The sequence below is a fragment of the Dermochelys coriacea genome, chromosome 9 (assembly GCF_009764565.3).
Source record: "Dermochelys coriacea isolate rDerCor1 chromosome 9, rDerCor1.pri.v4, whole genome shotgun sequence".
NCBI classification, from domain to species: Eukaryota; Metazoa; Chordata; order Testudines; family Dermochelyidae; genus Dermochelys; species Dermochelys coriacea.
In genome coordinates, this window is record NC_050076.1 from 95677637 (window position 1) to 95749725 (window position 72089).

General features: G+C 41.6%; 1 protein-coding gene and 1 long non-coding RNA gene across 7 annotated transcripts; one reads left to right on the top strand and one right to left on the bottom strand.

Moving 5' to 3' along the window:
• Positions 1 to 7897: 7897 nt before the first annotated feature.
• Positions 7898 to 14819, bottom strand: SLITRK2 (SLIT and NTRK like family member 2). Its single transcript, XM_038417738.2, has 2 exons — positions 14556 to 14819; positions 7898 to 14211 (listed from the first exon to the last, which is right to left on the bottom strand). The coding sequence occupies exon 2, from the start codon at positions 14164 to 14166 to the stop codon at positions 11593 to 11595; it is 2574 nt and encodes an 857-aa protein (XP_038273666.1). The 5' UTR covers positions 14167 to 14211; positions 14556 to 14819; the 3' UTR covers positions 7898 to 11592.
• A 263-nt stretch (positions 14820 to 15082) lies between these two features.
• LOC119861787 lies at positions 15083 to 40939 on the top strand. 6 transcript variants are annotated; one of them, XR_006274291.1, is made up of 6 exons: positions 15085 to 15282; positions 16392 to 16413; positions 22875 to 23313; positions 23574 to 24032; positions 29074 to 29354; positions 34794 to 36084. It is a non-coding gene; the product is annotated as an uncharacterized LOC119861787 (long non-coding RNA). The 6 variants fall into 6 exon arrangements; XR_006274290.1 differs by lacking the exons at positions 16392 to 16413; positions 34794 to 36084 and adding an exon at positions 38614 to 40939 and having other exon boundaries at positions 15087 to 15282; XR_006274287.1 differs by lacking the exon at positions 16392 to 16413 and having other exon boundaries at positions 15088 to 15282.
• The last annotated feature ends 31150 nt before the right edge of the window (positions 40940 to 72089 follow it).

Here is a 72089-nt window from a genome sequence, read left to right on the forward strand (position 1 = left end):
ACTGAATAGGGCCAAAAAAAGTCAGCCAGTTCTTCACTAAAAAAAAGGGGAGAAAAACAATATAGAACGTTTGCTGAAATTGGACTTTTTTGTTATCTGTAGTGATATAGGAACATTATTTACTGTGAACAGAGCAAGCGTGATTCTATAACATGACACAACTAGCTGCACGATAACAAGGTAATATGTTAGGTGCTAAAGACAACCCTATCTTTGATCACAAAACAATAAGACAGTTGTAACTAAGCTTGGAAAAACATGACACACTGAACATGACTTCACCCATGCCGCAAGCTGCGCTTGCATTCAAAGCAAACACTGTGGAATCTATCTTTAAATGTTACAGGTGGTGCTGACATTTGACTAAAGAATCAGACCCAAAAGTAGAGGGTGTGTGTTAAATACCTCAAATCTCTAAATGCGAATTACAAGCCCCAAATATACAACAAAAAGATATACCCTGCTATCTCAGTAATTCATATTAATGAGTGCAAGGCCCTTTGAGAATTGACTTTTGTAAATAACTGCATGACAAAATGTATTGACAAGAGGCAATTTTACTGCTATAAACTACTCATTTGCATCTTAAAGAGGACTAGCTGCTGAGGATCCCAGGATTTATATAGCAGATTTCAGAGGCTCAAAGATCCAAAAGCCGTTGTAAACTTTCAGGTGTACAAATGACCAAAGTACAAATGAATGATATTTTACTGCATTGATAAGAACGTTGATAAGTCATTTAAATAAATGTTTATTTACTTAGAAGTAAGAGACTGGAAGTCAAAGTATAAGCCGCATGTAGAAAGTAAGCCAGATCTTGAGATGTTGTAAACTGGCAGGGGGGCAAATGAAGTCAACCCAACTGAAGACAGACTGAGCTACACCATTTTACACGATGTGAGGATCTATTTATTTCACACACGTTTCCTTCTTGTAAAGGGGGTGGAGGGGGGAGGGACAGAGAGAGAAATTGGAATCCCTTCATTGAAATAATTTTTTACTAGCACTGCAAATACAGAGTTGTCATTCTCAAACAAGTCATACATGCTTGTCACTTTACGGGCTCAATCCTGTTCACATTAAAGTCAAGGGGTCTTTTACCCTTAACTCCCATGACAGCAGGATTAGACACATATGTCAAACACCCATGTAATGCACACTACAAAAATATTATACAAACACAGAACAACAACTTCATCACAAATAGTGGTTTACTTCATAAGTTCAAATTCCCTATTTATTTTATCACCGCCCTAGAAATTAGGTGAACATGGGTTGGGGAGGAAGCAAACAAACCCATAGATAACAATAATATTTCACATTAACTCTTTATGGTAAAATGTAAAATAGACATCAAAACAATCCCTAATTATTTTTAATACTTGATCAAGTGTTTTCTAAGAGCTTAGACAGAGTGAGTATTTGAATAAACAATTTGAGCATTTATATGAGCCTTTGTATTCTATACATTTCTGCCAGTACAGAAGAGCTACTTACCAGGACACCTTGCAGTGTTAGAAATATCTTGTGGTGCAAAATGTATCATATGTATTTTATACAAACTGTGTCTAAATAGCTTCATCTTAGCTGGAAAGAAACGCGAATATAATAGCATATAGCTCGTTGCGATGAGCAGAAAAATCACGTCATTTACACTACCTAACAATCTCACACACACACACACACCTAAAATCTCCTATTTCAGCTAGAAAAGGGCCCAAACCAAAACCATGTACCAAGCACCCCGAAACTTTGGAGGGGCTTGGAATTGAACCTGGATCAGAATTGCATGGCCGGCCAATAACTTCATGGGCTTGATCCAAAGTCCACTGACATTACCGTGGATGAAATCCTGGCCCCACTGAGCTGAATAGAAAGACTCCCATTGAATTCAGTGGATCCCTGAATCAGACTTTACATAAAGAGACCACCCCAAAACTCTAGATCCACTTAGCCTTGCTCTTTTTTGAAAAATCAAAATCTGGATCTGAATTTTGTGGCTTGGGATCGTCTCTCACCCAAACACTACCTTAACTTTGCTATTAACATATAATTTGCACCACTGCGTCTATTCATGCATGTATACATGGAAACTATTGTTAGTGCAGAACTGCTGATCAATCAAGAGGTATTTCACAATTTGTGTGTCTTCTTCAAATATGATTGAAGTCTGGCTGGGGATACTGATTGTCCAAAGATGGATTTTGGTTGGGTCTTTTTGATTACTCGACAGCAATGTACAAATCTCCAACAGCGTGCAGCTGGGACCTCATCACTAAAATACTCACAGCCCTCTCTGTATTCCTTGTATTCGGGGATGAGACAAAATGGATAAGGGAGTTGGGATACAAAAATAAAGCACTCTTTGGGGCCAGGAAGAGAGGAGAGGTTATTGTGGATGGTGATGAGGAGGAAGTAAGGGGCCAAACTCTGTCCTCAAAGAGTCAAGGTACCACTTCAGCAACAGTCTCTCTCATGCTGAGCTACTTTTAACTCACTTTCCAGCGTGAAAGTTGTGTTCGGCAGGTGACGTTACTTTATACAGAAGAAAATTAGTTGAGAACAACAGTTAGGCTATTTGCTGCTGAAAGGACTCCATAGGGCAGGGGTTCCCAAGCTTTTTACTCAGGTGACCCACCTACAGCATTTTGTCCTTTTTCTTGCAACCCACCCAAGGTCAAAATTAATGGGGGTGGGGCGTGCACCTAAAATCATAGGCCAGCACCCTTCTCCTCCTCCTCGCCCCAGCAACCCACAACAGCGTCCTCCAGCCCAACGACCCTAGTCCGGGCCGGTGTGTAGGAAAAGCCCCGGGGGATGGGCGGGAAGAATGGGACAGCAAGCCCACCCCAGACTCACCCAACAGTGACAGCTCCTCTCCCTGTCATGATGGAGGGGTGCTCGGTCCAAACCTGAGGGGCACTTGATCCCCTGCATCAAGTGGCAACACCTGGAATGGAAAGCTGGGCCCAGCCCCAAAGGACAGAAGCCACCACTGTGGGGTCGGTAGGTCAGGCTCACTCTCCAACTCTCCCCCGAGGTCTTTCTTCCACACCGGGCCTGCAACCAATCTAGTACTTTCTTGTGACATGCTGCTGGTCTAGGAATACATAAACAAGAAAAACTACAACATTAATTAAAGTGTAAACTGTAGCATTAGGCATTTCCCCCCGTTAGTGTCCATTCACATGTGCTGTGGTTCCATGGTGTAAATCGAGTATCATAACTTTAAGGCTTAGATTTCTAAGCCACTTAAGAGAATTGAGTGTCCAAAGCCCTTCCAAAATACCAGCCTAAATTTTTCTTTGCTTTTAAAAAAATGTTCTCAAACAAACAGACATTGAAGCTGGCTGTTTTAGCATTCAATGCTAAAGTGCTTAGCTTCCTGCTAACCTCATTTTCTAGCACCTTGGTAGTTCAGGGAAACAGAGTCTATTTACAGACTTTCTTAAAAGCCTCTGAAAAAGAGTTGCTGGGTTTTCTTTTGATTCACTAATGCTCTTAATCAGCCCCTATAAAACCTTTGGAAAAGCAGAGAAAATTTGAAATACTTCAACCCCCCTTCCCCAACTACATTCCCCTCCGCCCCCTGCTATTGTAAAGAGGCACATCAACTGAATATTACAAGATTCTTCTAGGCATTTATCAGTGTGTTTATGCTTCAAGTCAAAACACGTTTGAGTGGATGCAAAAGCTCAGCAGAACACAACAGTTAGATCTGATGAGAATGGCAAAGCTTAGCAGAACTTGTCAGTTGAGAGCTTTGCTCACTGGAGTGGATCAATGAGTTTCTGAAACTCATCTGAGTTGGCCAAGGGTCAGTTTCCCTGGTGATGAGGAACTTGGCCACTTGTGAGGGAGAAAAAAGACAAGAGAGAGGATAGATTCCACTTGTCCTGAATTGCAAGAATGCAACCTTATCGGTCAGGTTTGTTTAACTTTTACTGAAAGAGATAATGTTCTTGAGCTCACATGCAAAATCTGCCCCTTACAGAACGGTTCTGGGAGCGTTAAGGATCAGAGAAACGGATAGAAATAAATAGGCAAGTAAACAGGCTACAACATCTGGTAACAAAAACGCAATGAGAATCTGGTCTCAGTGACTCCTGTCTAAATCTGGAGTAACTGTATTGAGTCTAAATTTACATAAATTGAAGCTGAGTTCAGTTGTTTGTTAGCTTGAAACATGCATGTAGGTTTAAAGCGATGCATTTTAGAGCAGTAATATAAATATATTTCAGTTTGGAACCCAATTGAGCTTCCCTTGAAGTCAATTTGAGTTTTAACATCAATTTCAACTGGAGCAGGAGCAGACACAGTCCAGATTTACTTTTATTTTTATTTGCATGAGTTTGAGCCATTGCAGTCAATGCACTCTGACAAGGAGAAATAGAAAGCTGGCTTAATGCACGACCCAAATATCTTCATCAAACCTAAGAATTTCAGCTGATAAGTATTAATTCAACAAACTGAAGGACCCACAAAGCAGCGTATGATGGGGTGAAATTAAAGGAAAAAGCTAACAAAGGTAGTCAAAAGTTTCTCTCTACATTGAGGGGAGATGGCTGAGGTCAAACAGTAAGCAAATTCTTCATCCCTCCCACACAGAACCCAGCAATTCAAAGGAAAAAAAAAAGGAATGGATCAAATGGTAGGAGACCAATGCTTAACCATAAATGCCATTTTAAGATGCCTTCTCCGTGGCATAATAATGAGGTTTTCAGCACTTCTGGATGAACATTCTCTCCTGAAAAAGGGAGGGTAGGAGCCTGCTGTCCTTCGCAAGTGCTTACTTGAAGTACTCTGCATACTGATGGGATTCACCCTCTACAGAAGGCCAAATTACACTACAGTATAGTCTATGGTGCTAGCTGTTTACACAAGGGTGAATTTCAGCCACAGAGCATTGTTTTAAGTCACATGAGTCAAACTGACATGGGCAGTCTTCAGAGCCTTTCAAGTTTAAAATATTTGGGACAAAACCCATTAACATTGTTTTTCCCTCCTCCCTCCCCCTACGAGGTTCTGATATGGTTTCATGACTGCCTGTTATTGGCCAGATTCTGATCATATTTCCACCAGGAATGAATTAAAGGTAACTCCACTGACATCATTCAGACTCAAAGCTAACGGACTTACTCTGGATTTACACCTATATAACTGAGGTCAGAACAGGGCCCAATACCCAAAAATGCTATAATCTTGTCTCTAAATAACATTGGTGGGTTTTTTTCCATTTGTGGGTAGTGGAGAATTTACATATTCATCATTAATCTTCACAGTTCTCACAGACTCTTTTCTATTAACTTAAGATGCCCAACTAATGAACTGACATAAGACTGATTATTGAAATGGAGGAAGCAAGAGAAACAAACAATCTAGTTCATGCAAGCCACCTCAGTGGAGTGACACTCAAAATGGAAATCAAGACAATTAAAAAAAAAAGTGTCTGACATAATATCAGTGGTTTCGAGAGAAAATATTTTACAATCTCAAAAGGAGATAGCTACACCAGGTCCATATTCAATCACTGTACCAGCTCGAACAAAACCAGCATTCCTCAAATGGTCCCACTGCCTGCTACTTAGAGGCTAATTAGCACCCGGCACTTCTGCACTCAAGAGCAAGGGGCATGCTGAATGGAGAAGTCACAGGGAATCAATGCTGCTGAAACACAAGTCATAGCCAGAGAGAAACCTGCATTTGGCATTGCAGACATTTCAGAATAATTTTTGTAGAATAATTATTGCTACTGCTTGCGAAGACACAAGTTAATTACCTCCATTTCAAAATGGTAACACCATCTTATACTCATGATCTTTACTTTCAAGGTCAGCAAGTACATTACGGATTGGTCTTGTTTCCTAATGAGTAACACATATTAATTTGATCACAGCAGGGGAGAAACATGTACTTCCTATGCCCTTATGAAAAGCTGGTTTCAACTAAGATCCTTAGAAGTGAATGGACTACAAGATCTATTACATAGTAAGTCCATGGCATTTTAAAAAAAGGTATATTAATGAGTGACAAGGAAATATTCTAACTGTTTATTCTTGGTAATTGTATTATGGTTATTAGACATCTACAGCCAAGCTGTAACAACAGTGCTATATTTGTAGATACGTACAGACATAGGGTAATAAACAAGAAAGTGATAAAAACCTAGCCAGTCCCAAACACTTCAATTACGTGAATGTACTTTAGGATAAATGAAGTCTATCTGACCTCTAATTTCATCTATCCAGATACCAAACACTTTGTAATGAAAGCCGTTACTGTAGTCAAATGGGTGACTTTGTTCATAATCTCAACAACAAAATTAGACTTCATGATTTCTCACATTTCAAACATTACTAATATTCTTGAACATCTTTGGTCTGTAATATGACTAAAAGCCAACCGCTCCTCTACAATTTCTTCCATTCAAAATGATCGACTCAGTATATTCACAAACATGTCAATTGTCCACTTCCAAAAAGGAAAAAAAAAAACCCCTCTCATTAATCCACCTCTCATTATCCAGAATTAAAAACAAAAACTTAGTCAAAATGATTGGCAACATGCCCAGAAAAAACGATGAGATCAATAATACAAACAGACTTAATGATCCTCTTCCTAAAGAATCATTTTTCTACTTCTTCTACAGAATGCTTTGAAAAAAGAATTGAAAACAGAAAAACCTGGGAAATGTCACATCTCCCAGAAAAGTTTATTTCTCTGTATTTTTTGGTAAATAGGAATGTTTCCACTATGTTAATTGACATTTGCCATCTGCTATAGTGGTAATATGCGAAATCACAAACTGTATCAGTGATTAGCCTGGAAGAGCCTAAAAAATTTCATTAACGTTTCCAGTATCTCATTTCACTCATGAGCAGTTTAAAATTATGGCATTTGTATTCTGATGCAAGGTCAATATTATTTTTGAAAGTGTTTTATTTTTGCAATTCAAGTTGTTTACACTATTATCTTGACACAAATGGTTACAACTTAAAACTAAGAAAAAATGGGTTTCTTTTTTTTTTATAAACTAAAAACAAAGAAAAAAAGATTGATGTGCAATTCTCTGTAGATACAAAAAGAATTTATACGCGCTTTTCATCCCAAAGCACCCACATTCTACAAGGATCACTTCAGCCACCAACAACATGCATCCACCTCAGGGATGGAATAAGGCAGATGTTTAACAGGGCACAGCAACTAAAGGCAACAGTTTAGGGACAGAAACGAAGAAGTCAACATCCAGAGGATATTAGGGAGGCAGAATGTAAATACTATGGTTTAAGATTATTAATCTGCCAATCCTCATGCAGAACGTCCCTCAGCAAAGGCAGATTGGGTAGCACATGTTAAATCCACCGTGGATGCAAGAGCACTGCTCTGTTTTAGAAGCCGGCCAGCTAGCCTCTTCTTCCAGCTGAAGAGGATCACACAGCGGCAGGGGAAGGGAACTGCTACATGCAGCTCCCTCTAGTGCTAAGGCCCATGTTTACCATGCAGCATCCAAGAAAGACACACACTGCTGCTGTCAAAGGAGGCAGAAAGAAGGGGAACTTGACTGTCCAGGCTGAATCACTTCCTTCGGTGCTGAAATTCAGCAACAGGGAAATAGGGCACAGGAAGAGCTTGTCTGTGAGGAAAGGGGGACAGCAGAGAAGGATACATCTGAGGGGAGCGCTTGAATCAGTGCAGGGAAAGAACTTGCAGAAGGTGTTTAGGCAGCTTGGAAGGCAAAGAGAGTTGAGGCGGTGAAGAAAATTGGGAGGAGAATAGAATCTTCGGGGGGGGGGGGGAAGAAAGACAACGTGGAGGCTTCAGAAAGTCACAAGCAGCAGAGGGTGGCACATTGAGACATAGCAAACCGTGGCCCTTCTACAAATCTTTGCTTTTTGATGGGGAGAGGGGGGTTTACAATGTCAACCTCTAGCAATTACCCAAACTAGAAGCTGGCCAGAATAGGGGCACTAGCAGCTCTGCTCTAGGGAAAAGGGCCATGGACACCACTGACTGCAGTTCTCTCTCTCAATCTCCCTATCAAAAAAAAAATGAGCATTTACAAATAAGCAAACAGGAAAGACAGGTGTGTCACACATGCAATAGAATTTCTCCTAGGAGATGCCCGCCTAGGAACCATAGACCAAATTCTATCCTCAGTTACACCTTTCCTTATACCCATCCCCCCATGCACAGGGGTGTAAATCAGGGTAGCGTTCGGCCTCATCTCATCAGGTGTTCATGGTGGGTCAACTTCTGATAACCTTATTTAGATCTTACTTTACCAGTAGCCCTATTAATTTAATGCTCTATATCCAGAGAGACAAATGTGCAGCCATGAATTCTGAAAATAGGCTGTCTTTTTATTTGCTCTGCAAATAGCTACATAGTTTTAGTACTGTGCCACCCTATCTCACCCATCATCTTTAATCTGGGGGCCATTCTGTCATGCTTCATAAATGCATCAATTTACCAGGAAAGAAACTCTTTTCATCTTATTTTATACAGAGACAGTCTTCCACTGATTTGGTCACTCTTTTTTTCCCATCACAGGTGAGCTCTGGAAAGGAGCCATCAACCAGGGAGATCTTTTCAGATTGCTGCTAACTATGAGGCTGCTACCAAGGCAGGCATCATCTCCTAGGAGCAAGAAGCAGTCGCCACTGCTGCCTAGCAGAATTCCACAGGACAGCGGCTGAGAGGCACAACTTGCTCTATTAGAAGCAGCATTTTAATTGTTAAAGAAAAAAATCTCTCAAACCTATGCAAGCAGCGAATAAAATTAAAGTTTAATAATGTATAACAAGATCCTAGAATAAAAATTGTTTTGAAAAGTTTGCACTGATAAGGCAAATCAAAACGCATTTACTAAATAAAATACATTAATAGATCTAAAAAAAAATGTAAAGGAAAATATCTGAAAAAAATCTCTCTTTGCCATCAAGGCGAACCACATGCAAAACTCAGGGAAGCAAAACAAACATAAAAATTGAACCATAAATAGCTACTAAATGAATTCATAATCTGTGTGCTACCATGTTATTCTTAAACATTATAGAATTGAAAACCCAAATTTGCAGAAGACAAGGAAATTTAGCATTGGTTCTGCTCTGTTTGGAGAGGGGAGGAAGATGATTTACTAAAGTACTACAGATACAGAACAGTGCCAGTCTTTGCAAACGGTACTAAAAGGGAATTTAGAAAGAGTTAATGCAGCAAATCCCATCACAAAACGGTCACTTTAAGTAATCCCTACACCAGATTTTTCTAGTTTTCTCAGCAATAAATACATTTAGTTGTTTGCCGTGTCACAGACATAAGACAATAGTAACGGAAGCTCTCAAATAAGTACCTCACCCAAAGATGGATGCTATTCCAGGCAAATATTCCAACTTCAACTAATATGAAAATACTTCTCCTCCTTCTTGAAATGAGACCATTTTGAAGACTGATTCTTCAGTGGTTCATTGCAGCACTTCCGTTTTAAACCTGATCTAATGAGCAGCAATAGAAGTTACGGCCTCTAAAGATAAGCAATTGACATGTTAGCATATTAATGTACACATATGTCACATAACTCACTAGAAAACAATTTGCAGAATGACCCATATATTTGACCCTATACATGCAAACTTTGTTTACTTCTTAAATATAAAGCTACTTCCTGCTGGCAAAAGTCCTGATTAAAATAACACAGATTGTAGTAATTTATAACAAAAATCTATTGCTTAAAATTCCTCAAAGTTGCAGATAATATATCGTTAGTTATAGTAAAGCTTTAAAAATCAGTCAGCAGAGTCCACTTCAATCTCTGCATGATAATAAAGGATTATTATGTGGGGTAACCTATTTATGAAAAGGAAACAGTGTGCTTCTTTCAGACTCCATCAATTGCTTTAATAAGGAATTGAAAAGCCTGGCCTACTTTATATGCAGATCACCATCCCAGTTGCATAAGGATTTACAATAGACAAAACAAAACTTTTTGTTGTAAATAAGAGCTGTTTGTTGAAATCACACAATGTTTGAATCTAAAAATTATTTACAGGCTACTAAGGCTCTATAAAGTTTGTGTATCTCACTTGTTAATTAAAATGTTGTCAATATTCTCCAGGAAGGAAAGAAATGTACATTTTAGATGTGAAGGTAAAGATTCAAGTAACACAAGCCCAAGTCAAAGGCAGAACAGAAAATATATTGACTGTGTTTACTGATGTTCTTATTAAAACCCATATTGAGATTGAAAGGTAATCGATTAATAAACCCCTCTAAAAATTTAAACTACTGTATTTAGTAGGAGTTGTTTATCAACTAGGTTAGGATTGTTGCACGGTTACTTTCTATTTAGATAGGGAAAACATGAAATTGTTCACGTTGCTGAAAGTTAGTATGATGTATCTATCAATCTCTAGCAGACTGAGGGGACCCAGGTTCTAATCTCATTTCTGAAGTTTCTCTGCAAGTTTGTTTATTCATTTACATGTATGGCTGTATGTTTAATGAGGTTGTGTGGCGGCCCCTGCTGGTGTGCATGCTTATTTTAAAAGTACTACACCTGGCAAGAAAGCAAAGTGGTAATTCCAATTAAGTTAGAAAAATAAACTCTGTTGTTAAATGTATAAAAATATCTAATTTAATGCAGAAAATATATATTACAAGTAGAGTAATGTTTTATTTAGTATGAAAATAATCTTAAACCACTGAACATTATTGGCCATGTTAGAGCTGCAGTGTAATGAATTGAGAAGGGACATTAATTGTTCAGTTCACTATGATGTCATGTTAAATGTCTTTTATTAAGGAACTGTTACTCCCATCTGAGGCAGCTGATTACCTCTAGTCCATTGCTAAGTCCTCTTAGTTGATATCAATGAATCACTTAAACCAAACCCAAAGGGGAAAAAAAATCCAAATAATTTACAGTTCAATCTATAAAGTCCTAGAACTACATTCCCTTAAAGAAGGTCTGGTTTCCTATAACTCAAGCAAGATCGTTTGATTTAATGCAGCTGACATATAGATCTATTTTACATTTTTTTAATTTCAAAAATACAACACATTAAAATAGGTTCAATTTATCAAAGCTAAGAGCAACAATTAAGTAATAATGTACTTAAAGTGCAAAGGCACTTTAACACAAGAAAGTGATGCCCAGTGGCTATACTTGTAATTGAAACAGCAGTATTGTATATTATTATTTACAAAAAAAGTTATAGTCCAGGAAAAAGATCTTTGGAGATCTTCTACATAATACATTACCTTTCCACTTTAAATTGAAGAAAAAAAAAGTCTCCCTTCCTCCCAACTCAAAAAAAAAAAGAATTATGCAAAAATCTATTGTCAAAACATTCATTTGCAGAGACAGTTCCTAAGGGGAGGGGAAAAAGAAGAAAAATGTAGAAATAACTTAAAGGGACCTTTGCAAAAACAACACTACACCCACAGTATAAGAGGGTTATGTTTGCTTGTTTTCAGAATTTAAAAAGTGGAAATATTGAGAATGTGACAAATCACACTGATTCAGAACTCAATACTAATCAAGTTTGACTTTAAGACCCTTTTAAAATGCCTCCTTCCCCCCCCCCCCATCCACCCTCACAGCTGACTAATTGCAGTTTGTTTTTCCAGAACTTCGAGGTAGTCTGGTTCCGTTTGTAGCTTTCCTTGCAGCAAAGGATGCTCGGGTTTAGACTGTTCTGCAAAATATTTCCTGGGTGTTCCATACAAAACAGTCTTATTTATCCTGTCCTGGTTTTGGCGTCTGGATTCATAGGAAGGAGCAAACTGCCTTTTGGGTAAGGTGCAAAAGTTATAATGAACAACCCCTCCACTGGGGAGTTCCTTGACCCTCTCTGCAACGTTTTGATACAGTAGCTCTGGCTCCCTTGGCGAGGAATGCTTTTCCAGCAATTCAGCGGCACTGATTGTAAATGCAAGGCTGGCGGAGTCTTCCTTTTTGTGGTCAAGATTGCTATAGCTAAACTCATGGAGATTCCTGTAGTATGCAACTGGATCCCCTTCCTTTTGCATGTAGATTGGGTTTTGGCACATCTGCCCGACAGGAGGGGGGATGTAGTTATAAACATGCCCTTCGGTTTTATCATGGTTCTCCATGTTGTAAGACCCATACTGCAGCTGAAATGAACTTATATCTAAGTTGTTTGCGCTGTTGGGCACACTTGGCACTCCCTTTCGGCGTTTCAGAACAAAGACAAACAAGCCTGCCCCAAAACAGACAGACAAGATAAACACAACCAGCAAGCCTAAAATTAAGACAGAGAGTGGAACTTCTGTGTGTATTTCTGGATAGGAGCTGGGCGAGATGCTAAGGGATTGTGGTGTATCTGTGTTATGAGTCATAAAGAGAGTAGAATCTGACAAGTTAGGGTTCTCTGGACAGATGGCCTCTTTGCTCAGGAATTTCAGATGTTCTCCTGAGTGCTTAGCTGGAGACTCGCATATGACCTCATTGATAACTACAGGGGGACTTGCCTGCTGATTGTTCTGCTCAGTGACATGCTCTATCCAGTCCCTGAGCCCAATTATGTCACACGTGCAATCCCAAGGATTTTCTTGGAGGTCTATCTGAATTAAAGCCGAGAGCTGGTCGAGGATGCCTCTCACAGGCAAGTGTGAGAAGTGGTTGTTCCTCAGATTGAGCCTCGTGAGGGAAGTACCACCAAACACATGATCAGGCAAAGACCTCAGCAAGTTGTTGTTCAGAAATAATAGATGAAGGTTGCTCAGAGCATCAAAAGTGCGTGGCAGGATTTCCTTAATGACATTATACTCTAAGTAGAGATACTGCAAGCTCTGCAGTCCACTGAACATAGAAGGGTACAGGATTTCAAGGTAATTGCCATTGAGATAAAGTCTGCGTAAACTGATGAGGTTTGTAAAGGCACCTTCCTGTATCACTGCGATCCTGTTGTTTCCTAAATGTAACAAATCCAGAGAGGTGTATTCAAGGAGATCAGTTTTATAAACAACCTGTAGATAGTTACTTGTAAGGTAAAGTTTCTTTGGACTGGTGGGTTTGGGTTGGAGATCTGAGATGTTACTGATCTTTTTCTCTTGGCAGTTCACATTTAGACCATTGTCAGAGCTTTGCGAAGTGCAGACACAGCCACTTGGGCAGGTGATGGGCACAGGGGACTTGGTCTGGTAAACCATGATAGGTCCGAAAATTTGCCTGTCTTTTGACACCGTGACCCGAGGCGTTGGACGGTTCCTCATTTTGGGTGGCCGGCTGGCTTTTGGGGCTCTGGTGGGACTGATGGCAGGGTTGGCCGTGGGTGAGAGCCTCTGGATGTGCGTGTCTGAGTGGGAAGGGTGCTTTTCCCTCTGGTGAGAGTCACTGGAACTTTTCCGAGGGCAGAGGTCTTGCCGGGTGAGCTGGGTCACGTCCTTCCCATGCAGCCGGAAGGGCGTCTCGCAGACGATCTCCCCGACAAAGACGGTGATGGTGTCCAGCCAGGCTTTGAGGGGGAGCAGGTCGCAGGTGCAATTCCAAGGGTTCTCCTCCAGCTGGATCTCCATAATCCCACCAATGTGCTCCAGGACGCCGGCGAAGGGCAACATCTTCAGCCTGTTCCCCCTCAGGTCCAGGTGGGTGAGCAGGACGAAGCGGAAGACGTTGCTGGGCAGGGACAGCAGGAGGTTGTCGTTGAGGATGAGGACTTTCAGCTTGTTGAGCTGGCTGAAGGCTCCGGCCTCGATGGCGCTGATATAGTTGTAATCGGCCTGCAGGTATTCCAGGCTCTCCAGGCCCAGGAAGGTGTCCTCCCGTAGCACCTCCAGCTTGTTGTTGTTGAGGTGCAGCCTCTTGAGGGTCCGCAGGCCACTGAAGGCCCCGGTGCGGATCTCCTGCATGTCGTTGTTGCCCAGGTGCAGGGTCACGGCGTTGGAATAGTTGACGAACTCATTGGGGTGCAGGCGGCTGAGGGCGTTGCCGCTGAGGAAGAGCTGGTAGATCTTGGAGGGGGGCGGCTGCAGCAGGCTGACGGTGGTGAAGCCTTTGTTTTCGCAGTTGATGTTCAGCACGTTCTCCTTCTCCTCGCAGGGGCAGCGGCTCCGGCTGCAAATGTCTTTGGCGGGCTTGCGGCTCTCCGTCGTGGGCGAGATCCCCGCCACTGTCAACACACTGAGCAACCAGACCCCCTTCAGCATCTTTAGACGCCGCGCGGGTCCCGGCTCCGGTACCTACAGACAAACCTGCAGGCAGGTGGGGAGGGGAAGGAGAACCCCAGTTAAGGAAGCCAGGAAAGGGGGGGGGGAGCAACAAGGCAGATCTGGGCAAAAGCCCCCCCCACACACACACACCCTCCTCCCACTGGTCCTGGGGGCAGCCCAGAGCATTCCTGCTAACCCCCTGCCCCCCGAGTTACCCCAAAACTGGCTCAGAGCCCCCCCCCGCCCCCAACCAGCTGCAAGGGACCCCCCCCCCACACACACACACCCCAGCAGAGCCGCCTGCCTCCGCTCAGCCCCGAGCTGCCCCGCTCCCAGGCGGCTCCTTGCGCCCCGACTCCGAGCGCTCCCCCGGCCGCGGGACTCACGCATCAGGACCGCACCCGGCTCCCCGCCCGCGCACCGACCCACGCGCTCCGCATCCCGCAGCAAGCGGCGGCCGCGCCGCATGGAAGTTTCGCCCCGGCGGGCTGGGCTGGGCGCGGGGGGGCGGGGAGGAGACGGAGCCGGAGCCGGAGCCGGAGCCGCCGCCGCCGCCGCTCCAGTCCCGGCTGCAGCCCGCGCCCCGCCGCTGCGCCGAGCGGTTTGAATCCCGAGGCTTTTGCAGGCTGCCCTTGGACGGGGCCGGGGCTGACGTCACGGCCGGGGATGGGGCGGCCGGGGGATGCACGCCTCCTCCCCCGCCCCGCTGCCTCCTCTGGCCGGGACCCCCCCCCCCTCCGAGCCCGCACGCCCCAGCCCCCCCCCCCCCCAGCAGCCGCGGGAGGGGAGGCCAAAGCCGGCTTCACCTGGATCCCGCCAGGGTTTGGCCCCCCGAAGCGAAGAGGCGTCCCGCTGCTTCGCCTGCCCCCCCCCCCCCCAAAAAAAAATAAAATCTGGCGGCCGGAGCAGAGGGTTCCGCACAAAACCCGGAGCCGGCCTCCGGATCCAGCCACATGTTGCCCCCCCCCCCCCCATCCAATGCCGGGAGAGTTGCAAAGCCACCTCGTGCGGCAGGAGAAGCAGCGAGATGCGGGGGCTCCCCTGAAGCACGATGCCTTGGATACAGGTGTCTCCGATGTAAACGGTGGGCTGAACTTGCTGTCTATTGAGAAGGTAAAACTTTGGGGCGGGGGGGGGGGGAAGGACAAGATCATTGAGGCGGCTGCTTTCCCAGTGCTCCTGGGCGACGGAGCAGTATTGCCAGGGGTTTATAGCGGAGGATCTCCATTTATGAAGTTAAATGTAGAGATTTTCTGGCCAAACATTTGCTGGACCTGGCGCCGGCTGTACGAGGTTGGGTTGCTGTTTAACCAGCTTGTGCGGGAGCTCGGATTTTAGGAACAGCGACATGTGTGGCCCGTTCTACTGGGGACATAGGGGGTCAAAAAAAAAAATAAAATAAAAGGTAAGATCCATCCGGCTTCCAGCACTGAGGCTGGGATGCACTGGCTTTGTTGCGATCTGAGCAGCTGCACGGATTCTCTATTTAGTTATTTTAGAAAATGGGGAGGGGGAGCCTGAAAAAAAGAATCAGGGTGTTGGAGTCACATTTTTGCAATGCCGCTGCTGCAGCCCGCAATAGGGTCTGAATTTTTGGGTGCTGTAGGAGCTGTTACGTTTCCCACACACACACGTACAGTACAGCATGGGGCCAAAATGTGCCAAGATCCATAGAGTGGATCCAGAGTTTTGCAGTGGGATGTATCAATGTCCAGAATTTTTTGCAGCCGTTTTTTGCTTGTTTTCTCATTAGACATTAGAATTTGAGGGCAAAATTTGGCTGGATTCAGAAGAATCTATATGCTGGGTCCAGGTTTTTGTAGTGCTCCTGCTCTGGATGATTATTTTTTTTTCCAGGTTTCAGAGTAGCAACCGTGTTAGTCTGTATTCGCAAAAAGAAAAGGAGTACTTGTGGCACCTTAGAGACTAACAAATTTATTAGAGCACAAGCTTTCGTGAGCTATAGCTCACTTCATCGGATGCATTTTTTTTCCAGTAAGCGTGTTTGATTGTTTTCCATTTTGATGATACAATTTGGAGACTTTGGGACTACAGATAAGCAGGACCCACTTTTTCCCTGGGGGGAATACTTTGGAGTGCCAGTGCCTGCACACACAGGCATCCACCCACCCTCTCCTGGCCTCCTTCCATGCACCATACCTATACACAACACTGTAACATCCTTAACACTCTCTTGAGAAATGCACAACTCTCTCCAACAGACTGCAAAAGCAGAAGGCAACAGTAAGTCCGCTGCATTTCTTTCTGATGGCTTGATGTATGCATGTGTGTTTTTGTGCATGAACTATTTTGACATGTAGTGTGTACTGGTGTTGAAGTGTCCTATCCTGGACTTGGTTTGTGGGACTGTATATGCTGTGCTTGCATACGTGTGCCTTAGAACCAAAGTGCATTTATGTCAGTTGCTAATGATGTCTGTGGAAAGAATATTCACACACTGCACATCTCAGCAGTAATTGCCAGCTGTATGTGGGATGGAAGGAACAGCATGTCAGGGGATGGCAGGAGTAATAAGCACAGAGAAGATGCTGATGCCATTACAATACAAGTACATATGTACAATGATCACGGTAGTAGGAGGAGTAAAGGAGATATTTAGGAGCAAAGTTATGATTTTCTCAGTACACCATAAATGTTTTATAATCCCTTTACTTAACAAGTACATGGTAAAAGCATTTGCTTTTCTGCCTGTTTTGCCCCCACATTGACTTCATTTAATTAAATCCAGATCAATTCCAGGCATTAGGATTGTGTGGGAGCCTCAATCGATGGTGGCCTTCAACAAACTTTATACTTACGTTCTTGGTTGTCAAAGGAGTCACTGGCAGAGAGGCTGTAGTGGTTTAGGGAGATGCTGGTTTCTGCCCAGAAATGCTAGCTTTCCAGACAATTATTGTTATCCCCCCGCCACACACACACACTTGGAGGAAAAGACTCATAGGTCATCTGTGATCATCTAGTCTGATCTCCTGCCTAACACAAGCAATAGGACTTCCCTGAATTAATTCCTGTTGGAAGTAGACCACATCTTTTAGAAAAAAACATTCAGTCTTGATTTAACAATTTTGTATGATGGAGAATCTACCTTGGTAAATTATTCCAATTGTTAATTACCTTCACTGTTAAAAATTTGCACCTTATTTCAAGTTTAAATTGTTCTAGCTTCATTTTCCAGCTATAGGATCTTTTTTATATCTTTGTCTGTTACATTGACGTCCCCTCTGTTATCGAATCTCTGTTCTCCGTGTAGATATTTTTCGAGTGTAGAAGGATAGGAATGAACTGAAGGACTCGCTTGATCCAAGCCTAGACAGCTTCAAATAGTGTGAGAGCACCTTATGCAGATTAAATATGCTACAGCAGATGGAGGCTCCTGCATGGTCTTAGAGCCTGCACGGTATCCCTTGGCTATTAAAAAGAATTGAATAAAACGTAGGGATACAAAGTGCTGCACAGATCAATACCCTTACAGAACTCCGCTAACCATACTATCTTCCCCTTCATATGTGTGGTTTCAGAGTAGCAGCCATGTTAGTCTGTATTCGCAAAAAGAAAAGGAGTACTTGTGGCACCTTAGAGACTAACAAATTTATTTGAGCATAAGCTTTTGTGAGCTACATAAGCTCACGAAAGCTTATGCTCAAATAAATTTGTTAGTCTCTAAGGTGCCACAAGTACTCCTTTTCTTTTTTCATGCATGTGGATATCATGGTGCAGGTTTTCTAACTCGGTAGAAACATGGACGGGGGAGACTTTCTTCAGTCATAATATCAGATTTTCTGAAGGAAGAAAAGTTGGTGAGGGTCAAACACCTTTCCATATACAGGTGGTAAAAATTTCTGGCAAAAATCTCATCATCCAGTAAAAGGGGAATGAAAAAAAGAGAGAGACCTTCTCTAAGGTCCTGTGGTGTGAGATGCAAGACGAGAATGGGAAATCTCTAGAAAGCTTATGCTCAAATAAATTTGTTAATCTCTAAGGTGCCATAAGTACTCCTTATCTTTTTTCTAGAAAGGTAGAAACTCAGCTGAATTTCTGTTAGGTGAGCAATCGCTACCTTTACTCATCAGTTGGAAATCATTGCCTCAAGGTGAATGTGTGCTGGAATGGCTAGCTGGTCTGTATGCATTTGTCAGGAATGGGTACACGAAATGCTTCACCGTCCTGTTAGTTAAACAAGGGCTTAAGACTTGAGTAGTGAAATGATGTCTGAAAAGCATTTGCATCCTTGCAGTCCCCTTGTAGCTGAAGTTTTAACATCTATTTCAGTAGCTCTTGGTATTCCAGCCCATCTCTCCTTGAGCTACATAATCTGAGGACTGTAATCATCTCACGGACACAAACCAATCCACAAAGTCTAAATGAGGGAAAGTGGCAATTTTTCACACTACTTCTGTCCCCAAATGGTGCTAGTGCTTAGGTCCTGAGATAAGCTCAAAGACTTCATTACCTCTCTGTGTGCGCTCCCAGAGTCATCTGCCTGTGTGTGTTTTCCTAGATGTGGGTGGGTGGGTGGACGGCTTGAGACATTGTCACTTTGTGAGTGTGTGTGTGTGGAGTCATTGTTATATTGTGAGATATTTTTATTCTTTACTAACAGTGATTATTAAGAAAATAAACAGTTACTGTATTTAGCAGTAAACAGGCAAAATAATTGTGACTTGTAGTATAAGGCTTTATCTCAGCCAGCAGCAATAAAAAGCATGTTGTAAAGACAAGGGAGAAAGAGGAGGATCCTGCTGCACCGGCTTCCTTTGGGGAATGGAGGAAAAGGGATGGGAATGCAACAGTCAATGTGAAGGGCACAGAGAGGAGAGAGCAGGGAGACTCTGCCCACAACCTGTGTGCCTTGATTTCTTTTCTTCCTCACAACTGATGCTCAGCAGCAAACCGGGGAGTGTGTGCACCTGAGAGAGGCAGAGATGCTGCCTCCACCAAAGAGCCACCAGACACCCCAGCTGAGGTGGTGGACAACTTACCACACAGCCCAGTAGCTACCTGCAATGTGGGCTGCTGGGTTGGAGTTTGCCCAGTAGGCTGAAGTGTTTAACTGGCAAGGCCATTGACTAGAATTTCTTAAGCCCTGTGAGTGCATTTATTTAATTCAGTTCCCCTGCCCTCCCCAACACCCTAAGATCTCTGTGCTATATTGGGATTGTATTTATTAAAATTTCATGACCATTTACTATATAAACAAAATAACTCAATGATACAACTTAAAACAAACCTGCCATCAACTCTTATTCCCAGCTCCAGACTCCTGCAGGAACTGAAATCCTAACCAGGAATTTACATTGTTTTAAGGGCCACTCTCTCCTCTCTAGACCCGAAGAGGTCACTCCCATCATCACTATTGTTTTGCATCATTTTTGTAGAATACTGATTTTTTTTTAAAATAAAAATCATATTTTTTTGAATTATAACAACAAAATCTGTTTCAGTATGAAACTGGATATACAAGCACTTGGGGGGAAAAACAACAACTCTCCAGGCTGCTAACATACTGGGTACATCGATACAGTCAGTACCATGTTATTACCAACACATATTTCCTTAGCTTGAGCCCACTCCCTTCAATCTTTACTTGAAAAAACCTCCTCTGTCCCCACCCATTGATGTAAGGCCCAATTCAGCACAACATGTGCTTAAATGTATTCAAGTTCATATGTCCATCCATATTCAGCAAAGCATTTAGGCCTGATCCAAAGACTATTGAAGTCAATGGAAAGAATCCAACAGACTTCAATGGGTCTGGGATTATTTCTTTAAACAAACTTGAAATCTCATTGAGTTAAATAGGCTAAGTATCTGCTTAGATGCTTTGCTGAATCCCTTAAATGGGAGTTTTACCCTGATAGGGACAGCAGGACTGTTTTTTCTAATGACAGATATTCCCATGATACACATCAATGGATTTATGGTTTCATTGTGAGAGGGTAACTATTAAACAGCTAATGCAACTACTTAAAATAAATTAATAATTGGGTTCCTTTTATGTGTAATCTATGCAGAATATATTTTAAACATATTTTTAAATGCGAGTGTCCAGTTCTGCAAACACTTGTGATGTGAGTATCTTTAATCATGCAAAGAGTCCCACTGAACACAATGATCTTCTTGCATGGTATGTACTTTGGTACCTCAGCACTCATATTTGCATGCTTCACCTTAACATTTAAGGTCAAATATGCAGTAGGCTATGCAGGTACTGTTAATATTCATTGGTCCAAATCTGACTGTGAGATATGTCTTGCTTTATTATACAGTAAACACCATAGCTAAATATGTTCCCTTATTATTTGTATGGCAGTAATGCTGAAACAACCACAATCAGGATTCAAATCCTAATGTCCCAATGGCATATATAGAATGGCATGTGAAATAACAAGAGCAAAGGGTGAAATTCACCCTGTACAGAGAGCCAGCCCAACAATTTTACCCCACCAAAATTCCCAATTAAGTCCTCAAAACACAGCTTAAGTGGGACTTCAGTGGACATTAGTCTTTGTTCTGGCTTTCTGCACAAAGGTGAATTTCACTTGGAGTGACTAATTCATAGTAAATAATGTATTCCGCTAAGTTATCCTCTTTGTCTTGTGTTCTTGAATTTATTTAACTGAAATTACTCACCAGATAATTTCTATGAATAATCATGGCGTGTGGATTATATTTCAGCACTTCACTGTGAGCATTTGTATTCAATATGCCAAATGTGAGCGCTGTCGTTTAGTTCTCCGTACACACGAAGGTCATGTGTTACTGCTTTTGCACCACAGTTAGTACAAAAATTACCCAGATTAAGGTTTCCAGTACTTCCAGTACTTTTCCAAGTATTTGAGTACTTGGACATGCAAATTCAGAATGTGCTTTCTGCAAATAGAAATGACTATTCATTTACAATTCAATATGTCTAGGTGTTGGTCGAGGATTACCACACACTTAGATTCATTAATTCAAACCCCTATTTGAACCAAAAATATGGTCCTGTGTTTGCAATTGCTATAAAAAGCAATGAATGACGGATGTATAGAAGAAATATTGATCTGTTGCCTTCTCTTGGGGCATAGACTGGTTATGATGGATTTCTGCTACAAGTTTCTGACTATGCCCTTCCATTCTAGCATATTTATACCTTTCAACATTATCTGATCATCATAATTTGTATAATATGCCTGGGCAGACTTCAGTTTACATACCTTTTGCTGTCCATGCTATTTTCATTTCATCATGTCACCATATGCCATATAGGGATTTTCCTGCTTTTCCTAATTAAAGGGACTTTTTAGCATTATATTTTGTGTATTAAGAGAGTATGATTAACTTCCTTATCTGTGTCCTCCAACACAGTAGAAAACACCACATTTATCCTACATAGCTAGAAGCATCATTTAAGCAAATCCACATGGAGCAACACTCATGGCAAACAAAGACTAGGCCAAAGTCAGTTAGCCTAGCATAAGTCTGACTTTGGCCTGTAGAAAAGATTCACGCTGATATTTCCAACACATGCACATTTCTTCAATTAAACTCACAACAATATTTGTAGAAAGGAAACAGGAAAAGGGGTGCAAATGGCCAAAGCAAATTCAGTATGGTTAACTTGAGCAAATATTTGCAGGGTTGGGGTTTTATTTATTTTAAAATATTTGCTCCTTTCTAAAACTACTTCTGCGTTCGCAATCCCCTGCAATATCAAGTCACAATGGGATGGGTTAAATAGGGAGCATTACATTTTAGCTCTGCAATTTGTGAATGTTGTGGTTTTAAATCAGACTCTCACCATTATTTCTAATGCTATTTCTAAGGCCCTGTTTCTTCAAACACATGCATGAAGTCAGTGGGACTACTCATCTGTGTAAAATTATTTGTGCAAGATCGAGGTCTTGGTGTTGCTGGTTTATGTGGAGCTTTTTGGTGGCAGTAACAGTAAAACACAGTGCTGATCAAGAGGACACCTAGAATCAGTAGTAATGAGGAAGCTATGCTGAAAAGGCAAGCAATATATCCCTGAAAAGGGGGCACAGTAACAACTAAAGAAGAAAAAAATCAGTGCTCATCTCTGTTTCGGTTTTCACTGGACAAAAAAGCCATATCTAAGAACACATAAGGATTTTCCCCTCTCCCCGCCGCCCCCCCACCACTGGAGACAGTTTCAGTTTAAGCTGCAGCCTCATTTAGTACAAACCCTGCTGCCTTTGAACAATATTCACCTAGCTAAAGAATACCCTACAATATTTCTCTTTGCTGCAGATACTGAGTTTGACATCTGAGGATGTATAATTCAGAGTGGCAAAAGGAAAATGGATGAGGCACTTAAAGCTTATCAGAATGGCAGTTGCATTGATAGTATGTGAAGAACTCAATGGAAAATGGTGAAAAAACCCCAAATAGACATATTTGTATGAAAGGAGCACCCAGAGGTCCCATTGTGCTAAGCACTGGACAAACACATATAAAGATAGGTGTGAAAGCCTGGCACCATTGAAGTCAATGGCTAAACTCCTATAGACTTCAGTAGGGCCAGGATTTCATCCCTGGTCTCTACCCCGATCTATAATATATATGTATCCCATGATACTCTTGGCATTTCATACCATCTATCAAGGGCATTCATGTTTAAATGACTCCCCATCTCCTCATATTTCACCTTCCCTTTCTACCTTTCAACATTTTCCTTCCTGCAGATGGATCACTGAAGGAGACTTTGATGTCATAAACCCAAGATTATGACTTCATGATGAAGCAGTGAGAAAAGCCAGGATGAGAGAAGGAAAATAGAACACATTCATCTTTGGTAACGAGCAATGTTTAAAAGGGGAGTCCGGAAAATTTGACAAAAAACGGAATGTTATAAATTTCCCCCTGAATGTCTTTGCTTCCAAGCTACTATGCTGATTGACATCTGGTCTTTCTAGCTATTCAAGTAAAAGCCAATTAGGATCAAATTTATCACTGGTGACATCAATAGAGTTTCACCAGGATGACCTGGGACCTTTATGCCTCTAGGGGGAAGATACCGAGAGATCTCAAATGCAAGAATCATAGCACTTTATATGCTTCTTCAGCCTCACCAATATTAAGAAAGCTTTCTGTGTGCTCATCTTAATTAGCTGTTTTACCAATGTAACTATCTATCTTTTAAAAATACATTTACATCATCAACATGCCATGGGGCCTAATTTTGCCACCCATACGCTAGTTGAATAATACCTTATTCTATGAATAGTTTGAATGGATACTCAACAGGAGTAGTGGTGGCAAAATTTGGCCCGAAGTTAACTCCAGGAACAATCTGATTGTAATTAACAAAATATGTTTGGTGTTAATTTTGCTCATTTTCTTGTGGATTTTTTATATTAGTGTTATTTATTCTTGTATTGCAGGAGCACCTAGGAGCTTCAGTCATGGGCCAGGCACCCATCATGCTGGGCATTATACAAACAGAACACAAAGATGGTGTCTGCCTCAAATAGTTTACAATGATATGCTGAAAATTTGACTTTTTTCCCCCTTTGGCTGGATCTTAAATGGAGAAAATGTTGGTTTGTTTTTATTTTAAACAAAAAAAGTACAACTAGATTGACAACTTGCATGCCAGGGTTTTACCTGATGCAGTTTGAGACAGCTGAGATGGTATATCAACCACCCCTCTTGCAATGAGATTTATAATGGAAATGCTGACGAGACACCTATCTTTGGAGATGGCACCATGCACTGCTTTAAAAGCTTGTTATGAATGTTAATTGGTTATCTGAAGAGTTTTCTTTTTCCACGTGTAGGCAGCCCAGAGCACAGCCTCGGTAATACCATTTAACGAATGCATGAAAACACAGGATGCTTATGTGAGTATTAGAGTGGCTGGCATTTCTGCAAACAGTGTTGCAATTTTATTTTCAAAGTTTAATCAATAATAAGCTGTTCGATATTGCTATGTACTTGGAGAAGAGCATTTCCTTAGCATGACAGCTAAACAACTTTCCCACGGTTTTATGTCTGTGTTTGGGTTTTAATGAGTCTGCTTGGGAGATTGTCATGAACGTCAGTACTACATAAAATAAATAGAAGGCAAGCCACAAAATGGTCATGCAGTTAGGGTGATAATTGTTCACCCAGCCTGCAGGTAGCCCACCATATTCTGGCTTTTGCAAATTGGAGCATTGGTGAAATTCACAGCCATGTCATTTAATTCCCACTTACCGTAAGCCCTAATAGCTCATGCCAGAGAGGGCTTTGATGGCTTAATTGGTGCATGGGCCTTATGCTGGCTTTCTGCTCAGGGGTGACTCTCACCTGAGTGACAGCAGGCAAGGACAGCAGGCAACCTATAGATAGGGCACCATACTGCAATGCAGCCCCTCAGCCTATAGGCTACCTCATAGCCTGAAAGAGTGACTGTTGCAAAGTACCTTCCACCTGGTGTGTCACAGTAGGACCACTGGATCCACCTAATCACAGATTCCTTGTCTCTGCCTTCAGATCTTCCCTATGCCCCAGCCTTTTTAGGGCCTGCCTGGATCCCCTCTCAGTGGTGCCCAGGGGGTGCAGAGAATCATCTGAGCAGCCAGCCTGTGTGGCACTCTCCCCATGTACCACATAGGCTTTGTGGGCTCTCTGTGCACTGGGTGGATGTCACTCTCTCTGGGAACACCTTTTGTTTGTTGTTGTTTGTTCAAAATTATACCAATTCAGAGAGCTTACCCTTGACAGAGTTAACCTTTAGCAGGTCACTAGCACAGAAGAACACATTTCCTGCAGTGCCAATAAGAAAGTGCTAGATAACAAAAAACAAAAATGGCTTTGTCCTCTACATTGCAAAAATCTGCACAAAAACTGGGCTGGCTCCACAAAATAGATCTCTAGGAGCCTGCTCAGTGTGGAAGACATGATGATTGATTAAATCTGGCACTGTGAGGGCACATGGTATCAGTTTGGAGATAACCTTCGGCGGGGAACTGTCTCACAGACAAAGCATAGTAAGTGTTAGGCGCTTGGAAGACAAGAAAGCAGAGGCATTTCAGGTAATTTACCCTGAATGTAATGAACTGCCATTAACATTCATGCCCTCCCACTGATGTCGATGGAAGCCCTGTGCATGGCACCATTGTGGGATATAGGCCTAAAGGCATAGGGTCTGGTTCTGCTCTCAGTTTCCAAAGCAGCTTCACTGAAGGCAAAGGAATTACATCAATATACAATCAGTGTGAAATCAGGGTCTCCCCCTGGCGTGTGCTTACCTCTCTTTAATGCTAATAAGAGTAAAGAGAAAAGTGAATGAGACTACGAAGCTTTAGTTACTGTAGTTGCTTTAACTTTCATCAAGAATATATTGTTGGAATTCCCAGTTGTTGTACTTCTAAGACATTGCGTTAGGTTTTCATACAACCGGGGCGGACAGACGTAAGATTCAAAATAATCCACTCAGGATAGCAAAGGAAAACTTCAGTTTAGTTAAAAGAAATGAGGTTCCCTTACTAAAAATGAGTAAATCAGTGATTCCTTGGGATACCTTTACTCATGTTGAATCATACCTGATGCATTGATTAGTGCCAATAGGCCCCAATAGGGCCATCTTTTAAGGTACTATTCAAATGTGAGCTGGGATATCACAGTCTGACCCCCCAGGTCTTGCTCTTTAATCAAAACTCCATTAAATGAGACCCATAGTTTGTAGCAAAAGACATTCTATGCTGCATTAAAATGCATTGGAAAGGATGGAGCCTAAGTTTTAAGGGTTAATTGGATCCCACAAAGAAGAATTAACAGCTGTTTTCTCTCTTTTTAAAAGAACCTTTATAGTTATTGTAATCTCTACTTTATTTCCACACAGGGCAACCAAAATACAGGATATTTTTCAAATTTTAATGGGTTTTTGGAACAAAATGGTTTTAACAAGTAATGTACAGATTTTGATTTATCTATAATGTACATACTGTAGTCTCATTGCATGATGATTTATACATCAGATCTTTATATGCATGCATATGAGCTTGACTGTTAATCTTTATTTATGTTTTACTATGTGCTAACGTTATTCGCTTCTCTGGTATCCATGTATGGAAAGCAGACAAGTGGCCCAACTCTCTGTCAAGAGAAAAATCACTTCCACACACCAGAGAGAGTTCTCCGAACCTATCTAACTTTGCCAGCACAGCCGGATCACTTGATGGGAACATGCAGTTTGTGATAATAGATTTAGATCACAGCTGATGACTGCTTTTTCAGGAGTCTGCCTTATGATTCCCCATTACACACCTTTCCAAATTTCTTCCATCGGCATAGGGTTGAGGATGCTGTTATCTGTTTTCGTTGCCTACCCTTGCTTATGTGCAGCACACATAGAGAAGAGAATAGCCTGCAGACTGGGAAAATCATCTTTTTCCTTCAGTTTAAAGCTGAATTGATTGTTTTTTGGAGTGGGATAGATGGGAATTAAATTCCTAGTTCTCCCCACCCCAATTGCAGCACCTCCCAATTTCTTCCCACATCCCTGTGTGTGTGTGTGTGTGCGCGCACATGAGGGAGGGGGAAAGGGACCAGGGCATATATGTACTGTTTCTATAAATCTATAGCGAAAACCCAGGCCAGAGGAAGCTGGGGAAAGCTCTAGGCAGAGGCAAAGAGAGAGTAACTTCAAGACACATACTGTTTTGCCCATTCTAATACAGTTCCTTGTTCAGTGTCAAATGAAAGCAACTTTCTGTAGATCCTTTACTATTGTCATCGGGGAATTTTAATAGGAGTTGGACACCTGTTTCCATTAGGTGCCTTGTAAATCCCAGCCTGAGTAGTTTATTTTGTATTTAGTGAGATGTGTGTTATGGTAACTCCCAAAGGTCCCAATCAAGTCAAAGAGAAAATCTGCCATGAAACGTATAATAGATTCTGATGATGTTGAAAGACAGAAGTTGTATATCAGGGATATCCTCATAAAGGAAGAGCCTTTTTAAAGAGAAAGCTACCGCACTCTATCTGGGTAACCAATACAATAGAAACGCTACACTCATAGTTCAGTGCACACTGCTAATGTAAACCCATCCTTACTTGGCATCTACGAACTCCTGAAACTAGCATATTATCTTGTGAATGGGTAGAATGCCATCCCAACAGATGAGCCCAAGTAGGCAGCCAAGATATCATGTAGGATCATCAAGTGTGTTTGTTAAGGTCAGGGCCCCTGGAAAGCCAAATTGCAAGGGGAGCCTGTCTAGGGTTCTGTGCCTCCCATATGTTTCCTGGGTTGACCATAACCACTCCAGCTCTGATCTGAATTAATGTCAAAAATAAAAAATATAGTTCATGTGGCTCTTGTGTTAATACCAGGGGATTCACTGTGTAGTTAACAGTAACTGAATAAGAGAATGACAAACGCCAAGGACTAGTACTGGTGTATGTTTGTGTGGTGGGATAGGATTGGAGAAGATGAGAAGTCTTGATGCACAGAAATTTAAAGGAAACATCATGGTAACACAAGGGAAATACGTTGTTTGAAATTAGGGATGGTAGCAAGCAGGGGGAGTAGAGGGAAAAGAGTCCCAAGACTTCTCCATATAAACTCCACTCTCTGTATTGATGCACATGCGTATTAAAATTCTTCCCTGCACACACTTTGACCTCTTCAGAAATAGACAGCCAGTGCCAAAATGCTCTTTTTTAAAGGTTGTGTGTGCTGGGTCATTTTTGAATAGCTATTTAGAAATGCTGACATCTTTACTGATGAGAGCCCTATGGAATTAACAAGTCAGCACAGAAACATACAGTTGCTTAATATTTGGAGGCAAATCATGCCCAGCTGCTACCCTGTGTTTGGAGAACTCTGCATCCAGCAGAACCAAATACATTTCTGCCATGTAGGCAGGATGGGAGGCAAATAGCCTTGTGGGAGGATCCCTCCCCAGTAAACATCAGCCCTACTCAGGTTGTTTGCAGGAATGAGAATCTGCCCTATTACAGCTAAGTGCACATATTTCCATTTTTTCAGGGATGTTAACATCAACAAAGCTGTGGAAATATATCTTGCACCCGTCAGTAAAACGCCTACACTGCAGTATTTTTCCCATTGCAATAATCAGTGATTGTATTGCAATCTCTTCTACCGTCACTCAAAAACAAATCAGGATATATTGCACTGGTGCAATCATATATGGAAGGACAGGGAATCTCATTTGGAAAAGAGGGATGCATAGCCTTCTTTTGTCCATGTGAGAGGAGGATGAAAAGCTTCATTAGAATTTGTGTGCAAGCATCACAAGAGTCTCCATTATGTTACATGTTCAGGGCTTTAACCTATGACTCCCATTACAGGGGCCAAATACAGACCTTGCTGCAGTAGGACACACTGGAGGGATTCTGGATGGCAAAGCCAGAATTCCTCGTGGAGACTGAGAGGAGACACATGCTATACAGACAGCTAATGCAACCCTTGTAAATGGAGCAGTGTGGAGGGAAGGTGTAATCTTTTAGGGAAGCTAATGCTGCCAGTGTCACGAAGCTTGAAGCAGTACTCAAGTATAGCAAGTGCTGGAACCATTCTGGACCCCTGCACAAGGAAGCAAGAGGGGTGGGGTAAATCCTTAGGGTCTCTACCTTATTAGTTATCACTTGTATTTTGGCAATGCCTTGGAACTCCCATCAAGAACCAGGGTGCCATTGTGCAAGGTGCTGTACAAAAATATCCTTGCACAATTCTGTGGCCAAAGGCACAAAAGGAGCCTTCTAAATTTGATAAACTGTGACAGAAATTGCAATCCTCAGGATGTTTTCAATCAGTAGTAAACTACATCACTTTGTATAAGTAAGCAAATAGTTCTTTAATATCTCTCTGGTTATTAGAGAACAGCTTGTTGATATTTGACTATGCACAAACATATCTATATTTTCTTACAGGTGGACTGGCTGCACAGATTTCAACTAAACCACACACTGAACTTTGCACACAGTATTCATTAGCAAAGGGATCAGCCTACATTGTTGTGTGGTGCATACTAACTAGTTGTTTCCATAGTACTAGGGCATGGGAATTGCCTCAACCTACTCCACTTACGCTGATGTTCCTCCCAGCTCAGCATTTGGAACCCAGCATTCTGCATTGAACAGTTCCGCTCTGCACAGTCTCTACTGGTGCATTTGGCTACTCAGTGGCACACACGGGATTTGCACATGTTGAGGTGGGTTACATCAAGTGCACTTATCTAAAAATGTAACTTTGGATTGAGGTGCTAGTTATGAAATTCAAGTAATTTTGTACATGGAGCAGAAGTGGCAGACACACACAAATCAGATTTTTCTTTGGGTAAAAGTACTTTTTTTCTGACTGCTGCCTTGAAGTTTGGGGTGGGGGGAGTCACTTCCCTTTCACTAACAGGATATTATAGACCTTCAGCTATACAATATCCGCTCGCTCGCTCTCTCTCTCTCACACACACACACACACGCGCGCGCGTGCAAATAACCAAGAGGAGAAAATATCCCCCCCTCAAAATAAATAGATCTCACATTACATCCCACACCCCTTCTTCCTTCCTCTGCCTGCCTTTTGCCTATAGTTCTTAGTCCTAATATAAATGCAGGTTATCTCCTATTAATTCAGTTTATCTGGTTGAGGTCAAGGGTCAATCTTGACCAGTAAATCAAAATAAAAGAAGTGAACCTGAGCCTTTACTAGGGAAAAGGTTGTAGTTAAGTCAGGATCCACTAACATGCATTAGTGAACCCTGAGCAGAGGTGAAAGTAAGCCGGTATGCCCCGGTACGGTGTACCGGTAAGAGCCGGTGTGCCGTACCAGGACTGGCTTTCCGATAGGGCAATTTAAAGCCCTGGGGTAGCGGCGGTGGGGCTGCGGTGGGGATTTAAAGGGCCCCGGAGCTCCAGCTGCTGCTACCCCTCCCCCCCCCCGGGGTCTTTTAAACCCCGGCCTGAGCCCTGCTGCCCAAGCCCTGGAGTAGTGGCGGTGGGGCTCTGGCGGGGATTTAAAGGGCCCCGGAGCTCCAACTGCCGCTACTGCCCCGGGGGTCCTTTAAATCCCCGCCTGAGCCCTGCTGCCCGAGCTCTGGGGTAGTGGCAGCAGGACTCCAGAGGGGATTTAAAGGGCCGGGGCGGTAGCGGCAGTTGGAGCCCCAAGCCCTTTAAATCCCCGCCCGAGTCCTGCTGCCCAAGCCCTGGGGTAGGGGTGGGGGGGCTCTGGCAGGGATTTAAAGAGCCCCGGAGCTCCAGCCACCGCTACTGCCCCAGCCCTTTAAATCCCTGCCAGAGCCCCGCTGCTGAAGCCCTGGGGTAGCAGCGGCCGGGCTCCGGCGGGCGTTTAAAAGGCTGGGGCGGTAGCGGCAGCTGGAGCCCTGGGACCCTTTAAGTCCCCGATGGAGCCCAGCCGCCTCTACCCCAGGGCTCGGGCAGCAGGGCGCAGGCAGGGATTTAAAGGGCTCAGGGCTCTGGCAGCTGCTACCACAGCAGAGGCCCAGGGGCTTTAAAGCTCTGCCAGAGCCCAGAGCCCCGGGGTAGCGGTGGAAGCTGGGAGCCCCCAGGGCTCCTCAGTGATTTAAAGGGCCCGGGGCTCTGCTGTGGTAGCGGCAGCTGGAGCCCTGGGCCCTTTAAATCACCCCCGAGCCCCGGGGCTCCCAGCCGCCTCTGCAGCTGGTAGCTCGGGGGTGATTTAAAGGGCCCTAGGCTCCCAGCGGCCACTACCACAGCAGGAGCCTTGGCCCGGGGATTTAAGGCCACGCCTCTTCCAGTTGAGGCCACGCCCCTGCTCAGGACTCCGGTGTACCGGTAAGTCCTCTAACTTACTTTCACCCCTGACCCTGACCCAAGCTTGTGCTCTTCTTTTAATATAGATAAACAATCTATGTTTTCTACTTCAGCCTGTACATTGTTAGGGTCAGGGACCTGCTTCTCCCTAGCACTTACTTGTAGACAAAAATAAATTATTTTATATTCTCTAGGAAGTCATAGATGAGAGACTTCTTAGGACACTTAACATGTGGTGCCAGCAATCCCGAAGATGATATACTTCCTTTTGACCCAGCGCTTAATGATATCCCAGTAGGGTGTTAGGGTGAATTGTGTTACGGCAAGTGCTGTATTTCAGATCACACATAAAAGATCCCCGGCTCCTTTTTCACAATAATGGTGGGTTAGTTCTGGTATCCTGGCAAAATCCCAATTAGGTAATTACATTCTGCCTCCTGAAAATTCCCCGTTCACCTTCTGTCCTAGAATATTTTATGATGTTGCTATGACTGCTTTAAAAAGCTTACTTCATTTTACTTCAGAAATGGCTGAGTTCCACTGGTGAGTGAAATATCTAAATGTTCAAAAGATTTTCAATCAAGTCTCTAGATCTAAAAGTTGACACCTACATTTTTGCACACTTACTTTTGAGGGCCATGGTTTTGCATAGAAATCGACTGAATTTGGCCCTCTGGATGTGAAAACTGGGCCAAATCCTGCTCGCTCCTTGAAGTCAAGGAGACTACTTGCATGAGTAAGGCTATATCTACACTAGGGAGCTCATAGCGGCATGGCTGTACCAATGCAGCTGTGCTGCTGTCAGATCTCTCGCGTAGCTGCTCTATGCGAATGGGAGAGAGCTCTCCCTTTAACATAATTAAACCACCCCCCAATGAGTGACGGTAGCTATGTCTGTGGGAGAAGCTTTCCCACTGACATAGCACTGTCCACACCAATGCATTTGTCAGTGTAATTTATGTCGCTCAGAGGAGTGTTTTTTCAAGCCCCCGAGTGACCTATTGACATAAGTGGTAGTGTAGACATAGCTTTAGGCAAGCAATATCAGAAACCGTATTTGTATGTACAAATGAGCTAGTGCATTTTGTGCACCTAGAGTGGTTTACCACGTGTTACCAAAAAAGAAACAAGCACTCTTAGGTGTGCAAATTTGGAGACTTCTTCAGAAACTATGCTGCATAGTTTACAATTGATTTGAGAGGGATTACAGAGTTTATAATCTATAGGGAGGCTAATCTAGAGGATGACGGTAGCCTACGATGTGGGAGACCTGGGTTCAAATTCTGTGTTCTACCATGCACTTCCTGTGTGATCTTGGGCAAGCCACTTGGTCCCCCCGTGCCTCAATTTTCCATCTCTAAAACTGTAAACAGGTGCTGTGGGATGTTGTACACTGACATTTTAGATTACATTAAAGATGTGATACACTACAGATTGTGAAGATCTCAGTATGGAGACCCTATAAGTACCTAAGGGATAAATTTGTTAAGAATCTTTGGATTTAGAAACAAATAAGCCTATGTAAATAAGAATTGCTGCTATTATGATATACAAGTGACATGGAGCATTCAAATTCTAGAAAAAGGCCAGAATGGGAGTTTCTTTTCCATGCATAAAATATATTGGGTAATGACTTTGTAGGATGAGCAAAAAAAAAAAAAAAATTGTGTTTGTGCGTTGTGTTGAAGAAATTCATCATGTTCATCCCTGGACAAGTGTAATGCTGCAAATGTCAATGACTGCAGGGTCTATCTGCCATATAAATGCCAATCAGATACATTTATACTTCTAAGGAGAAGATTTAGCTTATGCATTTGACTTTTCATGTTGCTTTCAACATTTGTTTGTGATTTCTCACCTAATTTCAGTTTGTGCACTAGGATCCTGATCCAAAGTCAATAGAGACCAGCGCAAAGATTTCTGTTGACTTTGGCTGCCAACTGTCAAATAATCAAATCTGTGCAAGTAACTGTTTTGTGCTCAGTGGAAAGTGGTGGTGCATCATTTTCCCATGTAATGCACAAATCAAAATGATGAGGGACCCTTGGTATAAAATTTCCTGTCCCTTTAATTAGTATTGTAGAATCCAAAAAGAACAAACTACATAAAATGCACTAGTGAAGTCAGTACAAACTAAAATTCATATTGATAATGACTTTATACTGCTCTATATAGTATCCACTGACATGCAAGTACTATATTTACATTCCAATTGATTTATTTTATAATTGTAAAAATGAGAAAGTAACTAATTTTTCAGTACTAGTGTGCTATGGCTCTTTTGTATTTTTAGGTCTGATTTTGTAAGCAAGTAGTTTTTAAATGCAGTGAAACTTGGGATATGCAACACAAATCAGCCTCCTGAAAGTCCAAACATTAGTTTGGAAAGGTTGAGAGCCACTGGTCTAGTCTGCTGAGTAGACGGCCTGCTTCATGACAAACTGTCCAAATGCAAAACAGACACACAAGACAGAACACAAGTTTTTTGTTTTCCTCTGTGAAACAAAATCAAAGCAAACAAGCCAACCGCAGGAAGCTCAAAATGTAATTTACATGAAGAAATACATGGTAGAGGGAATTTGTACAGTTCTAACTAAGACCATTTTGTCTGGTTTCATGTGGATCAGCTTGAGGTCTGAATTTCCTGTCATTTGTTTGTCAATATTTGTTATCTGAACATAACATTTATGTATTTATTTAAGGCTAAATTCCAACTTTGCCTGACAGCAGGGTGTTTTATGAGAAATAATTCTTTCTAAGATTGGGAGTAGCACTCCAATACATTTAAGCCAACTTTATTATTTTTACTCTGGGTATTCAGATATGTACTAGTTTGATGGAGCTACTATGTGGATAGCCACTCAGTCAATGCAAATAAATAAATAGGTTGAGATCCTTAGCAGGTGTACATCAGCACAGCTTTACATCAGTCCATGGAGCTACTCTTATTTAAACCCGCTGAGGATCCATCCCTAGTTTTTATGAAGCTGTAGACTAGATTCTGTGCAGGAAGATTTCATTTCTAGGGAAACATTTTTATACGTGTGTCTCTTTGCATTTAAAACATATCTATAGTGCAATAAATGGACATTAGAATGAAGCTGAGTCAGGATGTCTGTGTGCATTTATTTCACTTCCCACTAGGATGATTACTGTGTGTAAAAAGGGAAAAAGGGCCAGATGCTCAGCTGGCATGGCTCTAATGAAAGCAAATGAGCTATGTCAATTTATGCTCACTGAGGATCTGTCCAGAAAGTCTAAACTGTATAGGTTTAGCATGAAGACTGCAAAAGTGACTAATAAAATGTGCATTAAATTAGAAGCTGCGATGTAGTTTTGTGGAGCTAAGATTCTGTTATGAGCTTTGCAGTATGTGTATTAATAAAATAACGACTCACATAATGAGCACAGCCTAAACACCAGTACTTGAGTAAAATAAAGTCTTAATAAACAACACATTCCATTAGCTCTCCCTTTTACAACTAATATACTTCTAGTTCATTAAGCTATTGCATGCAACTCCTCCTCCTACAAATAGATCCCATAATTCAGTCTTTTCCAGAGTTGCACATTCTTTTAGTCTACAGGCTACATTATCAGAACACATTTTAACAAAAAGCCTTCTGTTTAGTGGGGTTTAAGAAAAGCTATAGGATATACATGTGATTTTATTTGTCAGAGGTCATTTGTTTGCTTCACTGTTGTTTTCATTCTATTTGTACAATCTCTAAATTATGGTTATTATGGAAAGTCTGTGGTTATTCATCCTAAACCACTTCAGATTAATTTCCTTATTTTATCTCAGACATTTTAGCTTGTGTGTCTTTGAAAGTATGATCTAATACTACCAACTGTCCTTTCAGAAACAACCAGAGAGACTTTTATAGGATCCAGTCATGTACTCATGGGAAGGGTAGTAACTTCCGCTGGCATGCAGTAGAAAAGCTACACAGTGAACAGAAGTGGCTGTACGCTGTATCCCTTAAGCCAAAAGATGCTCCAGGGCAGGAGGGTGTTGGAGGGTGATGATGAATCTTTTTGGATGTGACAATCACAAAAATCCATCTTGGGGCCTACATTGAATCCCCATCAACCCTTGCCATTCCTGCCTACAACATATTCAGATGGAGAACAGTTGAAAAAACACATCAAGAAAAATGAAGAGGCAGCTTGTGCTTACTCACAAAAGCAAACCTCTTCCAGGCTTTTATCAAGAAGTGACCAAGCACAGCCTACAAGTTGTTGTTATGCAAGGTCTTTCAAAGAACTCCCAATCCCTAGCCCACACACCTCCTCTGCATATACTCATGATTCATTAGGTGGATAATTCTAGCCCCAGTACAGCCCAGTGCATTACACACAGTGTGGTAGGGTGCATCACTGAGGAAGGCAGGGACGGTGCTAACAGCTTGCTGAAGAAATAAGGAGTGGGACCTGCCCTCTCTGGAGAAATTGCCTAACCTGTGAGTTAAAAAAGAAGACTCCACCATGTAGGGAATCATGAGTATGTGGAAAAAAATAGGACGGCAGGCTAGGAGTTCCTGGAGAGAGCTTGCAGAGGGAGGAACTGCAGTATGAGGTTGAGGGCACCTGGAATGCAGACCAGAGGATGAGGAAGTGACCGCCGTGCTCCAGGGAGTTGTGCTGGCTGTACAAAGCTGCAAGGCATCAACTTTTGTTTTGGGACTGGCTGAAAGAACCTGGGTCTTGATTTCTCTGCTTTAGAGATGGGCAGAGGAAAACTCTTTTGGGGCATGTATGGACCTGAAAGTCACAGGTTGCTGTATCTTTTTTCAGTATGGCAACCCCAAGCATTCATAAATTATGACTCAGGTCCCTAAAAAACATGTGATTAGTTTAAAAATCATGAGATTAAAATAATGAAACCTGAAACATTTTGGGTTCTTTTCATTTGCCTTTTAGTTTTTAAGCCTTCAGGGGTCACATGTTCAAGCTTTGCTCTGCAAACAGGAGGGCTGGAAACTTTTTTTTTTAAATGAAAACTGAGAATCTCACATAATCCCATAACTCCAGCAGTGGAGGCTTGAAGAGAAACACCAAATACAGTGAGACTTGCAGAGTTGGTGGCACTGCCTTGTTTGTCATATCTAACAAAGGTAATTGGCTCCATGTGCATGTTTTGAAGAGGTTGTGCATCTGAGAAGAAAAAAAATGCCACCCTCACAAACATACAAATTTCCAAGTGGATGGACTGAATTCATGGCCAAGTCTAACAATTGGTTATAAACCAGCCTCACCATAGCCAAGCATGCTTGCTGCAAGCCAGCTCCAATGGAGCCCAAATATATACAAATCAAGGGTCATAGGAACTCACAAGGTTCAGAGTTTCAGTGCTTAACAACCCCCACTAGGCCATGCAATCCTTTTCTACTCAGTGCTGCTTCCCTGAAGTAGAGGGCCAATGGCCTGCTGTCCAGCTGTAGCATCTTTGGTGGATGGACTATTCTGTTTTTCTGTCTTGTATCTGTCCCTCTACTGAGTCCCAACTTTCTTTTGTTCTCTGATGGAAATTAGCAAGTTAACCTTTCACAGAAGCAAAAACAGAAGATGCAAAACCTGGTGCCATTTCTCCACAGCTACTATAATCAACACCTCTCCCCCACCCCCACACCTTTCAAGATTCCTGGGTACTGCACATGCCTATCACAACATGCGGTTGCCTCATCAGTACATCAAATGCCCCAACAATAGCTATGTGGCCCAAATTAGACAATCCCTACTTTCTCACGCAGAAAGAGGATAAAACACAAAAACACCCCTGTCACCCATGGGTGAACATTTTTCACATGATCACACCCTGTTGGACACCTCAGTGCTCATATTCAAATAAAACTTGCACTATACCTTGAAAAGATGAGCTTGGGAGCTTAAATTCCTCTCTCTGCTAGACACCAAAAAATCAGAAACTCAATAGAGACTTTGGTTTTATGTTTCATTACAACAACCTGTAACCCACTAACTCGCCTTTAAGTCTCACCAAAGACTTTACTGATATCCATCTTAGAGACGAGTGCATACAATCAGATTTATCTGATATTGAGCTATTCAGTGCAATATGTTCCATTCACTTAGGTTTTTTAAACTACTGCCACTATTTAATGTGATCTGAGCCTTCGATATTTTATTATCAGTTTCAGAGTAGCAGCCGTGTTAGTCTGTATTCACAAAAAGAAAAGGAGTATTTGTGGCACCTTAGAGACTAACAAATAGTCTCTAAGGTGCCACAAGTACTCCTTTTCCTTTTTATTATCAGTGTGCAACTTTCTTACTTAACCCATGAAAAAAATATTGCTGATCTGAAATCACAAGGAGGAGAAAAATGGATCAAGAGATATACAATTAGTTGGGACTGCACCCTCCAAAAATCAGTAATTTATTAAAGAAGTGATAAAGGGCTTTGGATGTCAAAACACTCACGCAAGTGAGTAAAAGTTATTCACATGAGTAGACCTTTCCTATCAATGCCAAGGTTTGTCGTAGTGAATTAATCCAACACTGTATTTGACCCAGTGTCTCTTGACTCTCACAGTATGTTTAAAAAAATGCTATTATCTTTTAGCTCTGCTTTTTATCAGAGAAAGTTTTAATGAGAAAATTTAGCAGATGCATGTCTATTTTTCTACAAATTAGGGGAAGTGTTTTTCTTTTGCAATGGGTTTTCTTGCACTGGTCAACTACCATGTAGCATTCATGCAAGGTGTTACCTTCTTATCTGCAAAAAGAAAAGGAGTACTTGTGGCACCTTAGAGACTAACAAATTTATTAGAGCATAAGCTTTCGTGAGCTACAGCTCACTTCATCAGATGCATTTGGTGGAAAAAACTTTTGCTCTAATAGAAAGCTTATGCTCTAATAAATTTGTTAGTCTCTAAGGTGCCACAAGTACTCCTTTTCTTTTTGCAAATTTGACAATGTAAGCTTGATGGCTGTGTCACCTGCAGTAACATAAATGACGTGTTCTTCCTTATTGCTACACCTAACTGCCTTCATTTTTGTGATCAGCATTCACTCCTGAGCTGAAAGAAAAGGAGTACTTGTGGCACCTTAGAGACTAACAAATTTATTAGAGCATAAGCTTTCGTGAGCTACAGCTCACTTCATCGGATGCATTCCTGAGCTGGCTGCTTTTATACTAATAGCCCTAGCATAGTTAGATACAGTACTTACAACTGTCTTTTTTAACCAAGCGAGTAAACTGGGGAGTCAGGGCTAGTGCTTGTAAGCGATGGTGCTTTGCTATAGGGAATATGTGATCTATTTAATCGAAATGGCCCTTCACTATGGGTGGAAGGCAGCCTCCTTTCTAACTCTCTTCACAGTGCTCAGAGATGGAAATCATGGCTAGATTATGAAAAGGCAGAGCCATGGCTTCTTCTAATCGCACTGTGGTTTGAGGTTTCAGAGTAGCAGCCGTGTTAGTCTGTATTCGCAAAAAGAAAAGGAGTACTGGTGGCACCTTAGAGACTAACAAATTTATTAGAGCATAAGCTTTCGTGAGCATCCGATGAAGTGAGCTGTAGCTCACGAAAGCTTATGCTCTAATAAATTTGTTAGTCTCTAAGGTGCCACCAGTACTCCTTTTCTTACTGTGGTTTGAGATACTTTCCCCAGATCTTTTATGGGCAATGCAGTTTCTTGGATCTGCTCTTATTCTCTGCACAGCTATGGGTCCAGGACCATGGGGAGAAGATATCATGGGAAGCCTACAAATGTCCCAGCAACCAGAAGAAACTTTCACAACCAAACCAGCAGCTCCAGCAGCGGATGTGAGGGTGAGCACACCTCAGCCCTTCCCTACCTCTCCTTCACTAGAACCAGCACATCCACTCTGGGACTTAACATCCTCCACACACATGGTCAGGACCAGCCCAGAGGATGATTTAAAGTCAGCCTGTGAAAGATTCACCTTCTCAGGAGCAGCTTTCAAACCATCTGCCTCCTGACACCGCAACTGATATTTACACTTGGACATTTCAAATTTTGAAGTACAAACTTTAGTCCAGTCATATGCCTCACCCTTCCACAGCAATCCCTTCAGTCTTGCTTCAGTCATCCTTGCTTGCCTACTATCCCCCGCTCCATCCTTCTCAGTCTCTCCTAATTGACTGTCCTCATCCTGTTTTTACCCTTTTACTTATCTGCTTCCCCACAAACAAAGCACACCAAGTGCTAGCACTCGAAATACCATTGTTCTTGTTAAAAATAATACCCAAAACTGACACAATAGTTGCCAACCTTTGCCATGACCCACCTACTGTTATCTTAGAGACCCTTACCAGATACCATATCCAGTTCTGTTGTCCACTCTTCAGAAAGGATGTGAATACATTGGGAAGGCTTCAGGAAAGAGCTACAAGGTGATTCAAGGTCTATACAACATGGCTTATAGTGAGAGACTTAAGAAGCCCATTTCATTTAGTTTATTCATAAGAAGGGTAAGAGGTGACTTGGTTATGGACTATGAATATCTTCATGGAGAAGATATTTCTGATAGTAAATGGATTTTTAGTCTAGCAGAAAAAGGCATCACAAGATCCAGTGAGTTCCAGCTGGAAGATGAAGCTAGATAAACTCAGACTAGAAATAAAATGCATTTTTTTTTAACAGTGAGATAACTAACCATTGGAACAACTTCCCTGAGAGTGTGATGGATTCTCGACTACTTGAAGCCTTTCCATTAAGATTGTATTTCTTTCTCAGATATATGTAATAGCTCAGACAGAAGTTATGGGTTTGATGCAGGAATCAGTGGATGAAGTCTTCTGGCCTGCATTATGCAGGATGTCAGGCTAGATGATCAAATAGCCCTTCCTAGCCATACAGTCTATAAATCGGTATCCCTTTTCCCCCACTTTTGACATATTTTAATATCACAGGAACCAGGTCTTTCTACAGGCCTGGAAATACCTAGATATTTGAGGTACTGTTGCAATCAAATAACAGTCTCATTGATGTTATAGGAATTCTGAGCATGGGACAAGGGCAGAGTATACAAGAATTAAAGATCGTGGACAGAAAATCTGCCTTGTAAATTGCAAAGCAGAATTTTGCTTTGTTTTTCCAGATCTGTGCCTCTACGTTAAGAAAATAATGGCCAAATCCATGACTTCTTAGACCCACTGTCCTTTTAAATCTCTTTTTTTTTCATTGCAATTGAATACATTTTAGAATTATTCAATCACTCATGATGGATATTGGCACTTAACTGTAAATAAAATAAAACAAAATAAAAAAATCTGGACTGGATTTTACCAGCTCTCTACTTGTAAATAGTGTGCTTTATAGTTTTGGATGAAAAGCTATAGTTTTATGTTTTTCAAGCATATTGTCTACTAAAGTATTGTTTTTATTTTCTAGTTTAATTTGTTCTTCAGATTCTGTGGTCTTCAGTCAATTCACTGGCTGATTGAATTATTATCCCAATAATGAGATTTTACATGATTAGTGTCAGTTACCTATCTGATCTTTTAAGTAGGTTAATTGGCAGCTCTGAATAATTATCAGCAATCTCACCTTGCTGACTGAGACTCTTGGAGAATAAATGAAGCACAAAGATGCGGCGGGGGAGCATTTGAAGGGAAAGAGTTCTGGATTTAAACTTGAAAGTTATTTAGTGTGAGAAAAGCAAACTTTTTCACTAATAACTTTTACATAAAATGAAACAATTTTGGAGTATTTTAAATGTCCCATCAAAATTTTGGCCTTGTAAAATGTATATTTTTGCCCCGCAACACTGATCAAGAGTCTTTCCCAACACAACAAGGAAACCATTGAGAGGTAGATAAATAGGTCCTACTCCTATTATCAGATTTGCATCTGGGATCATTGTGCTGTCAAAGTCCCACTGAAGTCAATAGGGATCATATAGGTGTAAAAGTAAAAGTGTGCTGGAGTGATTCCTTCTGGTTTTTTGAACCTCAGAAGTTCATGTTTTCTCACTTTTCTCCACAACTATCAGGGCTAAAAACTCACCTTTTTAAACTGGAAACTGAGATTACCACATATTCATATTGCTCCAGGAACTGGGTTTAAGAAAAATAAATATCATGAGAACTGGCAACACTTAAATTACGTGTATGTTGTTCCTTTTTTACTTAGTGCAGTGTACAAAAAACTAAAGTTATGTTTCTGTTTGATTTTTACTACAAAGAGGAAGATTTGGAATGTGTGAAGAAACAGCGTAGACTTTGGAGAAGCTAAGGAGAAAAAAAATATGGTAGACTCAATCCTGCAGTCTTTTCTCTATCAAATCTCTGAGGAATGAAGCCAAACATATGATGTGCTTGTTTCCTGTTAAAAAGCACATTTTTTCTCCTACATTCAATGTTGCAGAGAGGTGGCTATTGAAGAGCAAATAGCATTAGTCACATTCTGCCTCATGGTTTATCAACAAAGTTATCAGGTCCAGAATCCTGCTTACTTCAATGACAAAAAGGGCAACATCCTGCTTTCCTCAATGGATCCAAATAACCTTAAATTCAGCAGAACCAGTGTAGACCTGTTGCATGGGTGGGTGTCAGGGCCGGGTCACGGGCAGCCAATGTATTGACTAGAACCAGAGTCAGACATCTGGAATCTGTGGCATAGGTCAATCTGGGGTCAGGAACCAGGGGTCAGAGTCAGGAGTCGAAACCAAGTCAAGAGCCACGGCTGGGAATTAACGCTGAGATCAGGAACCAGAAGTTAGAAGCTGGAGACCAGTTAGCCGAATTAGAAACTGGCTATTGGAGCCAGGAGATAAAACCAAGGTCAAAAACCAGAGATCAGAAGCAGGGTCTGTAACAGCAGCTAACTGGGGTTCCATATAGTTGCATCCGAGCAGTGCCATTGATTTCAACAGAACTACTCACATGTGTGAAAACTAAACACACACTTAAGTGCTTTGTGGGATCAAGGCCATATTGAGCAATACTGACCTCACTGGAGTTACACCTGAGATGAATCTGCCCCCTCACCTCCTATCCCCTTTTTCTCCAGGGCACATACCGACACTTCCATCCAGTAAACAGAGTCGTTTTCTGGTTCCTAAGCACTCCTTTTATTTGAAATCTTTATGACTTGATTAATATCTTATAACCATGGGTTGATTTCCTTCATCTTGGTTTTCTCTCAACAGGTCTTTCTATTCCTATCCAAAGGAATTCAGTTGTACTGTACAAAATTTAACCAAAGCTAAATTGTTGGAGCTTATTAAAGACAGCCATCTCTTCGTGCTACTTCATCTACCTTAAAAAAAGTTGCTGAAGATCTGATGCCAGGTGAAGCTGCTGTCTATAAATGTCAGAGATAAGAAGGTCTTTCAGCTCTCTGCTTGTAAAAAATTATACTAGTATGTGGTTCTGGTGACTAAAATTACAGGCATTTAGACTGTCAGGCAGGGAAAAACTAATAGTAAAATAGCAAAGCGATGCTGTCTTGGTAATAGTTAATAGGTCTTTTATTTCTTAAAATAGCATGGTTGTATAAGGTTATTTTCTAGCAGGTATGTTAATAAGGGGTCTGCAGCATTTTGCAGCTCATTAATTGTTGATTACATAAGTGGTTTTGAACGAAGCACCATTGGAAAGTCCTGCCACAGAGCCAGGCTGACAGGATTTCTCTTTTTTATTATTATAGTCAATAGCTTATTTGTGAAGAACATAATTGCTCTTTGTTCTCATGTTAGGCATTCATTTTATGGAGCAGGCTAACATTTTAGATCAACAAAAGTATTTCTAACTGAAAAAAAAAAAGAACACCAGGCAAATCATTACAAGACTGACTGATTTAGCACCCATGGTCAACCAAATATCTTTGGCTATTGACCCTGTAATTCCTGGCTGAGGTCTTTTTATTGAAATCTATATAGAAATTGATATAACATTATTATACTGTCTCTCTTTATTAGGAATTTGCCCATGAAGCATTTGTATGAGCAAATATGTTGTACAAATGCTTCCTACATCTTTTTTTCTTCAACCAAAGCACGTAGCCGTCTATCTAGAACATACAGCTTTTGTATTTGTATCTCTGTGTAAATTAACAACTGGTGGATTACACATGTTCTTTTCACAATGACCATTGCTAGTGATATGTTAATGATGGCAGTAGAATGTGTGTCCGGGACAAACTGTTCTGTACTATAAATATGCACCTACTGTATACGATCACCTGAAGAATAAGACTTACATTGTGGAAACGACACCTGAAACCACATATGCTATGTGTTAATAATCATAATACTTTGCATTTACGCAGAGTTTCCCATCCACAGAGCTCACTATTCTATTTAGAGATTTGATAATTTAAAAACACACAAACACCTCTGTGAGAGGAAAGTATTTTACACTCATTTTACAGCTGAGGAAACTGAGATGCAGAGAGGTTAAGCGAAGAAGCCTGTGACAGAACTAGGGTTAGAGTCTCCCTATTCATACAACCCATGTTTTAATCATGAGACCATCTTAATTAGACAGGGATAGCAGAACTTGGGGGTCAGGGAGGGAAAGCTACTGCACCCACAATGGCAACATTGGGAGTGATCGATGTTTCTTCCCCCCCCTCCACAATATCTCATGGATAAAAAAAGTGAAACCTGGAGGAGGGGTTGGAGTAGCCACTGTGACACATGAGATCAAGCCAGCCGCTGGGAGCAAGTAAGAACGGTTCTCCTCTTTCAGCCTTCCAGCCATCCTGGGTCCCACTGGAGACACCCAGCTCAGGGGGAAGGAACAGGAGCACATACACCAAATGCTTGGCTAGGGGACAGGGCACCAGCACCTGAGCCATAGGGGACACAGGGTGCCAGCTGCCAAGGGTGGGGGGAGAGAAGCAGAGGGTGATCGAAACCAGCTGCAGAGGAACTACCATAGAAAGGACAGAAGGGACTGCTGGGATGCCCCTTCCCATCCTGGAGCTAGGTGCCCTCCTTCTCCCCTCCCTCCATATCTGAATATCTCCCGTCACTCCCTCTCCTATTCCTCTGCCCCCATTCAAAGCAAGCTTCCTCCCCTCCAGCACCCCCCACTCCCAATATTAGATCTCATATGGGAAGATCAATACCTAAATGACTTTTGAAAATGGAACTTAAGCTTCTAAGTCACTTAGGCCAAGATTCAAAGAGACTTGGGCACCTAACTGCCACTTCAGGTGTGTAAATCCCAGAATCAGGCCCCACTGGGATTCACAAAATCTTCGCTCAGCTGCAGCTGAATGCTGTAGGTGCCTAAATTCACTCAGCATTTAAGTTTTTGCACTTCGGAGCCTATGTGTCTGCCTCTGAACAGGTGGCAGGGAGGAAGAGGCGGATAATGACTTCATGCCTGTTGAAGCTCTTGCACTTTGGATAAATAAGCAGCATCATGAGGGGGAGGGAAGGGGGAAAGAAAGAGAGGGAGCACATACATGCAAGGATGAGAATGACACAACTCCATAGCCTGGTGGTTGGAGCACTCACCTAGGATGTGGGAGACCCAGGACCCAGTCCCTATACTCCAAAGATTAAGTATTCAATCCAAAATGGAATAGCGTCAACAGGAGAGATCAAGGGATTCCATCCATGAGAATATCCCACAGGCTAGACATGGCAGATCCCTGTTCAAATCCCTTCTCCCACTTAGGCAGATGAGGGCTTGAACTGTGTGTGTGTGTGTGGGGGGGGCTGTCTCCCACTTCCCAGGCAAATATCCTAACCCCTGGGCTAAAAGTTATGAGGGAGCAGCTCATCATTCCTCAGCCTCTTGCAAAAATGGCATAGCTGCTTACCACCAAGAAGGCGTGTGTAGCTGAGAATCTCAGGCAGGAATAGGTGCTGAACTCCCTGAGTTCGGGGGAGACACCCCACTCCTTGTCATCTCCCATTGGCTAGCTTAGGCAGGGAGCCACTTAGCATGCTCGTTTTTGTGAATCCTGTTCTTAGGTGCTCCCTCCATTCATTGGATAGGTTTCAGAGTAGCAGCCGTGTTAGTCTGTATTCGCAAAAAGAAAAGGAGTACTTGTGGCACCTTAGAGACTAACAAATTTATTAGAGCATAAGCTTTCATGAGCTACAGCTCACTTCATCGGATGCATGAATGCCCTATCCATATTTCTTTTATTCATAGGATGGTGTTTTCAGGAAGATTTATTCATTGGATAGGAAGCCTGAGCACCCAACACAGGCGTCGTAAATCTCAGTGACTTTCTAGGCATGTAAGAGTTAGGTGTGGGGGTGCTCAGCATCACAACACCTACGTTCCTTTGAGAATCTAAACCCCACATGCTTTTATAAATGGTACCTTTTTGTTCATTCACCCCTATACAGGAATGACTTGATGGCAGTTTGATAATATATACTTGATTACCTCTAGCTACTTGTCTCCAGGGCATGATTGCATTTTACAGACTCCGATTTCTGGAATCTTAAAAAAGAATACCTTCAGATATAAAAGGTTTCATTTCAGATGAAAAATAGCAACAAGTAGAACCTCAGTTATAATAATCACAAAAGATGACTATGCAAGAGAAGTGCCTCTCTCTTAGCTAGCATTCCCTAATTTAAATGTCTGAGATTTCAGGAGGTGTTACAGTCCCAGCTGTCTATCTATTGCAAGCTGTGAGTGGTGAATGGTGATGTAATATCTGAGTAAGAGATAGCTATTAATGCTTAAGAGCAAGTAGGAGACAAGCAACACAATGAGTTTAATCAGTAACTCCTTTTGACTATGACTTTGGAGATCCTGTTTTCCCTCCCCCGACATGACCAAATTATTACTTTAACAAAATTGTTAGGAAGTGGGAGCAACACACAGATATACATGGTATACTTAGTTAAGGATAGCTTATTTGGCATATGTGTTACAGTTTCACAATGTTAGTGTGCAACGACATTCGTAAGAATAGGTTAGAAAATGAATCAGGCAATATTAATTTGATGAAGAGTTGTTGTTTGTTTGTTTGTTTTTACCATTAATAATATCAGTGTACTGTTTGATGCTCTATGCAGATCACATCTGCTTCTTCATGAAAGGTATGTACACAAGGCTAGATCCAGGTATCCCATTTATAATAATGATTCTGTAATAAACTTCACTAAACATTTCTTGGTAATTTTTCCAGAGCCTTTTCAGAATCACAGAGTCCTAGAGGAAAGCAGTGCCCTTTCTACAGGTACCGAAGATTACGCAAGGGAATTCACTGTGACAGGAGAAAAAATCCTCAGACGGTGTGTTAAGTTAACTATATCTTATAGTGCAATGTGATGTGATAAAACATTTAATAGATGGTCCGTAGAGTACGCAGGGACCCGATGACTATATCAAGATTAAGCGTGCTTGTAATGGTGATTCTGGAGAAGGGGTTGCAGAGGTAAAAGCAAACTAGGTGTTTTACAAAACAGATAATCAGAGAAGCATTAAGGATTAATATAGAGCATAACCAGCTTTTTTAAGCTTATAATTAGGATCCATTATGCCAATCCTGATCCCCTTGAAGACAATTGGAGTTTTAACTTGGGAACAGGATCCGGCTCAGTATTTCAGACATGTAGTTCTGGGCCAAACTCTCTAAGAAATAAATGGGTAAAATGCCAAAGTCAATGGAGCTATATCCGTTTACACTGGAGAGACTATGAATTTTAGTAAATGAAAATTCCTCAGGCTCTTGAAAGCCCTGCCAAGGTGTAACACAGTTTTGGCTGTTTAAATTAAAACAATTCAAAGTGTACTGTATCCTTTAATATTGTGGTTCCTAGACATGTTTCGCTGTGAACTATTAATTACAAAAACAACACATCAGAACTTGAATCATTGTTTTTAAAAGTAAAAAGTTTGATGAGTTCTGAGCTGAAGTCCAAGGTTAAAGGTTTGGATTTACATGACATTTAAATATTTTACTATACATAGAGGGATAAAATGAACAACCTAGCCTACCAATTGCTTGAGTACTCAAAATAAGTTTCTTTATGGTTCACTGAAGTCAATAGAAAAACCCCTAGGGTGAAATCCTAGCCACACTGAAGTCAATGGAAGATTTTACCATGGACTTTAATGGGCCCAGCATTTCACCCCTATTGAGGTCAGTGGTGCAGGATCTGGCACAATAGGGCTAATGCAAACCACACTGAAATCAATGTAAAATCTCCCATTTCATCAGTAGAGTTGGAACAAGTTAATCAATCAGTAATTCAGATAGGCAGAATATGCACATCATATGTGTGCAGAGCCCATGTGAGATGCTCCACATCACTTAAGACCTTAAGTGGTGGGGGAGCACTCCTGTATGGGTGGCTCTGCACCCCTCCCTTGAAAGCTACAGAAGGAGTCTCTGCACCAAGGCAACACAGAAGGATGCATGGGGTCCATCACCCTCAAGTGAAAATTCCTCTCTCATTGCACTTAATTTTTTCTTTGTCTTTTTTTGCCATTATATCATCATTCTCCAAGCATATTTTAAATTTTAAACTGGTACCTATTTGCTTTATTTCTGGAATAGAATGGAAGCAACAAAAGTATCAAGAGAAATAACAGCGGTTGCCAATCAGAAGTGGATCAATCCCTATTAGAGTTTGTGAAGAAAAAAACAAAAAACCTGAAAAATAATTTTGCCAAAAAAAGAGGCTTTCCATTAAAAATTAAAGATTTTGCACACACACAAAAAATCACTTTTAATTGCATTTTTCAGTTTGTTGATGAAAAACAGAAAGCAATGTTTTGTTATTTTATTTTTATACATATTTTGGTTTAAAAAACAAAACGATTTTGCTGAAATTGATTTTTGAAAACCAGAAATTTAATCAAAAACTGAACATTTTTCATTGGAAATGTTGCCAAAAATAAAATATAATAAAAAAACACATGCAAAAACAACACACACCTTTTTCTTTAATTTTCCACAAAGAATAATTGGTATTTTTCAACCAGCTCTAAGCCTCACAGGTACCAATGAACAAAGAATTCATTACCTGATTTCCTGAGGGTAGAAAAAATGTAAGGTGCCATTTTTCCATGGATTGTTTTCTAGTAAGTTAGATTTTTGTGCATCCCAGCTTCCAAGGAGATAAAATATTCTGGCACAGAATAACTTCCCAAATAGTAAAACTATGACTTTTATGAAAAAGGGTTGCAATGGTTTTTTCATATAATAGTCCAGCTGAAACAACATAGGACTGCTTAGATTGTAAGCTCTTTGGGGCAGGGATCATATTTTGCTCTGCTTTTGTACAGCACCTAGCACAATGTTGTCCTGGCCCATGAGTGGGGCTCCTACCTGTTACGGCAACACAAAAATAATATTAATAAAAAGCCATATTGTGAAGCACCATTTCAAGCAATACAATTGGGACATTTAGGCTCACAGTTTTGGTTAGTTAAAACACAGATTTTGGAATCTAATAGCAATAGCAATCATTTCATTAGATTAGAAAAAAAATCAATGCAATTGGTTTTTTGTTTGCATTCAAACATGCCCTGGGGTTCACTGAAACTACAGAGCAGTAGCAACAGTTAACAAGCCAGGAAGCTGATGGAGCATCATTTTGTTTTACATCCATGCAGGCAATTTTGGTTGAAAAGAGCCCTATCCATATTTTAAAAAGACAATGGATAACAGAAGGAAATAGCTTTAAGCCTAATTGCTATGCTTTCCCTGTTCATTCACTTCAGTCAGCTTGACAGATGCAGATCAAATTAATGGCACACATGATAACCTGAGAAGCAAATATTCTTATTAAAATATTTCCCCAGTGTTCATAAATCAATACTTCCCCAAACTCCATCTCTGCCAATTAAATAACTTTTTATGCTTCCTATTAAATACAGCAAGTGTAGGTTACTATGGTGATCAATAGGAGCACAGAAAAACCTCTGATTCATCATAATTGCCCCATGTTAGAAGGGAAAAAATACCAAATATCTGAACTGTATCTTTCAGTTTCAAAATGGCTCTTTGAAACAACAGTTGCTGTCTGGAGATATAAATCTGTTTGATGAGGCCCACGTAACAGTGGATGAAGTCATCACAAAAATGAAAACGTTACAGCAACCAGTTTCTTCAGGTGGAAAGGGACTCTGCTCGGAAGCATCCCACGGATCAGCGGTGATTTCATTTCATAATCAGAATCCTCATTATTTCATAATCCTCATCCTCATTTTATGCTACATATTAAACACAAGACACTACGTGAAAAGAATGATAAGGGTTACAGATAGACCAACCAAAACATGACGGGCCAAATTGTCACACGTGCACACCCTGTTTATGTACAGCCCACCCCTTACTGACGTACAGAGAGGATCAAAGTGCCCACTGTGATGTGCCTTTATTTTTATAAAAGAGCAGTTTATACTGCACTACAAGTTACATTAGTGACTTTCACTAACATCACCTGCTTTAAAATAGCTCTTATTTCCTAGCCTTTAAATAAGCAATGTTGCTCTGAATCTGACTTTTAGTCTGTCATCTTTTACTAACATGGTTTGCCTTTTGTCTTCAAATTTCTAGACAGAGCGTTCAAAATCAAAAAGATGTGGGAAATTTACATAGACACTAAAATGGAACCTACTTAATGGAAATCCATATGGATGAACAAGTAACGTAACTACAGTTCCTCATCTCTGGCCCAGGTGTTATTCTTTATTATGTTCCAAGTGACATGAACTCAAACACGATTGAGCAATCCATCTACCACATAATAGTCACCTTAAAAACAGACAGACATTTTAGGAGCCAGGTAATGATGGATTTTATGTATGGTCTTTTTGATCTACATGTCTGTCTAATACCTGCTGTGGCAACAATATAATCAAACTTTTATCCACAGAGACATCCCTGTTCAGTGAAGGACGTTGTTGACATCTTGATAACTGTTGCTCAAAGGAATACTGCACCTGAGTCTCCTCTAACTCACACAGCATTACTCCACCAACTCCCTTATTACACAAGCATACTAGAGTACACAGCACAGATGCTTGTACATATGACTGTACATTTCAATTTCTACACGTAGTCACCCAAGCAACTTGGAACACAAAGGCAAACCAAGCCCCATGGAGTTCGTGGAAGCAGCCATGCTCCAACCCCCCACCTGGCAGCCTGCTAACCATAGCTTCCTGGGACGCTCAAAGCCCAGCCCTAGTGTGAGGCTCCGCTCCTGCGGTCTGTTTGGCAGAGTCTCAGAGTGGCTGATTGGCTCGTTGTCCCTACTTAAGCCTGGCTCAGGAACAGAAAGCTGTCTGAACAGCTAGGCTCCACCCTGTTTTAGACTGTGTGCCTGTGATTCCTGCTCCTCTGGCTAGATTTCCTGGCATCCAGACCTGGCTTGACTCCAGTATTTGACTTGTGGTTCCTGATCTCCAGTTAGCCTCCAGCCTCTGATCCCCATGATGTGCTGACCTGGCCTGTCTTTGGCTCCCAACTAGTGGTTTTGATCTCCTGTTTGTCTCCTGCTTCTGACCTCCCGGTATTCTGACCCAATTGATTCTTGACTCCTATCTCGTGACTGTGAACTCAGGCTCAGACTACTAGGTCTGGCTACTCATGATCCAGCTGTGACAACGTGTGTGTAGATAAACAAGTCACTTATTCTCTCTGTATCCTAATTCCCCTTCTCTAAAATGGTTAGTAGATTTCCCAGCCTCACAGGTAGGCTGTGAGGTCATAAACATGAATGTCCGTGAGGTACTCACACAGCACGGGAAGTAGAGTCACTAAAAATCTGGATCAATTCAGCAATATGTTCTGCAGCTGATGTTTTTAATTTCAGGTCACAATTATGTTCTAAAGTCTAGAGAGGAAAATAATAAAGAGGAATCATGAGCAGCAGTTGATGAGGTAACCTGATGTCCCAGTTGGAGACTTCAATCCGAGTCACTTCTTACCAGGAGAAGGTTTCAAAGAAACGTATAAGGGAGTGGTTCCCAAACTTGTTCCACCGCTTGTGCAGGGAAAACCCCTGGCAGGCTGGGCTGGTTTGTTTACCTGCCGCATCCGCAGGTTCGGCCGATCGCGGCTCCCAGTGGCCACGGTTTGCTGCTCCAGGCCATTGGGAGCTGCTGGAAGTGGAGGCCAGGCCAATGGGAGCTACTGGAAGCAGCACGGGCTGAGGGACATACTGGCCGCTGCTTCCAGCAGCTTCCATTGGCCTGGAGCAGCGAACCATGGCTCCTGGGAGCTGCGATTGGCCAAACCTGTGGACATGGACACAGCAGGTAAACAAAGCGGCCCAGCCTGGCAGGAGCTTTCCCTGCACAAGCAGCAGAACAAGTTTGGGAACCACTGGTCTAAGGAACTGTTTTATATATATAAAACAGGTTTTAGGTGGGGAAGCTGCCACTTTTCTGACAGAACAAAATCTAACTACTCCTATGACTTGAGATCCAGGGTAGACTTGCTTGAGTGGAAACAAAGCTTGATGAACTAAAAGTTTTAAAGCAGTCCTGTTATCTTTTCTAGCATTCCAAGCAAAAGCACACACTGTATCAGGTCCAAGATGAAAACCTTTTAATAGTGGCTTCCAAATTGTAACTTCAGCTGAAAAAGTAAAAGACAAGCATAGATAACTGCAAAGAAAGCAGCTCCCGCTTAGTCAGTTTGGGACAGATCATGATGTGTAGCCATCTCTCAGTGTTGAGGCTGTTGTGTGTCTCCGTGACACAATGCCTCCTGGAACGTGCATGAAGGTTGGGCAGAGCAATCTGTGACAGCCTCTTAGTGGTGTATCATTACTCCTCTGAACATGTGGTCAGCCACTTCTTGTATTATTATTGTTATTAATAATTAGTGTTATCGTAGTGCCTAGGAGTCTAGTCATGGACCAGGGCCCCATTATGTTAGGTACTGTGTAAACACAGAACAAAAAGAGCTCACAATGGAAGTAAAGGACAAAAGACAACTGATGTATCACCCCATCTGTTTGTGTCCAAGGAAACAATCACATAATATTGCATAATCTCTCGGCACACAGGGGCAGGGAGATCATTCTGTTTACTTCCTGCCCTTTCCCATCCCCTTTCTATAGGCCAAGAGCAAAGGCTGCAAGCGAGGATTTAACAATAAAGCAAACCTGGAATGAAACAAAATGTTTATCATATTTTAAATGTTATTTCTTGGCCACTCTTGCTAGTTACATTATTCCAAATGGTCACTTGGTTAACCGAGATCTGATGGTGCTCCCTCTAGTGGTGGGAGGCTTGAGAGAGCACATCAGTGATATGGCTGTAGTTTATCACTCAGCAAAGACTAGTTTTTAACTCAACTGGTAGATCTGCTCATTTTGGACCCTCGTTCTCCAGAAGGACATATTTCTTACATATGCAATATTTCATTTTTTCAGTAATGCTATTTTACCATGAAAAAATAGCTTTTGCTTTCTATGTGTTCCTATGTCCTAAATCATGTGTAGGATTATCCTAAAGGGATACACACAGTCTGAAGGGGAGACTGACCCAGAAAAAAAGATCACCAGCAGTCTCTTAATTGGTATCTCAGATTCAAGAAATTAAGTCATTTCTATTCCCTGCACCCTCTCTTCTTAGACTTATAGAAGATTGGGGTTGGGAGAGACCTCAGGAGGTCATCTACTCCAACCCCTTGCTCAAAGCAGGACCAACACCAACTAAATCATCCCAGCCAGGGCTTTGTCAAGCAGGGTCTTAAAAACCCTAAGAATGGAGATTACACTACCTCCCTAAGTAAGCCATTCCAGTGCTTCACCACCCTCCTAATGAATAGTTTTCAGAGTAGCAGCCATGTTAGTCTGTATCCGCAAAAAGAAAAGGAGTACTTGTGACACCTTAGAGACTAACAAATTTATTTGAGCATAAGCTTTCGTGAGCTACAGCTCACTTCATCGGATGCATGCAGTGGAAAATACAGTGGGGAGATTTTATATACACAGAGAACATGAAACAATGGGTGTTACCATACACACTGTAATGAGAATGATCAGGTAAGGTGAGCTATTACCAGCAGGAGAGAAAAAACCCTTTTGTAGTGATAATCAAGGTGGGCCATTTCCAGCAGTTGACCAGAACATATGAGGAACAGTGGGGGGTGGGGGGGAGGAATAAACATGGGGAAATAGTTTTACTTTGTGTAATGACTTATCCATTTCCAGTCTCTATTGAAGCCTAAGTTAATTGTATCCAGTTTGCAAATTAATTCCAATTCAGCAGTCTCTCGTTGGAGTCTGTTTTGGAAGTTTTTTTGTTGAAGGATAGCCACCCTCAGGTCTGTAATCGAGTGACCGGAGAGATTGAAGTGTTCTCTGACTGGTTTTTGAATGTTATAATTCTTGATGTCTGATTTGTGTCCATTTATTCTTTTACGTAGAGACTGTCCAATTTGACCAATGTACATGGCAGAGGGGCATTGCTGGCACATGATGGCATATATCACATTGGTAGATGCGCAGGTGAACGAGCCTCTGATAGTGTGGCTGATGTGATTAGGCCCTATGATGGTGTCCCCTGAATAGATATGTGGACAGAGTTGGCAACGGGCTTTGTTGCAAGGATAGGTTCCTGGGTTAGTGGTTCTGTTGTGTGGTGTGTGGTTGCTGGTGAGTATTTGCTTCAGGTTCAGGGCTGATTGTAAGCAAGGACTGGCCTGTCTCCCAAGATCTGTCAGAGTGATGGGTCATCCTTCAGGATCGGTTGTAGAACCTTCATGATGCATTGGAGAGGTTTTAGTTGGGGGCTGAAGGTGATGGCTAGTGGCGTTCTGTTATTTTCTTTGTTGGGCCTGTCCTGTAGTAGGTGACTTCTGGGTACTCTTCGGGCTTTGTCAATCTGCTTCTTCACTTCAGCAGGTGGGTATTGTAATTGTAAGAACGCTTGATAGAGATCTTGTAGGTGTTTGTCTCTGTCTGAGGGGTTGGAGCAAATGCGGTTGTATCGTAGAGCTTGGCTGTAGACAATGGGTCGTGTAGTGTGGTCTGGATGAAAGCTGGAGGCATGTAGGTAGGTACAGTGGTCAGTAGGTTTCTGGTATAGGGTGGTATTTATGTGACCATCGATTATTAGCACTGTAGTGTCCAGGAAGTGGATCTCTTGTGTGGACTGGTCCAAGCTGAGGTTGATGGTGGGATGGAAATTATTGAAATCATGGGGGAATTCCTCAAGAGCTTCTTTTCCATGGGTCCAGATGATGAAGATGTCATCAATGTAGCGCAAGTAGAGTAGGGGCATTAGGGGACAAGAGCTGAGGAAGCGTTGTTCTAAGTCAGCCATAAAAATGTTGGCATACTGTGGGCCATGTGGGTACCCATAGCAGTGCTGCTGATTTGAAGGTATACATGGTCCCCAAATGTGACATAGTTATGGATGAGGACAAAGTCACAAAGTTCAGCCACCAGGTTTGCCGTGACATTAATCGGGGATACTGTTCCTGATGGCCTGTAGTCCATCTTTGTGTGGAGGGCTTCTACATCCATAATGGCTAGGATGGTGTTTTCAGGAAGATCACCGTTGGATTGTAGTTCCCTGAGGAAGTCAGTGGTATCTTAAAGATAGCTGAAAGTGCTGGTGGCGTATGGCCTGAGGAGGGAGTCTACATAGCCAGACAATCCTGCTCTTAGGGTGCCAATGTCTGAGATGATGGGGCATCCAGGATTTCCAGATTTATGGATCTTGGGTAGCAGATAGAATACCCCTGGTCAGGGTTCCGGGGGTGTGTCTGTGCGGATTTGTTCTTGTGCTTTTTCAGGGAGTTTCTTGAGCAGATGGTGTAGTTTCTTTTGGTAACCCTCAGTGGGATCAGAGGGTAATGGCTTGTAGAATGAGGTGTTGGAGAGCTGCCTAGCAGCCTCTTGTTCATATTCTGACCTATTCATGATGACGACAGCACCTCCTTTGTCAGCCTTTTTGATTATGATGACAGAGTTGTTTCTGAGGCAGTGGATGGCATTGTGTTCTGCACGGCTGAGGTTATGGGGCAAGTGATGCTGCTTTTCCACAATTTCAGCCCGTGCATGTCGGCGGAAGCACTCTATGTAGAAGTCCAGTATGTTGTTTCAACCTTCAGGAGAAGTCCACCCAGAATCCTTCTTTTTGTAGTATTGGTAAGAAGGTCTCTGTGGGTTAGTATGCTGTTCAGAGGTGTGTTGGAAATATTCCTTGAGTCGGAGATGTCGAAAATAGGATTCTCGGTCAGCAGAGGAATAGATTCCCCCATTCCTCCCAGGGTTCTTAAGTGCTGTTCAGTTGTTAGAGGCACTTCTTAGGCTAGTTCAGCCCAGCATGCTCTATTAACCCTTTTCTGATGCAAGCTTGTCTTTTCTGAAAAGGTTTTCCACTATGACTGGTTTTATATATGCCAAACAAATCTTTCTAGAAGCTGAGATGGTTGAATAGCATAAGACTCCATAAAGTCCACTTTGGATTTCACCCTACAGTTCTGATCTATGTGTGTAGTGCTTTGATATTGCAATGATGGGAATTATAGGAAAGCCTCGGATTGCTGGAGCTCATTTTCACAGGATTGTACTGCAGCCTAGTTTTGAAGGCTAGATACATAGTAGAGAATATAGGTAATTAGGCCCTAGGGCCCCCAGAGGAAATGACAAAAGCGCCTAAGCAAGTTAGGTGGCTACTTCCTGTTGATTTTATCTCTAGTAATCTAAATACCTTTGGAAAAAAAATCTGTCGTGAAGTGCCTTAGAACTTTTCTTATATTAGCAAAGAAACAAAAAAAACAAAAACAAATGGATGTTGTCGCATTTCACATTTCCTGGCCAAGCAATAACATTGGAGAACCGAGCTATTAAACATCCCATAAAAATGTTAGAAGTTTTATTTTACAGTAAGAATTTTACAATGTTTAAATAAAAATATGAAGAATTCATGTGCAAAAATTGTAGTCTTCAATTTAGTTCTAGTGCTAAACTGTAATTAATCACATCATTAGTTAGTCTTCACTATTAATTCATTAAGAGTGAATTTCACCCTAAGTGAAATATTCAGCAATCATTATGTTTTATATTAAACTCCAATGAGTAGCTTCTTATTGATTTTTAACAACTGATCTTAAGAGGGAAAAAAAGAACAGTGAACAGTTTTAAGAGTATCTTGCTATATGGGGAGTTGCATTTAATTAATTGGAAGCTCATTTGTGTCTCAGCTCCTACAGCACTTCTGATAAGATTATAGGGAACATTCCAATGAACACTCCATAGTGTTTGAAGTAGCAATAATTAGCTTTAAGTTGACTTCAGTTTTGACAAAACTGATCCTAGTAGCAGGAAAGTCTGAGCTGTTATTTCTAGCCACTCTTATAAGCTTTACAAAATCCCCAACCACTCCAAAGAAGGTGTTTCAGATCCTAAATCCTATTTCAAACCAATAATGAAAAGAGTGTCAGCTTTTTGGAATAGCAACTGTCTTTTTGTTCCGTTTGTAGAGTGCCTAAGACAATGGGGTAATGGGTCCATAATAGGGGCTCCTAGGCTCTATGTTAGTACAAATGATTATAATTTTATTTGATGTGAATCATCACAGATTCTTAACCAATAGATTTAAATACGACATTTCAAGTGCAAACTGAGGGCTCAGTTGTGTATGCGCACAGGGCAATTAGAAGCCCCCTTACGCTCCTGCATAGGCCAGAACCAATATGGGTCAAGGGAAAAGCAGCCACTGCTGGGTAGCTCCATCCTCTCTGGCAGAAGCAGTCAGGAACTGGATGGCGCCTCGATTTTGCACCCCCAATGGATCAGCCCAAGACATGAAGCCAATACAGAGCAGGGAAGTAATCCACACCACTAAAATGGTTGGTCCAACTTACTCACCACTGGGAGCAAACAGAAAGCACCAAATTGTGACTCTTCCACTGCAGCTGGAGGTGTAATTTCTCGTTTGGGCAGACTGACATGCACAAGGTTTGATTGAGTTTGTGCTCTAAAATTAGCAGCTTAGCTGCAGTGGTGCAGGCAGGGACATAGGCCAGCTGCCTGAGTAGAATCCTGTCTGGGAACTTGGATAGTACTTAGGCAGCTAGCCCATCACACTGCCGGTGCTGCTGCAGTTTCATAGATTCATAGATACTAAGGTCAGAAGGGACCACTCTGATCATCTAGTCCGACCTCCTGCACAGCGCAGGCCACAGAATGTCACCCACCACTCCTATGAAAAACCTCACCCATGTCTGAGCTATTGAAGTCCTCAAATCATGGTTCAAAACTTCAAGGAGCAGAGAAGCCTCCCTCCAGTCAACCATGCCCCATGCTACAGAGGAAGGCGAAAAACCTCCAGGGCCTCTCCAATCTGCCCTGGAGGAAAATTCCTTCCCGACCCCAAATATGGCAATCAGCTAAACCCTGAGCATATGGGCAAGATTCACCAGCCAGATACTACAGAAAATTCTTTCCTGGGTAACTCAGATCCCATCCATCTAATATCCCATCTCAGGGGATTTGGCCTATTTTACCCTGAATATTTAAAGATCAATTCCTTACCAAAATCCCATTATCCCATCATACCATCTCCTCCATAAACTTATCAAGTAGAATCTTAAAACCAGATAAATCTTTTGCCCCCACTGCTTCCCTTGGAAGGCTATTCCAAAACTTCACTCCTCTGATGGTTAAAAACCTTCGTCTGATTTCAAGTCTAAACTTCCTGGTGGCCAGTTTATACCCATTTGTTCTTGTGTCCACATTGGTGCTGAGCTTAAATAATTCCTCTCCCTCTCCTATATTTATCCCTCTGATATATTTATAGAGAGCAATCATATCTCCCCTCAACCTTCTTTTAGTTAGGCTAAACAAGCCAAGCTCCTTAAGTCTCCTTTCATAAGACAAGTTTTCCATTCCTCGGATCATCCTAGTAGCCCTTCTCTGTACCTGCTCCAGTTTGAATTCATCCTTTTTAAACATGGGAGACCAGAACTGCACACAGTATTCTAGGTGAGGTCTCACCAGTGCCTTGTATAACGGTACTAAAACCTCCTTATCCCTACTGGAAATGCCTCTCCTGATGCATCCCAAAACCGCATTAGCTTTTTTCACAGCCATATCACATTGGCAGCTCATAGTCATCCTATGATCAACCAATACTCCAAGGTCCTTCTCCTCTTCCGTTACTTCTAATTGATGCGTCCCCAGTTACATTGCTATCTTTAAGTGCACTAGCTTGATAAAAGCTAGCACATATATGTCTAACCAAGCTGGAAATTACAACTCCCGCGCCAATGTAGACATACAGTCACAATATAGTTCCTGCCCAGCTCCTGGGGCAACAAACAACAGACTGTAGAACAACAATCCATCCCCAGATAAAGACCTTTGTTATTAATATTTTTGGTCCTCATAAGTTATGTTCCCCACAGAACCCTAGTTTTCTCTGCCCTCTGCCTTAAAGGCCTTCTGAGACAGTCACAACCTGCCAGCTGCAAAAGAGCACATGTTTCTCATGTACAAAGGAGAGGTAAATCTTGAGACAGGCACTTCCACCTCTTTGGGCTTAGCATGCAGCAACCACCTGAATAGAGGAGGACGAGGATTCAGTATCAGGAGTCTCATGGGCCATCACTTGTAGTAACTATTAAAAGAATCCTGCCCTTCATCCCCTCTCTCTCTCTCTCTCTCTCTCCTTTCCCTTCTCAGTTCTAGCATATTGTATATTATTTCAAGGCACTTCAGTTCTGGCAAAGCAATTCCATACTCCAACATCTAAGGGACATGTTGGAGTATAATATTTTATATGCTTCTCTATATATCATCATTGTGAAAGGCCAACTTGGCCAAGAAAGGATTTAGAGGTGGTTGTTTTTTTAGTGTCCCATCTGAGAAGAAAAATGTGCCAGGTGGAAAGGGAAAGGTGCAGAAATGGGGAGTTTCTAATCAGCGATTTTCACTCACAAATCGAATGCTTAGCATTTCATTTCACTTGATGCGGAAGCATTCCAATGTTAGCACATCCTTTCACATTGGAACGAAAGGGCATTATTAACAATGCCACAATGCAAGCAAAGAGCAGAGAACTTTGCCCTCAGCAGGCAGTGGTCCTTTTAAACACAGAGGTCAGGAGGGACTTTTTAAAATCAGAAAAATGGACTATGAGTATACTTGTGAATGGACTTTCCATTTTGATGACTTATACATATGCTCATTCCAAATACTCCCATGGTTGACCCTTGCTGTCAGCATCCTACATGATTCTCCAATTTTTAAAGCTCTCTGATTCAGTAACATAACTTACATGACAGGCTAATCTGTAAACTACAGTCATAAAATATAAAAAGGGTCTGAGGCCCACATCCGCAAAAGGTTTCTGGGCTCCTAATTTCCATTGAAAAATCCATTGGAGTTCAGTGCCCAAATATCTTTCAGGATCTGGGCCTGAATGTTCCTGAACGTGTGATTCAAAATGAAACCCAGGGCTGGGTCTGAATTTTGTGGCTGGTCCCTTTTGCTATCATGGGCCACACTATCATCAGTTGTTGAAAACTGGGATAGCTCCATGAGGGCTATGCTGATTTACAAAAATTGAGGATCTGGTCCCCAGAGGGTCCTAAATTTTGGAGAAGGGGCACTTTCAAACTCCAGATCCCCCTCTGCACCCAAATTTTGCATGTCAGGCCTTTACATACATTAAACTTGCTTTCCTGGAGCACATTTAATTTCTTCTGAAGAGTAGCTTTTCTTTCCAAATGTCTCATCATTTAGCAGTGTTTCATTATTACAAAATTGGAACAACTTTATGTACAAAACCCCCCAGCTGATTTGTATTCCCAGGCATTGAGCAACCCTTATCTTTTCGATAAGCAGAGACAAGATTTTTTTTTTAAATGAAAATGTAATAAAGCTACCAGACATTTTGATCTGACTGTGTTATATTAATGAAAGTAAGTTACTACTTCAGGCTCTTCTGGATCATCTACATAATTTTAAAGGCAATAGTCTTTTTATTAGTATGATGCATGTGGCTTATATAGTGTTATTAATATAGTATCTCTGGTCTCATGTATTTAAGAAGATTGTTCATAATGTCACCCTATATAGTAATATGCCCCCCCCAATTTTGTTTTTATTTGTATTTGAGACAGCATGAAGGATTTTTCTGTGCACAGGGAGGAATGCAGGCATTGCGTGGCTTTATTAGCTACTGAACTGCTACAACCCCCATTCAAGATTTATGAACCAAATAACTATTTTACAGCAAATCTGTTAAGACACTGCCTTCCAAATTCCCCAGAATGTTGTCTCCATGTTCTGGTAGAAAGGTGGTTTTTGTTTGTGGGTGGGTTGTTGTTTTCTTTTGCAGGGTGTGGCGGGAGGGGAAGGGGAAGAATGAGTATATACAATTTGTCTCCGTGTAGCAGATCTTATTATCCTAAAAAACACCTAAATAAAATCTCTTCTCCTCGGAGACCCACACCAAGAGGGAAGGTAATAACTCCTCTTCTGCCACTCATCTCTTCTGCCTTTTCTCATTAGGCGCAGATAGAATCAGGTTCACGTGATGGCTCTAATTCCATCTCCTATGTAAATGAAATTTCAAACACCTTTCCTGAAAGGACTACCTGGAATTACCAGGCACCCCATTCCTCCAACACCCGCTGGGCAGGGGCTAGTTCCCTGTTTGAGTGAAGAAATGCAGGTTCTATATTCTAGTTTTTAACTGATTGAGTCACCAATATGCTGGGTAGTACCTACCCTGACCTTCGACCACCCTGGCTGCTCTTTGTATACTCTGATGGTGGAAAGGGGACTTAAACACTAAAGAGACAGCTAAAATTTCCCTTGGTATCAAGAAATCCTCACTGGCCTTGAGCTAGAGTGGCTGACTCTTCACTACATTATATATTCCCAGCCACCCTTCACCAGAACACGTGATGTGCCAGGGACAGGAACGGTACATGCGGAGGCTGCTCTAAGGCAGCCTTGAGGATGCTACAAGTTGCACCAGGAGACACCTCTTAAGCACCTGAGAACTGAAGCCAGGGGGAGAATTGCAGAATAACGTTCTGCTCAGCAATAAGGATCCTGCATTAGGGCTCATACTACTAAACTCCAAAAGGACAATGTTCAGACAGCAATAGGGTGACCAGATGTCCCGATTTTATAGGGACAGTCCTGATATTTGGGGCTTTTTCTTACATAGGATCCTATTATCCCCCCAGCCCCATCTTGATTTTTCACACTTGCTATCTGGTCACCCTAGACAGGAATCAGTTTAATCACAATCCTCAACATTACATAATTGCAGGTAAAAAGTTACTTTGAACATTGAAAATCCAAGAGACCAGTTTTCAGTGAGGGACATAGAGTTGTTACCGTTCAACTCCAATTCATATTAAGAGAAGCTGCATGACTCACTCCCAAGTCAAAGTGCTGGAACGATTCACCTAATTGTCGATATAACCCTTCTGATGGATGTTGTCAGCAACAGCAATGGCTGAGTTCAAATTCCAAGTGGTGTCTCTTCAAACTAACAAATACCACTGGCTCACACCCATATTTTCTGGGATCACAAAATACCATCTCTGGGTGCCATGAACAGAAAATACTTCCCCACTCATGAGTACTGAGCCAATGGATGAAACAGGGAAAACTATTGGGGGAAAAGTGAGCACTGCATCAACAATATATCCAGAGGAATGATAAGTAAAATATTCCCCCATGGTAACTTTGGCAGTAGTCTGTTAACTTGGTTTCTCAACCATTGGTGTGAATGCCCAATAAGCAGATATGCCTTCACTATTTCACTTCTCCCTTCTTCCCCTCAATATATGGCCCAGATATTCCATCTTCTTTTCTGGATGACTATAGAGATAAAGGGTTGTTGAACTCTCAGTCAGGTCTGAGCATTTGTTATAATTTCATTGCATTTAATACCTTGTATTTTTCTCAGGCATTTGCTTTCAAAGGCATTTAGACATCTGTATCTTCTGTAGATTTTCAGCTTTCACATCCATATGTTAAGATGGAAATCACATTTCAGTTGAAGATTTGTTGTTTGGTCTTTAAGCTGCAAGTTTTCAATGACCAAATCTAGTTGCCATAACAAATGGGATTTCCATGATCCCACTAGTTCTATTTTTTCTGTGACAATACTTCACTTTATGCAGTTGCACACTTGCAACTCTGAACAGTCCAACAACTTGTGTGTGTGTTAAGGATCATGAGTCTGCAATCTATAATGCTCAGATTATAAAAGAATTAAAACAAAGGCACCACCCATGAGCATACCTTGACGTCAAAGGCAGTCTTTCCATTGATTTCCGTGTGCTTTAGATTATTCAGAAAGATATTCAAGCCCATACCTGGCTTGAACCCAGAAGTCCTAGTAACTTCAGTGGGATTGCTCAGGTGAGTAAAGTGAGGCAGATGCTTATGTAGTTTGCTGAATCAAGGCCTTAATGGTCCATGGCATAGTTAACCAGGTTCAAAAGGTTTCAAATATTTCTAAAGAAATCATTATGTGCCTCAGTCATTTCATAACATTTTCCTTTTTTTATGAAAGTGAATATTACTAAGTACACATGCATCAGTTTTAAAGTCATGTTCCCAATACCCTCAAGGATTTTAGGGACATGGTTGGATTTGATATTATTAACTACCTACAACAGCATGGACCAGCAGCCAAAAACTGTATTTATTGGAAAAGATTTCTGTCTGTCAAATTCTTTATATTTTACATTTTCTACTGAAATATTGTGAGTTTTGTAAAGACTGTAAAAAAAAATACAAACCACCCTGTAACTAAATTATTGACAAGGTGAATAAAATATTGTAGATAATAAAATGCCTAAGATACCTCACTAGTAAAGCTGATAATGTAGTCTGACATGTCAAACATTTTTACCTATTTATTATTTCTCTTGAAAAGTGAAGGGTTAGAATCAGAGATGGCGGAAACTTTATTGTACCAAAGACAAGGGGCCATTTGGTGTTCAGAACTTCCCCAATGTGTCTTATTGTGGGGTCAGTTCAAATGGAAAGAAGATAGATCAGCCACTTTGCAAACTCAATACTTGGTATATCTGCCCAGGAAAGTGCCCAAATTTACAACTTTAGGGGAGGTTGCAATGTGTCTATCGTAAGCCTGCCTCTCCTTTCACTTACATCAGTTGTACACAAGTGTAACTACACTGACCTCATTGGCATTACTCCTGATTTACATCTGCATGAAGAAGAGGACAATCAGGCCTGCGTTAGCAAGCACAGCATCTGAGGCAAAAGATTTATTTCACACAGGCCACCAAATAACTCAGATGGATATGACTTATGGCCACAAATACTGAAACTGGGTTGGATAGAAAAGTAAAAGGTTCTATTCCCCATTACCAGTCACAAGAGCCATCTAACGCACCATGCTGGGCTCTAGGCTGCACTCCTTCCCCAGAGAAAACATCCATTGATACCGGAGGAGCAGAATCTCTTTCAGTTGAGAAACTGATTCACAGATTCATAGATACTAAGGTCAGAAGGGACCATTATGATCATCTAGTCCGACCTCCTGCACAGCGCAGGCCACAGACTCTCACCCGCCCACTCCTGCAATGAACCTCTCACCTATGTCTGAACTATTGAAGTCCTCAAATCATGGTTTAAAGACTTCAAGGAGCAGAGAATCCTCCAGCAAGTGACCTGTGCCCCACGCTACAGAGGAAGGCGAAAAACCTCCAGGGCCTCTTCCAATCTGCCCTGGAGGAAAATTCTTTCCCAACCCCAAATATGGCGATCAGCTAAACCCTGAGCATATGGGAAAGATTCACCAGCCAGATACAGAAAGAATTTTCTGTAGTAACTCAGATCCCACCCCATCTAACATCCCATCACAGGCCATTGGGCCTATTTACCATGAATATTTAAAGATCAATTAATTACCAAAAATCATGTTATCCCATCATACCATCTCCTCCATAAACTTATCGAGTTTAATCTTAAAGCAAAATAGGTCTTTTGCCCCCACTGCTTCCCTTGGAAGACTGTTCCAAAAACTTCACTCTTCTGATGGTTAGAAACCTTCGTCTAATTTCAAGTCTAAACTTCCCAATGACCAGTTTACATCCATTTGTTCTTGTGTCCACATTGGTACTGATCTTAAATAATTCCTCTCCTTCTCCGGTATGCCTGAAGGCTCTCAAGGGGCTGCTGCCTTAGTATGTTGAGTCTTCAAGGCCTTGAAGAGCAAAATGCCTAGGCACAGACACTGGGATCGCCCCAATCTCAGCCCCTACCCAAGCTCTTGCGTGGGTGCTATGGGGTGATCAAAAGCCTCTCTGGGCCCCTGAAATTGCTGCTAATGCCGTTGTTTTTTCCCCTCCCTATAGCCTCACTCAACGCTTAATACACACCAAAGCTATATTTAATCTGCCTCTTCCTTGACATCACTGTTCACTCTTTCATTGGCCCAAGAGCTCTCATCTTTATTCCCCTTGCTGTTCAGCCTCTCTCTCTGGCTCACTAGGGGCTCCATGCAGTGGAGTAAAATAGAAGTACCTGGCAGATCTGAACCATTTCATTAGCTAAATCTTTGAATAATTCAAAGCAGTTATTCCAAACAAGGGGAAATGAATCTTTAGGTCTTTAAATTTAAAAATCTCAAAAGTGGCCTACGTGCAAGAATGCAGTTATTGTGTCTGCTTTGTGGGGAGAAATGATTTTTTAGCTAGATAACTCCAAAAGTTGTGTGAGGAAAAACAGGGCAACATTTCAAAGAGAGGGGTACTTTAAGTGTTTTCTCTACAAAAATTAGTCATTTTCACTAAAGCAAACCCAGATGAAATTAAATTTTCCTCTGAAGAATTAATATTCTAAACTTGGAGACTGAATTCAAATCACCAAAATGTGAAAAAAGGGATTTTATTACTGATATAACTGTACATTTCAGTACAGCCAAGCTTACCTGTGGAGTCATTACTGATACCTCCCTAATAATGTGTGCGCATGTGCATATATCTATACATGCAAATTAGATTTCTAATAGCAGCCTCTGGAAGAAAAAACACTCTGCTAAACTGGACACACTTGCATGATGGAAAATTCCACACAAAAATGCTGTTGGTTCCCCCCCCCCCCGATAGATTCAAAAAAGGGAAAAATTAGAGTGTTTTTAGTTTTACTATGAATATTTTTCCTTGCTCTCCTAAGTTTCAATTCTCTGCAGCTGTGATTGCATTTGCAATTCTTTGAGGAAGACCCTCAGTCCTTAGCTATGGCATTTCCATATTGAAATCTTGAGGGTAACATTGAGTGGCATCATGGAGCAAAGAAGAATGCTTAGAGTTCACAGACCACGTAATATGGAAGCAAGTTGTTTTATATAGCTGATCAGACCGCAAATATCCAAGAAAGAAATTAATTGGGGCCGTAGCCTGAAGTGCTTGGTTGAAAAGTACATCTTAGTTCAGCAAAATACTGCCATTTATGCTACTCTCTCTCTCTCCTGGTGCTAAAGGAGAAGTAGATAGGGAAAATCTGAAGGTTGAAGGCAATTGGGACAAAAGTGATCATGAAATTATAGATTTCATGATTCTAAGGAAAGTAAGAAGTGAGAGCAGCAAAATAAAGGGCACTTCAAAGGACTTCAAAAATGCAGACTTTAACAAACTCAGAAGAAGTAGGTAAGATCCCCTGGAAAGAAAATCTAAGAGAAAAAGGATTTCAGAGAAGTTGGCAATTTCTCAAAGAGACAATATTAAAAGGTACAACAGCAAACTATCCCAATGTGAAGGGAAAATATCGGTGCCACCAATATAGCTCCATCAGGAGCTCTCTAATGATCTGAAAATCTGAAAGGAACACTACAAAAAGTGGAAACATGGACAAATTGCTAAAAGGGAGGACAAAAAAAGAGTAGCAGGAGCATGAAGGCACATAAGAAGGGAGGGATAGTTCACTGGTTTGAGCATTGGCCTGCTAAACCCAGGGTTGCGAGTTCAATCCTTGAGGGAGCCATTTAGGGATCTGGGGCAAAAATTGGGGGATTGGTCCTGCTTTGAGCAGGGGGTTGGATTAGATGACCTCCTGAGGTCCCTTCCAACCCTGATATTCTATGATTCTAAGAACATAAAATAAGAGCAGCCATAGTGAGTCAGAACAAAGGTCCATCTAGCGCAGTGCCCCGTCTTCTGACGGTAGCCAATGCCAGGTGCTTCAGAGGGAATGAAAAGAACATGCAATCAAGTGATCCATCCCATCGCCAATTTCCAGCTTCTGGCAAACAGAGGCCAGGGACTTCAATCACCTTGACGTCTGCTGGGAGAGCAATAAAGCAGTGCACAGGCAGTCCAGGAAGTTTTTGGAGAGTGTTGGGGACAACCTGCTGCTGCAAGTCCTGGAGGAGCCAACTGGTGGCCATGCTCCTCTTGACCCGTTGCTTACAAAGAAGGAAGAATTGGTAGGGGAAGTAGAAGTGGGTGGCAACCTGGGCAGCAGTGACCATGAAATGGTTGAGTTCAGGATCCTGACAAAAGGAAGAAAGGAGAGCAGCAGAATATGGATCCTGAACTTCAGAAAAGCAGACTTGGACTCCCTCAGGGAACTGATGAGCAGGATCCCTGGGCGGCTAATATGAGGGGGAGAGGAGTCTAGGAGAGCTGGCAGTATTTTAAAAAGCCTTATTGAGGGAACAGGAACAAACCATCCCAATGTGCAGAAAGAATAGCAAATATGGCAGGCGACCAGCTTGGTTTAACAGAGAAATCTTCAGTGAGCTTAAACACAAAAAGGAAGCTTACAAGAAGTGGAAACTTGGACAGATGACTAGGGAGAAGTATAAAAATATTGCACAAGTATGCAGGGGTGTAATCAGGAAGGCCAAAGCACAACTGGAGTTGCAGCTAGCAAAGGATATGAAGGGTAACAAGAAGGGTTTCTACAGGTATGTTAGCAACAAGAAGGTGGTCAGGGAAAGTGGAGGACCGTTACAGAACTGGGGAAGGCAACCTAGTGACAGACTATTTGAAAAAAGCTGAAGTACTCATTGCTTTTTTTCCCTCAGCTTTTTTCCCCCATTAGTCAGAGCAGAGCTAAACAAGGGAATAAGAGGGAAGGAGATTTACCCCTCATTACTCCTCTGCACAGCCAAATAAGGGTTGTGAAAATCTAGTCCAAAATGGATACAACTATATCAAACAAAAGCTACATGAGAACAGCCACTATTTGAAAATTGTTTTGAAAGGGGAATTCTTTTTTCAAGTTCTGAATGTCACAGGAAGGTTAGAATAGATAGACCATCTTCTTTCTAGAGTTCCACCTGCATTATCAGGTAAGCTTTGGTACAGATACAATCACTTGAAAAGCTGAACTTCTGATTAGCAGGATCTGAACCAAAACTCTAAAGTTTGGTGTATGGAATTTGGATTTCAGCAGTGTATTATTTTTATTTGACGAAGCAGAAGGCTTTGCATGGTCTATTTTTCTGCTTGTTGGTCCTAGTGGAGAAGTATTTTTTTTTTGTTAACACTCATGGAAACAGATTGTCGGGCTATTATTTTAAAGTCAAGCCTTTACTGTCTACTCATCAGACCTCTTACTAAAACAGTTGAGTTCTCTTAACACAGTGATGCAGTTCTGATAACATCTTACCTCAAGTGTAGGGTTATTGGCCCAGATCCTCAAAAGAGTATTTAGCCACATAACTCCCATTGAAATCAACCAGATTAAGAGTATCAGAATATGCTCTTATGAAGTTTAATTTTTGTAATGCATGTTCAGATAGCCTCACTCACACCAGCTTTACTTTACAAGTATGCTTACCGATTTCAATGAAACTATTCATAGTGTAAGGTATTATTCAGTTTGATTAGTGGTATTAGAGTGTGGCCTAAAATAAATCTGAAGGTCCAGTTCTGCTCCCAGTAATTCTGCAAAGGACTTCAATAGAAACAAGGGCAGGCCCAGAATTTGGCTCATGTATAATTGCTCTGATTCAACATTGCCCCGCACCATGTGCCACTTTACACCAGTGCAGCAAGGGTGTAAATCATGACCATTCAGATATGGCAGCATTTTACATCCACATTATATTAATGGTGTAATTAGTTGCACAAGATGTAGGACAAGAGTGAGTTGGGCGCAGCATTTCAGAAACCATTATAAAAAAAAAAGGTTCTATATTAATAGGGAGAGAAAAAAAGGCTTCCTGTTACTTTCCATTTATTTAATGACAACATAAAATTTGAGTGGACTATTGTGTGTCAGAAGGTAATCGTGCATGACCAATTGCTGCCCCTGAAAGATTTTTCCCTTGTGGCTATATTCTGTATGAGCTGATTTCAAGGAAGAAATATCACCTACAGGCTTTTCAGTGATTTGCACAACTTTATCAAACAAGGAAGGAAAAAACAGGCAACAGACTTTGTTAATACTTCAATTAACTTACCAAGAAAATAGTTATCATCATCATCATCAACGTAGCACACTTAAGAGTACATGGCAGTTCTCATAATACTGATTCCATTTTTGAGTGACTGCGATGGGTGGTTTCAAGCTGTTAGTTGTGAGCTACTTCTGGCTCTTCTCTCATGTGTCAGTAGAATGTTGGACTCCCGCTAATTTTGCAAAGTCTCACTTGTATGCTTGGTTTATACAGTGCAGGTAGGCTCACTGAAGTCACAGTCCATAAAATAAGATTGTGCATAAATCTTTGCAGGATCAGAGCCTTAGATTGTGATGGATGGAAAAGGCTGTTCAATGAGCTACAGTATTGTAGAACATACACATCAGAATTTTGCACTAGAATTTTCCAGTGACTGCGGCATTGACTCCAAGGCAGAATTATGCAACTGATGTGGTATTTCTAGGCATACTCTAGGCCCTAGAGTAAGGATTTCAGAATCTTAACCTTTAACCCTAGAGTCTAGGGTAAAGGTCAAGATTCTGAAACCCTTACTCATTGGTTTCAAGGGAGCCACTCTTGGAGTAAGATGATGCTTAATACTGAAATTAGATTCTAGATCTAGGTTAATTATCAAATAAAATAGCATTCTAGTCCTTGCAGAATTCTAATATAGCTATGGTTACTAGTAATATCAATATCTACATTGAACTATTTAATAGCAGCCCAGATTTCCCACAAGGGCAAAACCTATAGAGCAATATCAATACTCATTTACTAATTGAGTTTTGAGTTACTACAGTGACACAGTAAATTAACATCTAAATATTAAAACACAAAGAAAGATGAACAGTGGAATTGTACCCAGGAAATGTTAGTTTACTTTACTTCATCCATACACCACATAAAATTTAAATTCAGATTAACCTATTATTTATATATATGCATGCTTCCATGACATGTGCAACTAAAATTAAGAGCAGCTACCTTTTGAGGGTTGGCATCATTGGCCACCTAATACTTGGAATGTGAAAGCCATGTCATAACTAAAATCATGTTCATCACAAGTACCGAAAGATGACTAAAGACTTTAAATAAAATCTTGCAAAAGCATCTCAGCAACTGCTGAAGACAAATAACTGTGTTTGTTCTCAAAATTTGTTTAAGTTCTTTGTATTTTGCATTTCTAAGTATTTTGAAAATAGATAACTAAATTTTTTGTTTTGCTCTTCACTCCAATGGCTCAAGAAATAATCTTCAGATTAATATTTGAAATCCCAACAGATCGAAAAATCAAAGAGGAGACAGAAATACATATGGTATATATAAGTATTTTAACTAATAAGCAAAAATGTTAGTCCCAGATTCCGCCACTGGCTGTTGAGTAGCATTTTACTTTGCAATATTCACATTGTTTTTTGGGGAAGTCATAGCTCCAAAGAACCGGTAATGGGCTGAGGAGTAGGGCTGGTTTAAATATTTCATATGAAAACATTTTTAGTTGAAAACTGGCCTTTTTTCCAACTCTGAAATTTTCATGACAAATATTTGAAAAGGAGAAAACTAAAAATTTAGTCCTTTTTCTCGGTTTCTTATTTTCCTCTTTCCCTTCCCCCCCAATGTTTTTTAAATGTTAAAGTGGGGAGAGGGGGGAAAGGAATAAGAAAAAAAGGAAGCGATGAGGAGAACTGAAAAAACAGGCTAAACTTTCAGTTCCCATTTCATTAAAAAAAACAAAAACAAAAACAAACCCCACAGTAATAAACGCCCCCTCCCCCCACACAAAATGAACATCTTTAATTAAGAAAGATTTGTGAAATATTTCTAGTGAGTGGAAAAAATGGTTCTCATTCAAAACCCATGGGATGAAAATGAATATGAAATTTTCAAAATGTTTTGCAAAAAAATGTTTTCTGTTTTCCAAACAGCTCTAGCGGGGAATGAGAGAAACAAGTAAAGAGAGAAGATGAGATTTCCTGTGGCTTTCACGAATGTCTATGGCTGGCTGTGATGTGATCTTAACTGCACCAATTCCTTCTCTAATCTTCACTTTTTTGTTTCTTCTAGTGCTCATCTGCATCGGTGTAAGTTCTGAGGATCCTCCAATCCCCTGTACGTTACGCTGCCATTTACTACGTTTCTAGACCAGAAGAACAGGCTGAGATTTCTTTGAGTGTGCTCCCAGCCTCTGCTGGCCCCAGTGAAAGAGACCAGGAACAGAACAAAAGCGAGTCTTCTACATGGCAATGAAAAACTCCAATCCCTAATCAATGTCTCAAATTCTCTGGTATCTCTACCTGCCCTATATTACATTGCCACTCCAGTACTGTGAGGTGCTGTATCTGACTCACTGCAGTACAAAAGCAGCAGCAATGGGAACTGAAAAAGAAGCTTTACAACAAACCAACCTACCACTGAATAATCACTTTGTAAAACTTTTATTAAAACAGAGTAAAATAAACTCTAAGAAAGGTCAGATAATATGTTGAACAGAGCACTTGTGGCCACATTAGTATTCCCATGGGTGACTATAACAATAGCATGGAGTTGACAGAATGCCTGACTTGTTTTGCTGGGTTAGGTGTTTTATTGGGCTGATCCTTCTTTCTACTTTTTTCCTGATATTTGCCAGGAGACTTGAGGCATTTCCCCACCCACAGACAAACCTAAAACCTAAATATTTAATGCCATAATGAAAGCAGTTCTGTAATGTTAATGTATTTTTTAATGTTTAAATGCAGCTTGTGTGACTCAGACAGTGGATCAAATCCATCTTCTGTGTAACTTCATTGAAAGCTATGGAGTTACACCAGGTTTGAAAGGGTGAGGGAAATATGCTGAACAAATGGGGAGCCAGGGAATGGTTTCTCACACTGGTAGTAAACACATATAACAACCTCTTAATTTTAATGTTCTGTGTAGATATGTGAACTGTACAAACTGCTCTAAATCATGACTTGCTTAATGCAGTGGGAGACGGAAAGTTAGGTTAGAAAAAGAAACTTCACCTTACAAGAAGCAGCACATCCATTTTCACATCCATACTCCTGTCTATCCATTTAGCCGGTTACATTTCGGTTTCCCCTTTTAGTTACATCCAGTGAAGGAGAGGAGACAGAGAGAGAATTAGGAAAGAACAAGCAGAAAAGTTGAAAGGGGAAGAAGAAAGAAGGAGCTAATTTGAGAAACACTATTTCCCTTCTTCCTCCACTGGAGGAAGCACCTGAAGAGAAGCCATTGCTGAGGTGCTCTAACACAGTGGTCTCCAAAGTGGGGTATACGCATCCCAGAGGGTGCGCCAGAGGATCCTGGGGGTGCATGGCAGGAGGAGTGCCGTTGGACAGCACTCTGCCATTTTTTTTCTTCGGCGGCAGCTCTGCACGCCTGCAGCAGGTCTTCCCTTCCGGCGGCACGTCTTTCCTCCTTCTTTTTTTGGCGGCATGCCTGCGGCAGGCCTTCCCCTCTCCTTTCTTCAGCGGCACCAGGGGGCTGTGTGATCCAAAAATTTTGGAGACCACTGCTCTAACGAGAGATGGTTTGCGCAGGTTGCCTGGTGGAGTTGTCAGGCCCCAAGTTTCCATGAAAGAGGGGAGTGAACTTCAGGCTGTTCAGCTGGCTGAGGAGCAGTGAAGGCAGAGTAGTTAGTCCCTTTCTTGTCAGTGCAATCCTTAGCAAGTAGTATAAACTGACTCCAAGCTCACTTGCTCATGTCAGTCTCCGCTGGTGGGCTGTATGAGGGGGAATGGGTCGCTCAGCTCCTATGCTGATCTCTTCAGCCTTAGAAGCCTGTTTTTCTCTCTGACACTACCCCAGATGTCCACACCATTCAGAGAGCCCCAACATTCTGGCTGAATGAGGAGGGTAAGAAATGGCCATTATTTGCCCAGCCTGTTAGTTTTA

Coding starts and splice junctions, on each gene's coding strand:
- SLITRK2 (XM_038417738.2), bottom strand. CDS start 14,166: ATGCTGAAGGGGGTCTGGTTGCTCAGTGTGTTGACAGTGGCGGGGATC.